Source organism: Giraffa tippelskirchi, chromosome 3 (assembly GCF_054371585.1).
Source record: "Giraffa tippelskirchi isolate mGirTip1 chromosome 3, T2T-mGirTip1v1.2.pri, whole genome shotgun sequence".
In the NCBI taxonomy this organism is placed as follows: Eukaryota; Metazoa; Chordata; class Mammalia; order Artiodactyla; family Giraffidae; genus Giraffa; species Giraffa tippelskirchi.
In genome coordinates, this window is record NC_137277.1 from 162,511,137 (window position 1) to 162,572,084 (window position 60,948).

Sequence of the window (60,948 nt, forward strand, 5' to 3'; positions counted from 1 at the left end):
AAAGAGGAAAAGGATTTGAACAATGAGAACCCATCTAGTCCACAGAAAGGAGAGCTAAAAAGACAAAGGATTGTATGGAGTGGAAAAAAGATGACAGTGATGTTAATTATCTTTCTGTTTATAAAGAGCTTGGAAGAGACATCAACCGAGGAAGAGTCAGGATATGGGTTTAAAAGATCTCCTGGGCCACAGGGAAGAGCCCTGAGCTGAGACGAAAGACACTCAAGGTTCTAGTTTTTATTGTGTCTTCACGGGACTGAATATAATTCACTTGACTATGTGCTTCAGTTTCTCCATCCGTAAATGGCAACCAAAATGCTTACCCTAATTACCTGACATGATTTTCTGAGAAGTCAGATATAACAACATCTTGCACGGTTTGAAAAAATAATACAAGAGTGATTACAACAGAAAATGAACTTAAACTGGAGGTAGAGAAAATTCAGTTAGATAAGAAAGTTAGACAAGAAAAGAAAACTTCCCCCATAGTAGAACAAGGGAAGTTTTGAAGGAGTGTGTAAATAACTTTAAGAAATCAGTGTGAAACAATTTTGTGAGTAGTGGAAAAAACTCAAACTTGGAAGATGTTTCCTGGAGGTTAGGGAGGACATGGGTGTGGATCCTGGTAAGCAAATTGCTGTGTGATCTTGAGTGAGTGAGTTGCTTCCCTTCTCTGGGCCTCCATATTCATCTTGTAAAACAAAGGGACTGGATTATACATTTTGCTAAAGTCTCATTCCCGAATGGCATTCTTTTGACTATGTTCAGTCTTGTCGAAGTGTGGGGATTTGAGGGGTTTTACGTACCTTTGCTGATGACCACAGTGCGGACAGTTGGGCTCCAAACACACCAAAGTTCCAGGTGAGCCCTTCAACTTGGGAGTCCAATAAACACCTTGAACCTCTCACACCATTGTCAAAGCATAATGGTATCTTCTTTCCCCAAACCTTTCCTCTTGCAGCCTTCCACATCTCAGGAAGAAGGCCACTGTTCTGAGGGTCTCCCTTCATCAACCTCACTTCCAGGCGTAGCCTGCAGCCCACTGATGAGAAAGCCCAGTTGCTCTACCATCACAATACACCCCAAATCTCACCCTCTCCCTGCCAACCTCTTGGCTCAAGCTACCATCACTTCTCTGGATGTGCCAACTGTTCTCCCAGATCCCACTCTTGCCCTCTTATCATCTGATTTTCACATAGCAGTTAGGTTTGAGCTCTTTATCCTTTCCACCTTTAAAAATCGTCCAATGACTTCTTGGAATAAAACCCCTTGCCTTGGCCTGGGGGGATTTCTGACTCACCTCTAACCTGCTCCTGCCCTCCTGTCCTCTTCCCAACTCGGCTGTAGCCATTCTGGCTGCTCTCATGCACACTGGGCTCATTTCTGTTGTAGCACCGTGGTGCTCTCCAGCCCTTCTGCTTCGGGTACTCTCTTTCCACATCTTCTCTGCTCCGTCCCTTGCTCCACTCAGATCTTGGCTCAAATGTCTCTTCTTTGAGGGGCAGAGTACCCACCTTCATTCTTTTCTAGCTTCTAATTCTTTGATCTCTCAGCCTTCTAGTTTTCCCCTAAAGCACTTTACACTCCCTGGAATTATTTTCTTACTTGGTTACTTGTGTGCTTTCTGTCTCTCTCCACTAGAATGTTAACTCCATAAGTGCAGGGACATTTTTTGTTTTTTATGTAACTGTGTTTCCCATAGCATGTATAGTAAGTATTCAATGAATGTTGAATGTAATTAATAAATTACTGGAGAGAAACTGACCATAGGATCCCTGCAGAGATTGCAGCTGCCAGTGGCCAACATGCTTCAACAAACGGAAGAGAGCTGGGGACTTGAGTTTGATGGTCAGGGGTGAACCTGGCCAACCTCCCCCAGCCCAGGGTGGTGGCACCTGAACAGGCTGTGAGCCTCTGACCCTGGCGGCCAGGTGTCTTTGCCTTGTGACCCTGATCAGATCCTGGTGCTCAGAGTTCTGTACTGCTCCTCGTTTCTCTTTTTAGGAGGCACTTGGCAGGCCTCTCAGTGGGTATATTTGGCTTCTTTTTCAAGCTACTTGCTGTTGCTGTTGAGAAATGACTAAGCAGATTCTCAATCTCCCAGTGGCCAACTGCCAGCCTGCAAGAGTTGACACTATCAGCCCAGACAGGTTTGGGAGGACAAGTCCTCCTTCCAAAAGAGCCCTCTTCCTTTGTTCTGTATTCAGAAAAAGCACACATCAGACGCCCTCACCGCTGCCTTCTTTGAAATGGGCTTACTCACCTCTTGATGGGGCTCTAGGCTGATCCCCATGGAAGAGGGGAAGGCAGAGATGACTCTGATGTCTATTCTCAGGGCTCAATGTTTGAGTCATACTGGACACTGCAAAATGATGGATAGAGGATATTTGAATGGTGGGATAACGAAAATGACATCAGCCGATCCCCTCTCCAATTCTCTGCTTACTGGGCGCTTACTCTGTATTAGGCATAATGCTAACCTCTTCAAGTACATTAGCTCATTTGATTCTCACAGTGATCTTTGGAGGTAAGTAAAGTGTTAGTCGCTCAGTTGTGTCCGACTCTTTTCGACTCCATGGACTCTAGCCCACTAGGCTCCTCTGTCCATGAAATTCTCTAGGCAAGAATACTGCTGTGGGTTGCTGAGGTGAGTGCTGCAAATTTACAGATCCGGAGCTGCAGGTAAAGAAAGGTGAAGGGACTTGCCCATGGCTGCATGATTTATAGTGGAGGGACTGCATTTAAGCACAGGTCTCTCTGTTTCCAAGAAGGTGTGCTTACTCCTCTGGCTGCGCTCTGTCCACCACTGCACAGATTGTTCCTCAGCTGAATGCAGTGGAAACACAAGGCAAAATCCAAGTAATTTTTTCCAAACTTCTCACCACCCTCTCTCTGCTTACTTCACACCAGAAAGACCCCTGCCAAGTTCAGTGAGAGGTTAATAGGTTTAATGTGGAAAATTGGTTGAGAAGTGAATTAAGTTTGGGAACTACTGGCTGAAAGTAAACTTAGAACTTTGAAGAATTGCTAATGTGTTGAAATTGATTGCAAATCTTCAAGAGAGACATGTATCATGTTGCCATTCCTAAAGTTAATTGACCAGGGAGTACTTTTTTCTCCCTGGAGCATCTTAGGGTTCTAGGGTTCCAGGAATACTCTGGAAATTGCTGAGCTCTACTAATACACTCATTGACCTATAAAGGTCCTTGGGCATTCTTCTTTCCATTGCCACTTTTCTCATCTGAAATCCATCCATTTATTCATAGAACACCTACCATGTTCCAGGCACCATACAAGGTGTTTTCTCCTACATCATCATATCCAATCTCACCACAACTCCATTTTACAGAGAAAGAAGCAGAGAATCTGCAGGATCACAGAGGCAGACAGTGAGAGAGCAGACATTAAAACCCAAAGTTCCCTACTCAGACTTACTAACTGTCTATCTACACTCCTGGGTTTCTTCCTTCCGTTGCTTATTAAAATTCTGGGCATTGGTTAAAATCCCAACTCAAGCTCAAAAGAAGGTCATATGTCCCTTCCTCCTTATCTGTCCTTTGAGTAGTGAGCTCTCCCTTTCCTAAACTCTCTTCAAACTCACCATCTCTACCTGAATCTGGCACCCCCTTCATCAGATTGATGGTTTAGGGGTGAGAAAGTGTGTGTGTGTGTGCCTAGGACCTCAAATGGAATTTAAGTCAAGCACTTGGCATATATAGTTTCCTTACATTGGCACATAAACCTTATGAAGGAAATACTGTTAGACTCATTTTATAGATGAGAAGATGGATGTGCAGTGGTTCACTCACTTGCTCAAAGTCACAAAACAAGTTAGTGATGAAGCCTGGTCACAGGACTCACTCCTTCCACCATTCCACGCTGCCTTTACCTAGTTCAACTCCTTGTTTCATAGCTAGGGAAACTGAGACCCAGAGAGGGAAAGTGACCAAATCACATAGCTTGTGAGCAGCAATGTCAGGACCACCTGTAAAGCCTCAGTGCCAGGAATTCTTTCTCCCCAGAATGCTGTCTCCCCAGGTTTAATTCTGATCCCAGCCATTGCTGACTGTCAGCTCCTATTACCTCCACCCGTGGAAATTGTACCTTGTAGCTGCAGAGACAGCAGGAGACTGGTAGCCTGCTCCCTGGGGAATAGCCAGGGGAGGTCAGCCTACTAGCCTGCAGACCCAACACCTAAAATAAACCAGGCAGCAAGCTCAAAAGAAACCACACAGCCTTCCAACAGCCCGGGGCCAGATGCAGCGTCAAATTCCCAGGTTTTTTGGGCATAGCTCCGAGCACAGCACTTAGTGGCTGCGGCTTCCTCCTTTTATTTTAAAGAAAATGAGCTCCTGTCATTTGTGATTTAGAATTTGAGGCTGGCAGGAACTTAGGGAACTAAGATCCAGGAGACCCTGGAACATGATGATGGGGAGAAGGAAAGGAATATTCTTCACATGGCTGGTTTCCAAATTTGAATGCTTATCAGAATCACTGAGAGAGCTTCCAAAAAATGACCCAAGTTTCATCCCAGATCTACAGAAATCAGACTCTCTGGGGACAGGGCATGGGACTCTGTATTTGAACATGTTTTCCCAGGTGAGTGGTCCAGGTTTGTGAACCACCATTCCAAATACGGGCTTCCCTGGTGGCTCAGATGGTAAAGCGTCTACCTGCAATGCAGGAGACCTGGCTTCGATCCCTGAATCAGGAAGATCCCCTGGAGAAGGCAAGGTATTTCAGTATTCTTGCCTGGGAAATTCCACGGACAGAGGAGCCTGGCAGGCTACAGTCCACGGGGTTGCAAAGAGTTGGACATGACTGAGCAACTAACACTTTCCAAATATGCTCTTTCCATTTGCTGGTCCACTTGATTTGCATCTCTCATTCTCAACTCTCAACTGAGGCATGATTTTTTTCACAATAGAATTTAAATTCTAAATCGTCCATGTCTATACCATGGCAGGTCAGTAAGACAACACTTTGTAGGGTTTCTGTCCTTTTTGTAGGTAGAGATTTCAAGTTTTCCCTTTCAACTGATGTTTAGGAAGCTTCTGTTCTCCAAGAGGTTTAGGTCACTGGAGGAATCAGTTCTGGGGAGTTTGGTTGCCTAAGATGTCTGCCACCAATTCCCTTGGTATCCCAGGCAATCTATAAAAGTTATAGGTTGCTAAGGTAGCTGTAGATGCCAGAACACATGCCATTGTATTCAAATTTTCTGAAACACCCTTGTTAGCAGCTGGAAATACCTATTGAAAGAGGTGAGTGTCTTTTCTTTTTTAAGAAGAGACTGGAAAGTTACTTTCCTTTGGCTTGGAAAGAATCCGGAGTTTAAGTTTAGAGATGACTTGGGTTTAGAGATGACTGTTGCTTCCTTCTCCTGCCCAATGTGAAGAAAGAGGGCTCAGATGGAATGGAGGACCTTCCTAGCTCATCAGAAGATTAGAGGGGAAACACAGACTATGGCTTCTCCTTCTACAAGCCAAAGAATGAGCAGCCCTATCTAGGAGAAAAAAAACACATCAGCCACGGCAGGACCTTGGGTGGGTGTTGGCATCAAGCTGAGCTGAACTCCTGGGCTGAACTTCTAGATGCATGTTCTCACCTGTGGAGGACTTGCCCCTTACAGGGATCCTGGAGAAGTAATTATTAGCGCCTTAGTGCAAAGTGACTTGGCTTTCATTCTGCACCTGCTCCTGCAGGATAGGATGACAGAAGGAAAGGGGGAGGGGATTCGTATCAGCTGAACACCTACTGCAGTGTCAGAGAGGGAAATAAAAATTGTAAGACAGGGCTTATACATGCAAGCAGTTGGTTGTCTAGAGGAAGCAGGTAGCCAGAAATGGCAAGGGATTATGCTTTTGTTCGCTGATGAGATTGTTGTGATAGTGTCGGCCATGGGTGTGTGTTTGGGGGAGGGGCAGGAAAGGACGGATGCCAACCCCTGGATCTAGGTAAGCCATACCTCTATCTCTGCCACTCAGGGGAGCTATGTGTGCATGGCGGCTGGCTCAGGGAAGACCTCCGAAGACAGCGTATCTGTGCTGCTCCAAGATGGATGAGGCATCCAGGGAGGCGAGGTGGGGAGAGCAAGTCCAGGCAGAGGGCATGAGTGTTTCAGGGTAAGGCAATGGGCCCTCACGTGAGCTCAAAGGTTTCCTTTTTTGTATTTTTCATCAGAGTGCTGGTGACAGTGCTCAGCCTTAGCAATACAGAAAGTGGACTGAATTTTTCTTGGGGTCCCCTGTTTTGAACCCTTTAGCCCCTTTAGAAATTCATTCCATAAGACCCCCTGTCTTTGAACAGGGATAAAAACTATACCGAGAGAGAGAAAGAAAGAGAAACCAGAGAGTGAGCAACCGTTAATCCAAAACAATGAATGCTGGTGGATTTAGACAACATGTGCCTAACTGGGAAGATTCTTTAGGTCAGGGATTGGCAAACTTTTTCTATAAAAGGCTACACAGTAAATATTTTCAGCTTTGTGGGGCAGGCAGTCTCTGTTGCAACTTTGTAGCAAATTTGCTGTTTTGCAAAAACAGCCACAGATAATACCAGTAAGTGCGTGGGAGTGACTGTGCTCCAATAAAACTTTATTGCTGGATGCTGACATTTGAATTTTATGAAAGTTTTATGAGTAAAGAAGCACAGTGCATTCTTCAGCAATGCAGGAGTTAGGGGCGATGAACCTCAGCACTGTTGAAGATCTGTGTAAAACTTACAGTCAGCTCTCTGTATCCCTGTTTCCTCCATGTTCACGGCTCCTTTGTATATGGATTTCTCTGTATCCATGGTTTCACATCCGCAGATTCAACTGACCACAGATTGCATAGTATTATAGTGTTTACTACTGAAAAAAATCTGCATAAATTGACCTGTATAGCTCAAACCCATATTGTTTGAGTCAACTGTATGATTTTTCTTTGCTTTTTTTTTTTTTTTTACACTAAAAACTGTAATGAACATGCTCAGCTCATGGGCTGTACAAACAGAATTTGGCTCATGGGTGGTGGTCAGCTAATTCATCACTTCTATCACAATCTAAGATGAAATGTGCTGTGTCTGGGTGAGGTCACTCTGCTTGGAGAATCTCTTTGTATAGCCTGGCAATTCATCCATTTATTCCAGCAAATGCTTACTGAGGACCAAGTGTGAGTCAGGGGCTCTTCTGGGTATCAGGGTCTCAGAAGTAGACAAAGTGCTTGCCCTTAGGTAGTTTACATTCCCTGATCAGAGCAGGAAGATTTTGAGCCTGGAGTCAAGGATTTGGGCCTCAGTCCCAGTCCTTGCTTCCTTGGCCATGGATCTCTTTCAGTGATAGTCTTCAGGGTGCCTAGCATTTGCAGTGCTGGGCTGAGAAGCCCAAGCCCCAATCCTCTAGTGATCAGCCGCAGGGGAGCCTCGTGGCATGTTTGGAGCGAATGGCCTGGGATAGCTTTAGTGTTCTGCATTTCCAACTGAAAAGTCCAGCCAAAAAATAAAAATGGATAAAATAGCATAAAACCCAAGACCTTTCGGGCTCAGCGTACTCTGGCAAAGCATTTCAGTGGGATTCTGGGATGGTTTTCAAGAGCCGTGGCTTCTCTTGGACTTTCCCATGGCCTATTCCAAGACAACCACTGGTCTGCAGATGTTCCCCCAGGGCCGGGTCACGGCGAAGGCCTGTAGCAACAGCAGCCACCACTGTTGCCAGGGCTGAGAGGTCGGTGCTCATGGAGGCTCTGGCAATGGCTCACGTCCTCCAGCACCCACCCATTCCTTGGCAGGTGATTGGGAAATTCTGTGAATTCCTCCTCTGAGACCAGGAAGTCCCCTCCATGAAGTGGGAGAAGTGATACAGCTGCATTAGGACGAGAGAGGGACTTACAGTGAGTAGGACATTGCTCCCAGCCCTTGGGCCACACAATTTATAGCACATCTCCTCCACATCCAGCCACTTGCTGCATCCTGTGGTCTGGGAGCAGGAAACTGAGATGTAAGAGAAGATAAGGGATGTGGTATGGTCCCTACTTCCAAGGTCTGTATAATCTGGATAGGTGGGAACTTACATGAAACAGGGAAATCAAAGCAGCAGTGCTTTATTTTTCTCCTATTTTTATTGAAAAGAAATTTTTTTAAATTGGAGGATAATTTTGTTACAATGTTGTGTTAGTTTCTGGGGTACAACAATGTGAATCAGCTGTATGTATACATATATCCTCTTCCCCTTGAGCATGCCTCCCATGCCCCCATCCCCATCCCAACCCTCTAGGTCATCGCAGTGCACCAAGCTGAGCTCCCTGTGCTATATAACAGCTTCCCACTAGCTATCTATTTTATACCTGGTAATGTATATATGTCAATACTACTCTCTCAATTTGTCCCACTCTCTCCTTACCCCACTGGGCCCACAAGTTTGTTATCTATGTCCGTGTCTCTATTCCTGTCTTGAAAATAGTTCATCTGCACCATTTTTCTAGATTCCACATATATGCATTAATACATGATATTTGTTTCCCTCCTTCTGAATGGGAAAGGCTGGAGATCTCTTCAAGAAAATTAGAGACACCAAGGGAAACTTTCATGCAAAGATGGGCACAATAAAGGACAGAAACAGTATGGACATAACCGAAACAGAAGATATTAAGAAGAGGTGGCAAGAATACACAGAAGAACTATACAAAAAAGATCTTCACAACCCAGATAATCATGGTGGTGTGATCACTCGCCTACAGCCAGACATCCTGGAGTGTGAAGTCAAATGGGCCTTTGGAAGCATCACTATGAATAAAGCTAGTGGAGGTGATGGAATTCCAGCTGAACTATTTCAAATCCTGAAAGATAATGCTGTGAAAGTGCTGCACTCAATACGCCAACAAATTTGGAAAACTCAGCAGTGGCCACAGGACTGGAAAAAGTTAAGTTTTCATTCCAATCCCAAAGAAGGGCAACGCCAAAGAATGTTCAACTACTGCACAATTACACTCATTTCACATGCTAGCAAGGTCACACTCGAATCCTCTAAGTTAGGCTTCAATAGTACGTGAACCAAGAGCTTCTAGATGTACAAGCTGGATTTAGAAAAGGCAGAGGAACCAGAGATCAAATTGCCAACATTCTTTGGAGCATAGGAAAAACAAGAGAATTCCAGAAAAACATCTACTTCTGTTTCATTGACTATACTAAAGCCTTTGACTGTGTGCATCACAGCAAACTGCAGAAAGTTCTGAAAGAGATGGAAATACCAGATTACCTTATCTGCCTCCTGAGAAGCCTATACACAGTTCAAGAAGCAACAGTTAGAAACGAACATGGAACAACAGACTGGTTCAAAATTGGGAAAGGAGTTTGTCAAGGCTGTATATTGCCACCCTGTTTATTTAACTTATATGCAGAGTACATCATGCGAAGTGCCAGGCTGGATGAAGCACAAGCTGAAATCAAGATTTCCGGGAGAAATATCAATAATCTCATGTATGCAGATGACACCACCCTTATGGCAGAAAGTGAAGAGGAACTGAAGAACCTCCTTGATAAAAGTGAAAGAGGACAGTGAAAAAGCTGGCTTGAAACTCAACATTCAAAAAACTAAGATCATGGCATCTGGGCCCATCATTTCAAGGCAAATAGATAGCGAAACAATGGAAATAGTTTCAGACATTATATTCTTGGGCTCCAAAATCACTGCAGATGGTGACTGCAGCCATGAAATTAAAAGAGGGTTGCTCCTTGGAAGAAAAGCTATGACCAACCTAGACAACATATTAAAAAGCAGAGACATTACTTTGCTGACAAAGATCCATCTAGTCAAAGCTATGGTTTTTCCAGTAGTCATGTATGGATATAAGAGTTGGATCATAAAGCAGGCTGAGCGCCGAAGAACTGATGATTTTGAATTGTGTTGTTGGAGAGGACTCTTGAGAGTGCTTTGGACTGCAAGGAGATCAAACTAGTCAATCCTAAAGGAAAGCTAAAGGAAATATTCCCTGGAATATTCAGGATTACCTGATGCTGAAGTTGAAGCTCCAATATTTTGACCACCTGATGTGAAGCGCTGACTCATTGGAAAAGACCCTGATGCTGGGAGAGATTGAAGGCAGGAGATAAAGGGGACGACAGAGGACAAGATGGTTGGATGGCATCACTGACTCGATGGACATGAGTTTGAGCAAGCTCTGGGAGATGGTGAAGGACAGGAAAGCCTGACTTGCTGCAATTCCATGACTGAATCGACTTAGCAGCATGCATGCACACATAAGTCCCTTGGATCAAGGCTAATATCAAGACTATATATAATTATTCACTTATTTTCCTGGCAGACTACTGGGGCTCTGGAAATTCATTCCCACCCATCATAATCCTGTCAAGGGCTCTGCTGTGTAGAGAGATCATGACTTTTCTATTTGACAATTATTTGTTGGACATATTCAGTTCAGTTCAGTTCAGTCGCTCAGTCGTGTCCGACTCTCTGCGACCCCATGAATTGCAGCACGCCAGGCCTCTCTGTCCATCACCAACTCCCGGAGTCTACCCAAACCCATGTTCATCGAGTTGGTGATGCCATCCAACCATCTCATCCTCTGTCGTCCCCTTCTCTTCCTGCCCCCAATCCTACCCAGCATTAGGGTCTTTTCCAATGAGTCAACCCTTTGCATGAGGTGGCCAAAGTATTGGAGCTTCAGCTTCAACATCAGACCTTCCAATGAACACCCAGGATTGATCTCTTTTAGGATGGATTTATTGGATCTCCTTGCAGTCCAAGGGACTCTCAAGAGTCTTCTCCAACACCACAGTTCAAAAGCATCAATTCTGTGGCGCTCAGCTTTCTTCACCGTCCAACTCTCACATCCATACATGACCACTGGAAAAACCATAGCCTTGACTAGATGGACTTTTGTTGGCAAAGTAATGTCTCTACTTTTAGACATGCTATCTAGGTTGGCCATAACCTTCCTTCCAAGGAGTAAGCGTCTTTTAATTTCATGGCTACAGTCACCATCTGCAGTGATTCTGGAGCCCAAAAAAGTAAAGTCTGACACTGTTTCCACTGTTTCCCCATCTATTTCCCATGGAGTGATGGGACCAGATGCCATGATCTTAGTTTTCTGAACGTTGAGCTTTAAGCCAACTTTTTCACTCTCCTCCTTCACCTTCATCAAGAGGCTCTTTAGTTCCTCTTCGCTTTCTGCCATAAGCGTGGTGTCGTCTACACATCTGAGGTTATTGATATTTCTCCCGGCAATTTTGATTCCAGCTTGTGTTTCTTCCAGCCCAGCGTTTCTCATGAGGTACTCTGCATATAAGTTAAATAAGCAGGGTGACAATATACAGCCTTGACGTACTCCTTTTCCTATTTGGAACCAGTCTGTTGTTCCATGTCCAGTTCTAACTGTTGCTTCCTGACCTGCATACAGGTTTCTCAAGAGACAGGTCAGATGGTCTGGTATTCCCATCTCTTTCAGGATTTTCCACAGTTTATTGTGATCCACACAGTCAAAGGCTTTGGCATAGTCAATAAAGCAGAAATAGATGTTTTTCTGGAACTCTCTTGCTTTTTCGATGATCCAGCGGATATTGACAATTTGATCTCTGGTTCCTCTGCCTTTTCTAAAACCAGCTTGAACATCTGAAAGTTCACGGTTCACGTATTGCTGAAGCCTGGCTTGGAGAATTTTGAGCATTACTTTACTAGCATGTGAGATGAGTGCAACTGTGCGGTAGTTTGAGCATTCTTTGGCATTGCCTTTCTTTGGGATTGGAACGAAAACTGACCTTTTCCAGTCCTGTGGCCACTGCTGAGTTTTCCAAATTTGCTGGACATATGTTGGGCATATACTATATGTTGGACATATACTATATGCTAAATATTAAGATGAGGAAGAGGTCAAAGTAATCATGGTCTCTGACTTCAGAGAGTCCATGTTTAGTGAAAGGAGGGAAGAAATACCTAAGAACAGAATAACTCAATTATGAGAAATGCTGGGAAGGGAGCAGAAGATGTGAGATAAGTAATAATGTTCAGGGTGGGGTGGAATCCAAGATATTTAGTTACAGCGGGAAAGGAAGACCTTCCCATGGACTGGGGCCTGAAGTTTGATAGTGATCAACCAGGAGGGACATGAGGGTAGGTGAACATGGAGGAGAAAAAAGAGGGCCAGAGAAAGATGATAAGTGCTTCAGTTATCTATTGCCACATAACAAACTACCCCCAAACCTAATGGTTTAAAACAAAAATGGATTGTCATCTTCTTGAGCTCTGTGGATTGATCGAGCTTTGCTAGGTTTAGGTTCTCACTGGGGGTCTCTCTTGAAGTGTAGTCAGGTAGCAGCTGGGACTAGAGTCATCTGAAGTCTTGACTGGGCTGGATATTCAAAATGGTTTCTTCACTTATATGTCTGGTGTGTGGGCTGGGTTGTCTGGAATAGCTGGAGGTTGACTATCAGTGATGTCTCTTCATATGTCTTCTCTGTATGGCTAGCTTGGGCTTCCTGATAGCATGGAGGGCTCCAGATGGTTGGACTTCTTACATGGAGGCTGGCTTTCTCCAGAGTGAGCAGGAAGGAGGAAACTCTTCAATTTGTTAAAGACTAGATAGACCTGGATCTGGTCTAATGTTACCTCTGCAGCATCCTGTTGATTAAAGCAGTCAGGGGCCAGCCTGCATTCTAAGATGTGGAGGATTAGAAACCACCACTCAAAAGGAGAATGGCTGGTGCATTCAAGAGGGAAGGGATTGATGGTGGCCTTCTTGGAGATAAGCTAAGGCTCAGAGATATGAAAAGCTTGGGGTGTTAGTGGACCAGGAAGACACCAGTATTGCTAGAGTGTCGTGAGAGGGACACAATATGAGGCAGGAGTGATGAGCCCAGCAGGGTCCTTGTAGCTAAGCTGTGGGAGGAAATTTAGATTTCTTCCAAAGTGTCACAAAACCCTTAGATGTTCTGCTTTCCAAGGGCTGAAAATCATAGGAATCTCCTTTTCCTCCCTCAAATCCATCCTCACTTTCTGCTGGTAGGTTATCCCAAGCCCCAGTACTGGTCACAAGCTCCCTGTAGAAAACTTTCAGGGAGTCCTCATCACCTCCTAAACTAAGCATCAAGTTTCCAACCTAGCTTTCTGGGTCCTCTGCCAAGTCATGCACTTACACACTCTTCTCACATTTTTGCCCAACCTTTCCTATTGGATCTCTTGTCTCCCTGCCTTCCTGTCTTGTCACACCTGTCCTTGAAATGGGCTGGGGCCTGAAGTTTGATAGTGATCAACCAGATGGGACATGATGGTAGGTAAACCTGGAAGAGAAAGAAGAGGGCCAGAGAAAGATGATAAGTCCTTCAGTTATCTATTGCCACCTAACAAACTACCCCCAAACCTAATGATTTAAAACAAGAATGGATTGTCATCTTCTTGAGCTCTGTGGATTGACTGGGCTTTGCTAGGTGTTTGCTCCTAATGCCTTTCTATGATCCCATCTGCCAAAATCCTATCATTCTTTTAAAATGACCCTTCAACACTGCTTCTTCAAACTGAGTGTGGCTCCTTACTTCTGGAAACCACCTAGTTCTTGCTAACTGAAAGGTGCAGCTGCACCTCTATTTGTCTAACCTGGCTTCCCTTGTGGCTCAGTGGTAAAAAGTCTGGCTGCAATGCAGGAGCAGCAGGAGACTAAGATTCCATCCCTGGGTTGGGAAGATCCCCTGGAAGAGGGCATGGCAACCCACTCCAGTGTTCTTGCCTGGAGAATCCCAGTGAAGAGAGGAGCCTGGTGGGCTACAGTCCATGGGTTGTGAGAGTCACACATGACTGAAGCAACTTAGCACACACACACATCCTCTCAGGCCCACTTCCATTGACTCTAGGTCTTCAAGGACAGAAACATGATTCTCTTGCTTCTTCTGCCCTACAACCCCATGCGTGGGGCACAACGATTATTCAGTTGATGCCTGTTGAACTAAACAGTGCTTTCTCTGGGACCCCAGCCTCCAATTCTCTTCCCTTCCCATGGCAGATTCAGCTTTCTGCTCCCAGAAATCCTAGGTCCATAGCCTCAAGCTTCCTGGCAGGCCTTTCCTGCAGGACCATGGGGCTGCTGTTCCCAGTCGTCCAGGCTTGCACAGCCCAGAGCCAGCTCCCGAGGAGATGGTGAGCTTCTGATTCTGCAGGGCCCCTGGCTCCTCTCTTCCAGCTGCCTTGCACTTGTTTTCCTTGGCAGAAGGACTCCCTCAGTCACCACTTCATCTTCCATTTATAGGCATATATGCATCTTTGTTATTCTTTTCACAAAATGACAGTGTTCTCAGTTTAGAAAAGGAGAGGAAGAGTTGAAGCCCGTGCAAAGCGAAGAGAGGCATTTGAGATAAAGCCTCCAGGGCTTCCTGCAGTATTTCTGTTCATTTTGGAGAAAGGAAAACCCTCTTCCTGCTTCTCCTGCTCTCTCATCTCCATCTCAACCTGCACCATTAGCTCCTCAAGCTTCATTGATGGGTAAAAGGAAGGCCAAGGCACAAAGAGTAAATGGGGCAAAGACTCTTATTTACTAAACAAGAAAGTGGGCATCACTCCCTGGCTTGAGTCCATGCTTACAGAGTCTCTGAGTTCTTCTCACACCAAAGTATTCTGTGGTCAGGAGTCAAGCTCTGTGGGTTTTGGGTTTGCCCATTAGTCAAGCTACACTTGTATGCAAAAAGGAATAACAACAATGGCAAACATTTACGTAGTGCTTTTTCTAGGCCAGCTACTATAATATTTTAAGCAGTTTTTTGAATAGGAACTCCCATAAACCTCTCTATCACCCTGTGAAGTAATACCACTTTACAGATGCAGGAACAGAGGTTAAGTCATTTAACCTAAGATTATACACCAGTGGTCCATAACACAGAAGATCTGAGTCCAAGAAGGCTGGATCCAGACCATATCTTTATTCACTCACTGTACTGCTTTAATTGCTCATCAAATTAAGATGTTTAAATTACCTAACAGGATCACTTAGCCCTTTTTACGTACCCAAGTACACTGGAAACAACAGTGTGTCTGAGGGTTGTGGGTAGGAGCCTAGACAGGTATGAACCTGTTCCCAGCACAGGTAATTCAATTTGGATGAAATTCTGACTTTCCCACAGATTTATGATTCTCAGTCTAGTGTTTTGTGCCTTTTTGGATGGGTAGATTAGCAAACGTAATTTTCTAATGTATCCAAGAGCAACCTACTTTTCTTGACTGAAACTCCTGGCCTGGGAGCTCACTAATAACCAATTAACTCATTTCTTCTTCCCTTCATTTATTCATCAGACTTTGGTCCCATGTCTTGTGTGTGTAAGACATCATATGAGCTCGAGAAGGATGAGTGGGAAAAAAGGAAATCTAAATGAAATGGACTTAGTCTCTGCCTTCTAGCTGTGAGTTTGTGGGCACATGTATACACCTACAAGTAAACTTGGGAACTCAACTGTATCTGTCTACACACTCTTTTGGGTCATTGAGTACTCTGTTGTTGTTCAGTTGCTAAGTCATATCCAACTCTTTGTGACCCCACAGACGCAGTGCACCAGACTTCCCTGTCCTTCACCATCTCCTGGAGTTTTCTCAAACTCATGTCCATTGAGTAGATGATATGTTGATGATGAGTTGATGATGTCCATCCAACCATCTCATCCTCTATCGCCCCCTTCTCCTGCTGCCTTCAGTCTTTCCCAGCATCAGGGTCTTTTACAATGAGTTGGCTCTTCGCATCAGGTGGCCAAGGTATTGGAGCTTCAACTTCAGCATCAGTCCTTCCAATGAATATTCAGGGTTGATCTCTTTTAGAACTGATAAGTCTGAATAAAGACTCTATGAGGGATAAAATGTGGTTTATCTTACTGATTTCTTGGTAAAATTCTTTGATAAACATGTTTTTATAAGGAAGCCCACTGGGGCATAGATGCTTATAGGCCAATGGATCTGCAAGTAATCCAAGCTGGATAGCAGAGTGATGGTAGATTCCTGGCCAGGCTGTACATGATACTATGCAGTTGAGTTAGAATGCAGACTATATCAGTTCCCTAGGAATGCCATACAAATTACCAAAAACTGGATGGTTGAAGACAACAGAAATTTATTCTACAGTTCTGGAGGTCAGTAGTCTGAAATCAAGATGTCAGCAGTACTATCTCCTCTGTAGGCTCTGAAGGAGAATCTGTTCTATGACTTTCTCCTAGCTGCTAGTGGCTGCCAGTAACCCTTGGTATTTATTGGCTTGTAGATGCCTCAATCCAATCTCTGCTTTTTTCATCTTCACATGACCTTCTTCTTTCTGTGCTCAATCATAAGTACATCATCAATGGATTTAGAGTGTACAATAAATCTAAGATGACTTCATTCTGAGAACCTTAATTATATCTACAAAGACCCTATCTGGTCAAACCCAACTAGAGCCAGTTAACAAGGGTGCCTGTGCATAGAGTTCTAGGGATGGGGTGAGAGGTTTGGGGGGAGTTTTAAGAGGGAGGGAACAAACATATTCCTACGGCTGATTCATGTTGATGTATGGGAGAAAATACCACAATATTGTAAACCTCTTGTCTTCCAATTAAAATAAAAAAACTTCCTGGGCCAAGAAGAGCAGAGATGAGTTTGCAGTAAAGACTGATCAGCACAAATCTTTATGTGGATTAAGACGCCCAATTAGTGCATCTGTTATACATGGAGTCATGGAATCTTGGAAGTGCACTAGGACTTAGAGATGATTTATTCTAACTTTTTGTTTTACAGATGAGGAGTTGGGTTTCAAACAGGTTAGGACCAAAGACTTTAACAAATACCCTATCAAAGAAGATATGCAGCCAGCAAATCAACATATAAAAAGATTCTCCAAATTACATGTTATCAGGGAAATGCCAATCAGAACAACTGGTGAGATGAAACCCCATACCTATTACCACAGAATACCCCAAATCTAAAACATAGACAATACCAAACACTGGTGAGGGAAGAGGGCAACAGGAACTCTCATTCCTTGCTGGTAGGAATGAAAAATGATACAGCCACTTTTGAAGACCGTTGGGCAGTTTCTTACAAAACTAAATCTACTCTTACCATATGATTCAGCAATTGTGCTCTTAGGTATGGTATTTACCCTAAAAAATGGAAAGCTTATATCCATACAAAATGTGGAAATTTATAGCAGCTTTATTCAAGTGCAAAACTTGAAAGTAACCAAGATGTCCTTCAGTAGGTGAGTAGATAAATAAACTGTGGTACATTCAGACAGTGGAATACTATTCAGTGCTAAAAAGAAATGAGTTATCAAGCCATGACAAGGCTAGAAGAATCTTAACTGCATATCACTAAATGAAAGAAGTCAATCTGAAAAGGCTACACACTTGACTCCAATTATATGATATTCTGGAAAAAACAAAATTATGGAGACAGTAAGAAGATTAGAGGTTGCCAGAGGCTGAGAGAGAAATGGATGAATAGATTGAACACAGAGAACTTTACGGGCAGTAAAAATACTCTGTATGATGTTATAATGATGGATACATGTTATTACATACTTGTCCAAACTCACAGAATGTACAAGACCAAGAGTGAACCATAATGTAAACTGTGGACTTTGGGTGATTATCAGGTGCTAATGAAAGTTCATCAATCATAACAAGTGTACTGGCAGGGAATGTTGATAATGAAGATGCTTGTGGGAGCAGAGATTACATAGGAAATCTCTGTACCATATTCTTAATTTTTTGGTAAACCTGAAACTGCTATAAAAGCAAGGCCTTAAAAACAATGAAAGAAACCAACCAACCAACCCTAGGGCTCCTAACCTGAAGAACCACTTAGTATCTACAGCAGATATGAACTTCTTGTCCTCCTGGCTTCCGTTTCTCCTTTTCCCCAAAGGCCTCCAATTTTATTTGAAAATTCAAGTGATTCAGGGGAAGCTGCCTTTGCTGTTGGTTCAGTGGGAGCTTAGTCAAATATGGTATCCCATCCCCTGCCAATAATGATCTCTTGTAGAGTGGCAAGTGGCTTAAGTTCATCAAGTCTGAGTGAATAGCAAGACTTCTGTTGTGAATACTGGGACATAGAGCGCCTGCACTCCTTGTAGATGCCAAGGACAAGGCTCATGGTTTTGGAGGCTGTTGGAAGCCATTTTAATAGGAGGGGAACCAGTGTTAGGGTGAAATTAAGTTAGGACAGAGAGATAGAAAGAGAACAGGTTCTAAGTGAAGCTAGTGTACTTTCATCTTTTTAATTAAATGAGCCAGTAAGTTCCTTTTAAGAGTCAAGCTATTTGAGTCAGATTTTTTTTTTTTTTTATACACAGTCAAAAGAGACAGCAGATAGGTACATTGCCTCCTCTGGCATGTACTCTTCTGAACATGAATGAATCACTTAACCTCCTTGATTACTTTAATGGATGCAGGTGGGGTAAAAAAGAAGTAAAATACATTTGAAAAAAGTGAATTCTTTTCTGTATTTCATTTTCCTCTTCTAGGCAACACAAATGTCACCACCATATTTGCCAGGGCCTGTTGGTTATTATGTTGGATTGTGTGGGCAAGTGTTGCCAAAGACCAGAGCAAGAGGCAGCAGAGGAAGAGATTCTGCTGGTGTACAGAACCAGCAGCTCTTCTTTTCATGCTTACTGACTTTAAGGAAGCAACTCTCAGTCCCTCATGCTTTCTCTTGGAGATGCAGAGCCCTCTAGGTTCTAGGGGGAGGTTCAAAGAAGAGCATGTGAGGAGACGGCTGTAGGGTGTGGGTAGGAGGAAGGACTTTAGTACCAGAGACATGTTAGGAGAGATAGAAATCTCTCAGAGACTTCTCCCTATTTGGGGGGAAGATAAACTTAGGCTTAGAGGCAGATTCTGTTCTGTATCGCCCAGACAACCCAGCAGCATTACCAAGACTTGAGCTCCAGAGTCTGAGCTCCCCAACCAGGCTTCTCCCCCTAGATGATCGCTTTGCCTCCTCCCAAGTCCTGAGAATTGCTTTCCCTGGAATCAAATCGGATGTTCTGGAGAAAGCACCATGTCCCCATTCTAGGCAGATGGGCTGGGTCCTCTGAGATGCTATTTGCTGCATGCACTATGCCAGACTGATTCGGAGCCCAGGTGTTCTCCAAAGTCTGGTGACAGGTTTCTAGGGTCTCCTGGAGCGCCTTTCAGGAAGCATGGAAGCATATGTGATGGGCGGCTCATAAGAGTTGAAGAGGGGCCTGAAGGCTGAGGTATGGCTGTCAGCCTCAGTCTGTTAAGGGTCTAAAAAAATGATAGCCATCGATGGTGTGTAGTGGCATTTTCCCCTCTTGCCTTCAGCTCTTGGAACTCCAGGAAGGGTCTTGGATAGCTACAGCGACTGGACCTCTTTGCTCCAGTAATATCTTTTCTCTTTCACTGTAGGATTGAAAAAGAGCAGGGAGAGCAGAGCCCTAAGGAAGAGCTGGGGACCTGGAAAAAGATAGGGCATGAGAGGGTGTAGAGTGATGGAGGTGGGGCATCGGGAAAGGTTTGGGACATTGCACCAGGAATAGTCATAGCCTCATAAGGTTGGAGAGGTGGAGGGGATTTACAGAGATCTTCTTTCCCACACGCCTCATTTCATGGGTGAGGAGCTGATTGTTTCTCAGAGAGGATAGAGTATTTGCCTGTGGTTTCACTGTGCATGTGTGCTGAGTCATGCAGTCCTGTCTGACTCTTTGTGACCCTTTGGACTGTAGCCCACCAGGTTCCTCTGTCCATGGGATTTTTCAGGCAAGAATACTGGAGTTTACTGTAAGCTATTGGTAGAGCTGAGACTAGGACCCAGGCCTATTTATTTCCAGACTGAATGTATTAGTTATCTATTGTTGTATAAGCGATTACCCCAAAACTTACTGGCTTAGAGTGATTAATAAATATTATTTCATAGTTTCTATGGGTCAGGAAAATGAATGTCTTAACTGAGTCCTCTAGTTCAGAGTCTCTCATGATGCTTCAATCAAGGTATTAGTTAGGGTTGCATTCTCATCTCAGGTCTCGGTTGGGAGGATCTGCTTCCAAACTCACTGAACAAGTTCACTTGTTAGGAGGCTGTTTTTCATAAGCTGTTGGACTAAGAACTTCAGTTCTCCATTAACTATTGGCCAGAGGCCTCCCTAAATTCCTTGTCATATATCATTTTCCATACAGCAGCTCACAGCAAAACTGCTGTATTCTTTCATCAGTGTCAAGAAGTAAGAGAGCAAGAGAAGGTGAGCAACACCCTGGCCAAAGTCCTTTCCTAATCTAATCTTGGAGATGTCAGATCATCATTTGTGCTGCACCCAGTCACTGAAGTGAGTTACTGTGTACGGCCCACACTCCTGAATATCAAGGGGCAGAAATCCTTAAGGCACATCTTAGAAGCTATCTATATCATACTGAATACTTTTCACTATTATTTACTGTTTCCTTCAGCAATCTGGCAGAAATCTCTGGGAAGGGAGAAACTTAGGAGATGTGGGTTCTGTTCCATAGCTATTCTACTCTGCTTTTGAGTTGGATAAAATACCTCTACCCTCTAGGAAGGGGGAAGAGCTGGAGACAGCAAAAGGGACACTTTAAACACCGGAAAGAAGGTATCATGGTAATAACTACTAAATTCTTACTTATTTATTCCTAATACAAGATTTTCTTTCTTCAATTGTTTGGTGGATATAATATGATAGAAAAAACAAGAGATTTAATTTAAATCTGAAAACCTGAGACTGATTATGACTTATAACCCTAGACAAGTCACATTCTCTCATAGATCTTCAATCTACTCACCTAATCAGCAGGATAACAGTACCAGCTTTATAGGATTAATGAATATAAACGTAATACCCTTCAAAGTCAACAAGATGCTTTTTTATAGAATGACTTAACAATTAAAAAAAATGGGCTTATTAGAAAGTAGGGAAGGTTTGCAAGGGAAAGTGGGAAAAGTTTGTGGATCTCTTCTCTTGGTGTAACCTAAAATATGAAAGAATGTGTATAGATAGCCAATGTGATAAGGCCAGAAACAGAAGTAAGTGTAGATCTACGAGGGGCAGCGGGGAAGAGCAACCAATGAGGGTGTTTTAGCTTGCTACGCCTGACATAACACAATGCCACAGACTGTGTAGCTTGAACAATAAAAATTTATTTTCTCATAGTTCTAGAGGCTAGAAGTCCAAAATTAAGGTGTCAACCAGTTTGGTTTCTTTTGAGGCATCTCTGGTTTGCAGATGGCTATCCTCTTACTGGCACTTCACATGCTTGTCCTGTGCGTTCACATCTTATGTGATCAAATTTCCTCTTCTCATAAGGATACTAGTCAAACTGGATTGAGGCCCACCCTAAAGGCCTCATTTTAACTTAATTATGTCTTTAGAGACCTCATCTCCAAATACAGTCACATCCTAAAATACTGGGGGTTAGTGCTTCAACACATGAATTTGGGGTAGGGCCACAATTCAACCCATAATAGATGGAATGCCTAAAAATATTGAGACAATGAATTTATGAGAACTAGGAAGAGATCAGCAGGGTAGCCAGATACAAAATAAATATATGAAAATCTAGAGCTTTATTAAATATCAATAATGGCCTGTTGAAAAAATACAGTGGAAAAAGACACCACTCAAAATAGTTATTTATCTTAAGTCCAAGAGTGCTTTTGTGCAAGGCAGAAAGGAAGGGTATCTCATGACCCAGGGCTTCATTTGGTCACCTGGGCATGGAAAGAGCACAGCTTGCAGCCAGAGTCTCATGAAAGATCTTATGAAAATATTCCAAGCCTCTTGTCTTGAGACTTCCAACCAAAGGAGCTCAACCCCAGAGCATACTGCTGCTGGGTGAGAAATAAAAGCTGTTCCTCTGGTCCTCATTCCTTTGTCAACTAAGCCACATGTTCTCAAAAATCTCCTAGTCCAATCATCTCTGCTCCAACCCAGGGATATATTAACACAGGAAATATTACCCACCTCCTGCAAAAAAAAACCTCTTTTTCTCCTGGCAACCACATCTTGAGTTCAGAAGCCAGTCCTAACTTTCCATTTATATCATTAAAATCCTTATTCAGGTGATTTCCTTGGAACAAAGAAGCTCTCTATACTAAAGGACTGTTGATGTTTCCATTTCGTGCCAGATAGAAATTGCTTGCAGCTTGAAGGAATTTTTTTAAAAGAAAGTTAATTACAGAAGTAATATGTAATAAAATTCAAACAATATAGATAAATCAAGAGTCTTCTTTGTTCACCAATTAACTTCATTCTTCTTCCCAGGGATGATCACTGTCAATGGGTTGCTGCAAATATTTTAAAAACATACAAAACTGTGTGTGAATGTGTGTGTACACATATGTATTTGTATACACACATATATATGTGTTCACATACATACAGCCCTTAATTTTTACACAGAAAAATTTCTACCCTTTTACATTTAAAAGGCATCTTACTATATGCATTCTCTTGCTACTTGCTTTTTTCTTCACCTAATAAAATGTCTAGAAGATCGCTCCATATCAGTATATATATGTATGTGTAGATTTATACGCATATACTTAAGTATCTACTTTTTAATTGCTATAGAATATATCATGGTACAGACATGATTAACTTTATTTGGCTAGTCCCCTAGGGTGTGATATAAGACGAGAGACTCATATTAGACTTTACAGCAAGCCCATTTTTATGAGTTAACTCACTGTATGTGAGCCTTGTTAATTTTAAATGCTGCTGTGACTGTTATGGAAATACTCTTGTGTAGAAATGTAAAGATTTCTCTAGAATAGATGCCTAACATTAAAATTTCTGGGTCCAAGAATCTGTCCATTTGCATTTTTAATAAATCAGCTTTTAAAGTTTTTGTTTGTTTCCGTTTCTACACTCTGGGGTTCAAAAATCTTCAGGCCTGAATTTCTGCATGGGCAGTTCAGACATAGCCCCTTATTTCCTCCCACAGTGTATGGGTGTCTACACGAATTCTAGATTGCATTGGTAATTTTTTTTTTAACTTTTAATTTTGTATTGGAGTATAGCTGATTAACAACACTGTGATAATAAAGGAACTCAGCTATACATATACATGTTTCCATTCTTCCCCAAACTCCCCTCTCACCCAGACTGCCATATAACATTGAGCAGAGTTCCTTGTGCTATACAGTAGTTCCTTGTTGGCTATTCATTTTAAATATAGTAGTGTGTAGATGTCAATTTTGAACTCCTTAGGTTGCACCATTTAGTTTGTCACAATTTTCTTCTTCAGACTAGACCTTAGAACCAAGACCTGGGTGCTCCCTCATACTCTCAGTCTAAAGTTTTCCTTAGAGATGCACTGGCCTCATGATACTGCCCTCTGTTTTCTGATTAGAGCTCAAAGTTCAGTTCAGTTGCTCAGTTGTGTCCAATTCTTTGTGACCCTATGGACTACAGCACACCAGGCCTCCCTGTCCATCACCAATTCCCAGAGTTTACCCAAACTCATGTTCTTTGAGTCAGTGACGCCATCCAACCATCTCATCCTCTGTCGTCCCCTTCTCCTCCCACCTTCAATCTTTCCCAGCATCAAGGTCTGTTCAAATGAGTCAGTTCTTCACATCAGGTGGCCAAAGTATTGGAGTTTCAGCTTCAGCATCAGTCCTTCCAATGAATGTTCAGGATTGATTTCCTTTAGGATAGACAGGTTGAATCTCCTTGCTGTCCAAGGGACTCTCAAGAGTCTTCTCCAACACCACAGTTCAAAAGCATCAGTTCTTCAGTGCTCAGCTTTCTTTATAGTCCAACTCTCACTTCCACACATGACTACTGGAAAAACCATAGCCTTGACTAGATGAACCTTTGTTGGCAAAGTAATGTCTCTGCTTTTTAATATGTTATCTAGGTTGGTCATAACTTTTCTTCCAAGGAGCAAGCGTCTTTAATTTCATGGGTGCAGTCACCATCTGCAGTGATTTTGGAGCCCCCCAAAATAAAGTCTGACACTGTTTACCCATCTATTTGCCATGAAGTGATGGGATTGGATGCCATGATCTTAGTTTTCTGAATGTTGAGCTTTAAGCCAACTTTTTCACTCTCCTCTTTCACTTTCATCAAGAGGCTCTTTAGTTTTTCTTCGCTTTATGCCTTAAGGGTGGTGTCATTTGCATATCTGAGATTATTGATATTTCTCCCAGCAATCTTGATTCCAGCTTGTGCTTCATCCAGCCCAGTGTTTCTCATGACGTACTATGCATATAAGTTAAATAACCAGGGTGACAATATACAGCCTCAACGTACTCCTTTCCTGATTTAGAACCAGTCTGTTGTTCCATGTCCAGTTCTAACTGTTGCTTCCTGACCTGCATACAAATTTCTCAAGAGGCAGGTCAGGTGGTCTGGTATTCCCATCTCTTTCAAAATTTTCCAGTTTGTTGTCAAAGGCTTTGGCATAGTCAATAATGCGGATATAGATATTTTCCTGGAACCCTCTTGCTCTTTCGATGATCCAATGGAAATTGGCAATTTGATCTCTAGTTCCTCTGCCTTTTCTAAATCCAGCTTTAACATCTGGAAGTTCACAGTTCATGTACTATTGAAGCCTGACTTGGAGAATTTTGAGCATTACTTTACTAGCGTGTGAGATGAGTACATTTCTGTGGTAGTTTGAGCATTCTTTGGCATTGCCTTTCTTTGGGATTGGAGTGAAAAATGACCTTTTCCAGTCTTGTGGCCACTGCTGAGTTTCCCGTTTGCTGGCATATTGAGTGCAGCACTTTCACAGCATCATCTTTTAGGATTTGAAATAGCTCAACTGGAATTCCATAACCTCCAGTACCTTTGTTCATAGTGATGCTTCCTAAGGTCCACTTGACTTCACATTACAGGATGTCTGGCTCGAGGTGAGTGATCATTCTATCATGATTATCTGGGTCATGAAGATCTTTTTTGTATAGTTCTTCTGTGTATTCTTGCCACCTCTTCTTAATATCTTCTGCTTCTGTTAGTTCCATACCATTTCTGTCCTTTATTGAGCCCATCTTTGCACGAAATATTCCCTTGGTATCTCTAATTTTCTTGAAGAGTTCTCTAGTCTTACCCATTCTATTGTTTTCCTCTATTTCTTTGCACTGATCACCGAGGAAGGTTTTCTTATCTCTTCTTGCTATTCTTTGGAACTCTGCATTCAAATGAGTATATCTTTCCTTTTCTCCTTTGCTTTTCACTTCTCTTCTTTCCATAGCTATTTGTAAGGCCTCCTCAGACAGCCATTTTGCTTTTTTGCATTTCTTTTTCTTGGGGATGGTCTTGCTCCCTGTCTCCTGTACAATGTCATGAAACTCCGTCCATAGTTCATCAGGCACTCTGAGATCTAACCCCAAGTCTAAGCAGACTTGGGTATGGCATAAGCTCTCTTTGAGGAGGCTGCCATTAACCCCACCACTGAGCTGCCAGAACTTACACAGAACAGGGGAATAGACTCTTGGAGGGCACAAACAGAACCTTGTGCACCAGGACCCAGAAGAAAGGAGCAGTGACTCCACAAGAGACTGACCCAGACTTGCCTGGGAGTGTCCAGGAGTCTCCCGTGGAGGCGTGGATTGGTGGTGGCCTGCTGCAGGATTGGGGGCACTGAGTGTAGCAGTACATGCATGGGATCTTTTGAAGGAGGTCACCATTATCTTCATTACCTCCACCATAGTTTGGCCCCAGGTAAATAGCAGGGAGGGAACACAGCTCCAACCATCAACAGAAAATTGGATTAAAGATTTACTGAGCACGGCCACAACCCATCAGAACAAGACCCACTTTTCCCCTCAATCAGTTTCTCCCATCAGGAAGAGATCTGCCATCATGGTGGAGAGTTCTGACAAAACATGGTCCACTGGAGAAGGGAATGGCAAACCACTTCAGTATTCCTGAGAACCCTCAAGAAGGTCCTCAAGGAGAACCTTCAGTAGCCTTGAGAGAGACTAAACCCTAATGAGAACTCTCAGTAGCCTTGAGAACCCCATGAATAATATGAAAAGGCAAAGAGATAGGACACTGAAAGATGAACTCCCCAGATAGGTAGGTGCCCAATATGCTACTGGAGATCAGTGGAGAACTAACTCCAGAAAGAATGAAAAGATGGAGCCAAAGCAAAAACAATACCCATTTTTGGATGTGACTGGTAATAGGAGCAAAATCTGATGCTGCAAAGAGCAATATTTCATAGGAACCTGGAATGTTAGATCCATGAATCAAAGCATATTGGAAGTGGTCAAACAGGAGATGGCAAGAGTGAATGTTGACAGTCTAGGAATCAGAGAACTAAAACGGACTGGAATGGGTGAATTTAACTCAGATGACCATTTTATCTACTACTGTGGGCATGAATCCCTTAGAAGAAATGGAGTAGCCATCATAGTCAACAAAAGAGTCCAAAATGCAGTACTTGGATGCAATCTCAAAAATGACAAAATGATCTCTGTTTGTTTTCAAGGCAAGCCATTCAATATCATGGTAATTCAAGTCTATGCCCCAATCAGTAATGCTGAAAAAAACTGAAGTTGAATAGTTCTATGAAGACCTACGAGACCTTCTAGAACTAACACCCCCAAAAGACTTCCTTTTCATTATAGGTGACTGAAATGCAAAAGTAGGAAGTCAAGAAACACCTGGAGTAACAGGCAAATTTGGCCTTGGAGTACAGATTGAATTAGGGCAAAGGCTAATAGAATTTTGTGAAGAGAACGTACTGGTCATAGCAAACACCCTCTTCCAATAACACAAGAGAAAACTCTACACATGGACATCAGCAGATGGTCAATACCAAAATCAGATTGATTGTATTCTTTGCAGCCAAAGATGGAGAAGCTCTATACAGTCAGCAAAAACAAGACCGGGAGCTGACTGTGGCTCAGATCATGAACTCCTTATTGCCAAATTCAGACTTAAATTGAAGAAAGTAGGGAAAACCACTAGACCATTCAGGTATGACCTAAATAAAAGTTCAGTACACTGTCTATATTTTGAAGTTGATTTATAAGCACATAGCTTGGTACAACTGAAACAAATCAGAATGAATGTCAGCTTTATATTTCATTTTTAGCTGCCACCTCTGTTAGACCAGAGTCTCAAGGATGCCAAGTTCCTCCCAGTGGTGTTGTAGGTGTGAATCTTCCCCAAAGCAGGTTCAAGCTTTTCTCCTGCCTGCCACTTGGCCACTGAAGGCTGGTAGCTGTAGTTGACTCTCTCAGTTCCACTAGGAAAATCTTCTGCATTTACATCTTCCCAAGACCTATATTCTGGAGCAAGTACCTTAAGTTTGCTTCCTGCTTGGATTAGTGTTATTCCAAGGTTTGAAAGACATTCCTTCCCCAACTCCATCCTTTTCTGAGAATCTCCTTATTTTGCTCTAATAGCATCAGTTCACCAGAAGTAATCCCTCTTCTGGTCTAATCAGCTTTCTCAAATATGAAACAGCAGTTACAAGGAGTCTGCATTTATAATAAGAGCTGTTCTAGCCTCCATGAAAAATTTAGCATATAATTGAGAAAGAATGTATAACTAATAAATGCATGTATTTAATGAACATGAATTTGAGCAAACTCTGGGAGATAGCAAAGGTCAGGGAAGCCTGGTGTGCTGTGGTCCATGAGGTCACAAGGAGCAGAATGCAACTTAGGGAATAAACAACAACAAAAAGCTATTTATTGAAAAGCAGAGATATCACTTTGCTGAAAAAAGGTCCATAGAGTCAAAGCTATGGTTTTTTCAGTAGTCACATACGATTGTGAGAGTTGGACCGTAAAGAAGGCCGCGCACTGAAGAATTGGTTCTTTTGAACTACGGTGCTAGATAAGACTCTTGAGAGTCCCTTGGACTGCAAAGAGGTCAAATCATTCAATCCTAAAGGAGATCAACCCTGAATATTCCTTGGAAGGATTGACTCTGAAGCTGAAGCTCCAATACTTTGGCCACCTGATGTGAAAAACTGACTCATTGGAAAAGACCCTGATGCTGCGAAAGATTGAGGACAAGAGAAAAATGGGGTGACAGTGGATTAGATGATTGGATGGCATCACTGACTCAATAGACATGAGTTTGAGCAAACTCAGGGATTAGTGAAAGACAGGGAAGCCCAATGTGCTGCAGTTCACGGGGTCACAAAGAATCAGACATGACTTAGTGATTGAACAGTAAAATTTACCAAATATTTATTATGTAATTCAGATAGATGTTGAGGATACTATGGTTGATGAGAAAGAAATAAGCAAAGCAAAACCATGATCTCCAACCTTGTGAAGCTTGCAATCAGAGAATCATGCAAGAATTGAATCACAGGGGAATTCCCTGGTAGTCCAGTAGTTAGGACTCTGCACTTCCACTGCTTTTATTGCACTTCCATTGGGTTCAATCCCTGGTTGGGGAACTAAGATCCTATAAGCTGCATAGTGTAGCCAAAAAAAATAGAATCACAAATTTGAACAGTGATGTTAAAGAGCACACATGTGTGTTGAGAGCATGAAAGTGGCTCTGACCAATCCAGTGGTGGGAAAGTAGTGGTAAGGCCTGCTGCACTAACAGCGTCCCTTCCTCACAGTTCTTTTTCCGAGTTTCGTTGGAACCAGGGAGTCATTTCCACTCGACCATGTGAACTTGACCCTTATTCTCTTATCTAAATGTAAGAGGCTGGTCTAGAAGAACTCTGAAGTTCCCTCTAACTGCCATGTCCTTAATGGTCCTCTTTCTTATGGAGACATATGTGGTTACTTGCCAGCAGCATTACCTCCATCCAACTCCATCCATTCAATACAGACTTGTTGAGCAACTTGTTGAGCAACGATTATGTGCCAGGCACTGTACCAGGGCTGGAAACATAGCGGAGTACAAACGTTATACTGTCTGCCCTTGTGGGAGTGGCCAGACCTGGAGTACCAGTTTGGGTTAATATAGTCCTCCTCTTGTTTCTTTGGCCAAACTGATACATTTAGAATTTATATATTGTGAACTAAACAAAATTGGGAGCTCCTGATGTTTCCTGAAGGGCTCAAGGCACCAGTTTACATTTTCCCAATATGTACCATGCCCTTGCTGATTCCTTCTCTCTTTGGTGTTGATGCCATGTGTACTTAAAGGCTTGTAAGCTGAAGGGCACAAGTGGTACTAGGACCAGTCATTCAATAAAAGGATGTCCATAGCACAATGGCCTTGTACTCCCAAGACATTTGTAGAACTTTGGTTGCTGTGCTGGATGGATGTGGGACATCATACAGTTTTGGGTACAGAGTAGACATTCAATAACCTCCCATTGATTTAGTGTGAAGAATATTGTACCAATCTGAGAGATCCCGTAGTGAGCATCATGGTGAGACAGAGCTGATGATGGGTCTGTCTCTGGGGAAATTGCATTCCATTAGGGCCATGAGGCTATATCCCAGTAATTATAATATTATTGTATTCAGGGAGGACTTCTTTTTCTTAAAATTAAATTTATTTATTTTTAATTGAGGATAATTGCTTCACAATACTGTGTTTTTTTCTGCCAAACATTAACATGAATCAGCCCTAGGTATACCTATTCCCTTCCCCCTTAAACCTCCCTCCCACCTCCCTCCCCATTCCACCCTTCTGTGTTTTTACAGAGCTCCTGTTTGAGTTTCCTGAGTCATACAGCAAATTCCCATTGGCTATCTATTTTGCTTATGGTAATGTAAATATTTCCATGGTACTCTCTCCATACATCCCACTCTCTCCTTCCTTTCTCACTCTGTGTCCTTAAGTCTGTCCTCTATGCCTGTGTCTCCATTGCTGCCCTGTAAATAGGTTCATCAGTACTGTCTTTCTAGATTCCATATATGTGTGTTAATATATGATATTTGTTTTTCTCTTTCTGACTTACTTCACTCTGTATAATAGGTTCTAGGCTCAACCACTTCATTAGAACTAACTGAAATGTGTTCCTTTATATGGCTGAGTAATATTCCATTGTATATATGTACCACAGCTTCTTTATCCATTCATCTGTCAATGGCCAGAGAGATTGCATCCATAGATTGCTTCCAATCTAGATAGATTGCTTCCATGTCCCAGCTATTATAAACAGTGCTGCAAAGAACACTGGCATACATATGTCTTTTTTAATTTTGGTTTCCTCAGGTTATATGCCTAATAGTGGGATTGCTGGCTCATATGATGTTTGGGAGGACTTATTGATGGGCAAATACACTGAGCTGGAAACTCAGAGATGATATAGCCCATTCATTTCTGGCTGGATGATTAGGAAAAGATTCTTGGGACCATGTGTTAAAATATAGAAGGAATATTAGAAAATATTATAGAAACAAAAGAGGTCTCTTTCCAGAGGGGAGTTTCCTCCAGGTCTCTGACCTCATTATCTTGCAGTTGAAACCACGAAAGGTCAAGTTAACTCAGAAGGAGGAGGAGCTCCATCATCTATGGGAGTCTTGGCGTCTCTCTCACTTGTTTTCTATCTGTTCTGTAGGGATGAGGGCAGTCTGTGCCATGGGCAGCAAAATGAAGAAGATGGGCCGGGGGGTTGGGGGGGTTGGTCCTGTGAGGGTCCTTTGACATTTTGAGAGTCTTTTAGTTGGAGAAACTGAGGCATGGAAGATGGGACTTCATTAAGCCCAAATAGCTTTAAAAATGAATTTTTACTTAAATGTTAAGCTAACAGAAATAAGAAAGAGACATCTTTCCTTTTTCAAGTCTCCACTCTTTGTCCACACCTGTCCCCCCTCCCAGGGTGCCTCCACCAGCCCTTGCAACACACCAGGCTGGGCATCAGGCCAGTCTTTCTTAGATGAAATCCAGGCTGCCAGGTCACCCCGCCCACCACTGTCCCCCCAGCTGGAGGCCCCACCCTGCCCTCTCCTGGGAGAGACAAAGGGCTTCTGTGACTCAGGCTGGAGTTCACAATCCTCCTCTTTCTTTCTAACAACGCAGACTGAGGTCGTGGGGCGCATCTCGTGGTGGTAACCCTGCCTCGCTCACTCTGTCACGAACAGCACGGAGCTTTTCACTCCTCGGTCCCTGGGGCCACCCCTCTAGATCTCCGTACTTATTCACTCCTGTACAGACATTTTTGCAGGAATTTCAGGGATCCCTGTTTGTTTCCAGCTGAAGATGAGGGAAGCGGGGCCAGGGCTGGTTTGGAGGGGGACTGCTTATGAAACACCTGTGCCGGGCATGGTGTGAGCTGTTTTGCATTTGGATCTCACATAGATCCTCACGGAGGTCTTTGAAGGAGGTGTTCTTAATCTAGTTTTATACGAGTGACAGAGGCTCAGAGAAGTCAGGAAACTTTTCCAGAATCATGCTATGGTTTAGTAGTTGTTTCAAGATTTGAGTCTAAAACTGGCTGATGCCAAAAGTCTTTGGTTTTTCTGTTATAATTCTTTGCTTAGGGTTTGAATTAACTGGCCCTGCTTTTACTGGTCAAAAGAGTTGAGAAATGTCACCTCCTGCTCTTTCCTGTCTCCCATCGCCAAGCATCCTAGTGTGCGCATATCAAAATCCCCTTCACTTTAGACACTGGTGTGGTCTGGTTTTGGAGACAATTGGGCATTTTCGGGGCATCAGAGGACAGAGTTCTAGTCCAGCTTCTGTCACCAGCTAGGCCACTTTTTCCAGTCTCTAGACCTTAATTCCTCCACCTATAAAAGGCCACAGCTTAGTGGTTAAGCACACAGACACTGAACAGATGTCTGGTTTGAATTTCAGCTCTGCTGCTCATCAGCCACGTGACTTTGAACAAATAGCTTGATTTTTCTGTGTCTCACTTTCTCACACCTGAAACAAAGGTCATAATAGTATCTATTGTATGGGATTGGGCTGAGGGTGAAAGAAACTCTTAGCAGAGTATCCAGCATAAGCATTTTACAAGTACTGCTATGACTATTATTGTTCTTAGATGTATAAATTTCCAAAACAACACAGAATTTAAAGCTGAGTGCCACCACCTTGAATTTTTCTTCTCTCCTTTTTGACGTGTGTGTGTGTGTGTGTGTGTGTGTGTGTGGTTAGAGAACTGGAAAAGCTGAAGATAGATGGTGGGCTTTATTCGTCTCTCTGCAGTGCTGGCTTAGCACAGGGCCTGACTTAGTAGGTACGGCTCTAAAGGAACAGAGCAGGAAGTATAGGGAATGACGAGTTCCTGAGCTGTGAAAATCCAGTGGAGCCTTGGGCAGCTCTGTCCAATAGAAATATAATGCGAGTCACATTTGTGGTTTTCAATTTTCCAGTAACCACACTTAAGCAAACAAGAAAATTGCAGAATCAATTTTAGCTGTTTTTTAAAATCCAATATGTCTAAGGTACTATTTCAACAACCAGTGTGAAAAAATATTAGTGAGGTATCTTAAATTTTTTTTATTTTTTAAAATAATTTTATTTATTTATTTTTGGCTGTGCTGAGTCTTCACTGGTGCTCTGGCTTTTCTCTAGTTGCAGCAAGCAGGTGCTAGTTTTGGTGCGCAGGCTTCTCATTGCGGTGGCTTCTCTTGTTGTGGAGCACAGGCTCTAGGGCATTCAGGCTTCAGTAGTTGGGGCATGTGGACTCATTATTTATGGTTCCCGGGCCCTAGAGCACAGGCTCAGTAGTTGAGGCACATGAGCTTAGTTGTTGTGCGGCATGTGGGATCTTCCTGGATCAGGGATTGAACCCGTGTCTCTTGCACTGGCAGGTGGATTCTTTACCACTGAGCCACCAGGGAAGCCCCTTACATTCTTCTTTTGTTCATACTAAGTCTTTGAATCCAAATATGTATGTTACAGTGAGAACACATCTCAATTCAAATTAGCTGTATCTCGAGTGCTCCATAGCTTCATGTGGCCAGTAGCTCCTATAGTGAACAGCCTAGACCCAAACCCTGGGGATCTTCTCTCTGCTAAACCAGCCAGAACATATTTTGCTTCCTGGATGTCTAGAGTGGAAGGAGGGTAAGAGGGAAGTCATTCTTCCTAGGCGCCAGGCAGGGGTCGAGAGTCCTCCTGAGGCCAGGGCCTCCTCCTTGCATCCAAAATTGGCATCATTGTACTCTTTCATGGAGATCACAGTCTTCCTCTGGACCTTTCCCTAGAATCTACGACTCCCAGGCATGTTTATTTCTCCTGAGCCATGAGTATAAAATGTGCACACAAGAGAATGGGCCTGGCCATCCCTCTGCGGCAGCCCTGCATATGGCTCTGTGACTCTGTCCTTGCCCTCCCTTTCACTGTTACTTCTTTCAATGTGATGAAAATATTCTATGTGGGGAAAAAACGGGGTGGAAAATGATGCCAATTTATGGTTCTGGCAGTGAAAGTAAAATGTATGTGATGGCTTCAAAGCAAATTCTTCGTACTAAGAAGGCAGTTTTACAGGAAAAACTGCTTCACATAAGGGTGTTCACACTTTTAAAGATTCAAGAGAGTGGCTGTTGTGTGTGCAGGATGCTGAGCTTTTACCCCGTGAGTGAGTTTCCTGGAACTGCCAGCATCACAGGGAAGTTGTTTCTTGCCTTCTGTAGTGGACACTGCTGCGTCTGGCCGCTTGGCATACCTGTTTCTTTCTTTGGTAACACTCCCTCAATTTTCCTTCTGGGATCAACCCTGCCCCACTGTAACACAAGCTTGACCATCATTTTCTTCTCCTCGCATGCTGACTTTTTAGGGCAGTGATGGATGTAAGACTGGAAAACAATTGGAGCCATTTCAATGCAAAACAGGTGACTTTGAGTTGTGCCTCCTTCCAGCATGGCTCTCATCTTGGGGTCTACTTGTCCAGTTTTTCCTTTTATTCTCCGAGCAATTTCACAGCCTTCCAATAGATTCCATTTCTCGCTCTTTTAAGTTGGCTGTTATCTGTTTCTGTTGTTGGTTGCCAAATGTACATCTTGAGCCACAGGTGGGCTGTGATCTGGCCCAGGATCTGCAGCCAAGGGGAGCAGACAGAAAAGGAAAAGGGGAGAGGAGAGATTGAGTGGTTCCGTTTCTAGCTTCCAGGGGTGGTGGTGGTGGGATCACTGCTCACAGAGCATTTTCTCACCTCTTACTTCTTTCTTTTCATATCCTCGGCGAGTACAATCCCCATGTTCTAAAGTGGTGCAGACTAGCCGTGGTTCAGAGGGGCAGAGAAAGCCCTCTATCCACATTCTATGGTGCTGCTGCCTTCTGTCCCTAAAAGACAAGTCAGAGAGATGGGCACTGTTGTGCTACATTTCTTTAATCTAGTCCTTTAGAATCTGAGGACTTTTTCTTTTCTCTTTTTTTAAAAGATTGTAAGGCATCTTCAAACAACGCAATCAAAAAGTGGGCAGAAGACCTAAGCAAACATATCTCAAAGGAGACATAAGATGGCTCATAAACTCATGAAAAGGTGCTCAACATTGCTCATTAATAGAGAAATGCAAATTGAAACTACAATGAGATCACCTCACACCAGTCAGAATGGGCGTCATCAAAAAAATCTACAAACAATAAATGCTGGAGATGGTGTGGAGAAAAGGGAACCCTCTAGCATTGTTGGTAGGAATGTAAACTGATACAGCCACTATGGAAGGCAATACTGGAGATTCCTTTAAAATGTAGGAATAAAACTACCATATGACCCAACAATTCCACTATTGGGCATATACCCTGAGAAAAATATAATTGAAAGAGACACGTGTACCCCAATGTTCACTTCAGCACTATTTACAATAGGTAGGACATGGAAGCAACCTAGATGTCCACTGACAGATAAATAGATAAAGAAGTTGTGGTGCATATATACAAAGGACTATTACTCAGTCATAAAAAGGAACATATCTAAGTCAGTTCTAATGAGTTGGATGAACCTAGAGCTTATTATACAGAGAAAAACAAATATTGTGTATTAATGCATGTATATGGAATCTAGAAAGATGGCACTGATGAACCTATTTGCAGGGCAGAAACGGAGACACAGACAGAGAACAGACTTATGGACATGGATGGGTGCGGGGAGGAAGGAGAGGGTGAGACTAATGAAGAGAATAGCATGGAAGCATACATTACCATATGTAAAATAGATAGCCAGTAGGAATTTGCTATATGACTCAGGTAGCTTGGTGCTCCATGACAACCTAGAGGGGTGGGAAGGGGTGGGAGGTGGGAGAGAGGTTCAAGAAGGAGGGGACATATGTATACCTATGGCTGATTCATGTTGATGTATGACAGAAACCAACAAATATTGTAAAGTAATTATCCTTCAATTAAAAATAAGGAATTAAAAAAAAAAAAAAAAAGAATTGCAAGACATCTTAGAACTCCAGAGAGGGACAATGAATTACTGTGGAAGCTTGGGCATAGCTGACCTGGATCTGTTCTCTGCTATTTAATGGAAGGTTCTAGATCTCTTCATTACTCTCAGTGTGGTCCCTGGACCATCAGTGTCAGAGCCACCTCTGAGCGTCTTAGAAATGCAGAATTTCAGGCCCACCCTGGACCTACTGAACTGGAATCTGCATTTCATCAGATTGATTCCAGGTGTTTCTGTGCATGTGAAAGTTTCAGAAGCATTTCATATCCCTCATGTGATATTGTTCTTCCATGTTCCTGAAGGAAACAGGAAGTTGATAAATCAAGGTTCAGTTTCTAGTCCTGCTGAGATGCTCTCCCTCCTTCAGAGCTCCTATGGTTTCCCTTGTGGCTCAGCTGGTAAAGAATCCACGTGCAAGGCAGGAGACCCTAGTTTGATTCCTGGGTTGGGAAGATCTGCTGGAGAAGGGATAGGCTACCCACTCCAGTATTCTTGGGTTTCCCTTGTATCTCAGCTGGTAGAGAATTTGCCTGCAATATGGGAGACCTGGATTCGATCCCTGGGTTGGGAAGATCCCCTGGAGAAGGGAAAGGCTACCCACTCCAGTATTCTGGCCTGGAGAATTCCATGGACTGTATAGTCCATGGAGTCACAAAGAGTCAGACACAACTGAGTCACTTTCACTTTTGGGAACTGTCCCTGCAAATTGTGAAATTCAAGTTCTTTATATGTCTTTTCAATAAAAACCACCTGCATGTTAGACATAAGACTGTATAACTGGTTAATTACAGAGATTCTTGCTTGCTGCTAATGGAAAAAATAAACATGATCCTTATCAGTGAGTTTATTAATCCATCCTCAGTCCCTTTCATTGACATCCATGCTCAGATTTTACTTCTCACAACATATTGTATTAGAAGTTGGATTCATTGATTTGTTTCCCAGGAAACAAGGGCTGGTGTATCCTGATAGGATCCTTCTGCCCCTTACTTGGGGATGACTTGGCTCCTGCTCCCAGGAGTTCACAGTCTCATTGGAGAGACAAGATCATCCTCAATGCCTTTATTTTATGGGAGAGCAAAATAAGTCACAGGGAGATGTGCACTTCTTGATCTCAAGGCCTGACCTGTGCAAAAGGATGGTAGAGATTGGAGGCTCTAGGTCACGACGGGAACCCAGAACTCTCTGGAGAGTGAGAGGTACCTGGGAATCCACAGGTGTGCTATCCTGAGACTAAGGCAGGAAATAGGGTCATGAGTTGGGCCAGATGACACAACGATGTTTAAAAGGCCACTTGAAAGGGAGAGAGGTGAGGGTAGCCAACTCAACTCAAGGTCTATAGCTTACAGTATTTTATATTCTGACAAGCCCCCTGAATGGTTAATATTATGCCTGATATGAACAAAGCTAGGGGAGGTGATAGAATTCCAGTTGAGCTATTTCAAATCCTAAAAGATGATGCTGTGAAAGTGCTGCACTCGATATGCCAGCAAATTTGGAAAACTCAGCAGTGGCCACAGGACGGGAAAAGGTCAGTTTTCATTCCAATCCCAAAGAAAGGCAATGCCAAAGAATGCTCAAACTACCGCACAATTGCACTCATCTCACATGCTAGTAAAGTAATGCTCAAAATTCTCCAAGCTTCAGCAATACGTGAACCGTGAACTTCCAGATGTTCAAGTTGGTTTTAGATAAGGCAGAGGAACCAGAGATCAAATTTCCAATATCCACTGGATCATCAAAAAAGCAAGAGAGTTCCAGAAAAACATCTATTTCTGCTCTATTGACCATGCTAAAGCCTTTGACTGTGTGGATCACAATAAACTGTGGAAAATTCTGAAAGAGATGGGAATACCAGACCATCTGACCTGTCTCTTGAGAAACCTGTATGCAAGTCAGGAAGCAACAATTACAACTGGACATGGAACAACAGACTGGTTCCAAATAGGAAAAGGAGTATGTCAAGGCTGTATATTGTCACCCTGCTTATTTAACTTATATGCAGAGTACATCATGAGAAACGCTGGGCTGGAAGAAACACAAGCTGGAATCAAGATTGCCAGAAGAAATATCAATAACCTCAGATATGCAGATGACACCACCCTTATGGCAGAAAGTGAAGAAGAACTGAAGAGCCTCTTGATGAAGGTGAAAGAGGAGAGTGAAAAAGTTGGCTTAAAGCTCAACATTCAGAAAACTAAGATCATGGCATCTGGTCCCATCACTTCATGGGAAATAGATGGGGAAACAGTGGAAACAATGTCAGACTTTATTTTTGGGGGCTCCAGAATCACTGCTGATGGTGATTGCAGCCATGAAATTAAAAGACGCTTACTCCTTGGAAGGAAAATTATGGCCAACCTAGATAGCATATTTAAAAGCAGAGACATTACTTTGCCAACAAAAGTCTGTCTAGTCAAGGCTATGGTTTTTCCAGTGGTCATGTATGGATGTGAGAGCTGGACGGTGAAGAAAGCTGAGCGCCGAAGAATTGATGCTTTTGAACTGTGGTGTTGGAGAAGACTCTTGAGAGTCCCTTGGACTGCAAGGAGATCCAATCAATCCATCTTAAAAGAGATCAATCCTGGGTGTTCATTGGAAGGTCTGATGTTGAAGCTGAAACTCCAATACTTTGGGCACCTCATGCGAAGGGTTGACTCATTGGAAAAGACCCTAATGCTGGGTAGGATTGGGGGCAGGAGGAGAAGGGGATGACAGAGGATGAGACGGTTGGATGGCATCACCAACTCGATGGACATGGGTTTGGGTAGACTCCGGGAGTTGGTGATGGACAGAAAGGCCTGGCGTGCGGCAGTTCATGGGGTCGCAAAGAGTCGGACACGACTGAGCGACTGAACTGAACTGAACTGACGTTTTATAAATGAGGAAGATGGAAAATCTATCTAACATCACCTGGCTGGTAGAATTATTGCCCATCTGCTTTAGCCTACCTGCTAGCTGCCCAGAGAGGCCTGGGCAGATTTGGTCCCTGAGGTCAGGCTTGGTTCCAGCAATGGTAAAGCTGGGCCTGAGTTAGAGAAGAGATGACCCCAGAAACAGGAGCAGAAGGGTGCAAAGGCTTGAAATAAGGCAGGATTGAGAGATTGATCAAGATCACAATGTGGGAGGAGTTAGTGCTGACGGAACCCAGACTGTCGAGGTTTGGTCCTGAACCTTCCCTGGGGGCTGTGCTTCATGGAGAGAATTGTCACTTGACCACTTCTGGGACCCTGAGCTGAGGGTGGGCATGGCTGATGGGCTCAAGTCAGGAAGAAGCCTCATGCTGGGACGGATGGATGGCTGGAGAGGGAGGGCAGCTTGGGGGCCCAGAAGTGAAGAGAGGTTCTCTTAAAGCTCAACAGCCTGCTTCCTCACACATCAGCCTGTGAGGTGGACAGGCCTGGTGACCAGGACCTGGTACTCCTAGAGGTTTGGTTCTTTCCCTGGGAGGGCCTGGTGTGTGAAGGCTCAGATTGTAGAGCCAGGCTGTGCCGTCCTCTGGTCTCAAAAGACAGACCTCCGGATGACCCTGACAGCTGAGCCCCAGGCCTTGTTGTCTGACTTGCACCGACTACCCAGGGGCGCACAGAGTCCCCTTCCAGCTGCAGCTGCTGGGCCTTCATTTCCTCACATGGCCCTGAGCAGTTCTCCAGAACTTCCTGTTTGCCTGCGGTGCACAGACCCAGCCGGCCCCAGCCGGGGTAATCTGGCCAGGCCCGCGGTGAGAGGTGGGAGTCAGCCCCGTTTTCTCCTAGCTCCTCTGGGCTCTTTCCACCCACACATACATCCTCAGGGACCACTCCCACAAGACCCCAACACCAGTGGAGCCGAGACCCTGAATCCAAGTTAGCTCCCCAGAAGGTCAAGGTGACCCACAGGGCTTGTGGTCAAAATCTTTAATTTAAAAAAAATTTTTTTTTATTTTTGACTTTCCAAAAAGGCCGAGTTAAGTGATGACCTAAGGACATGGCGTTCCAGAGAAAACTGGAGAGAGGAACAAATTCCCGTCCGTGAGGGAGATGGAGAAATAGCACACAGAGGGTGAGGTCTTGGAGTGTCACAAGCCCCCTTGCCCGTCCCCTCTGGGCGCCCGCCTAGTGGGGGCTGGACCGGCAGGGGCTGGGCCGGCAGGAGCTGTCAACAGGGAGCCAGAATGAACGTTCCTGGAGGGCAGCGACTAAGTCAACACCAGAGCTGGAAAATGTCCAGCCTGTGGGCCTGGAAAATGTTCTTACTGCAAAACAGAGTTTTCCGGGTGACTGCCAATCCTTCCACACCTGTCTAAGAGGGCAAAGAGAAGTCACCAGGCAAGGGTCTGGCCGCCCTGACCAGCCTCGAGCTGTTCGAGTTCTGCCTGCCTGTCCTAATCACCAGTTAACATTGTCTTAGAACGTTTTGTGTGGGAATAATACTGTCCTGCCAGTGACGTGAGCACATGCTTTTTTTTTTTTTTTAATTGTTTAAAAATCTATTTTTTTGCTAGGCTGGTCTTCATTGTTGCTTGCAGGCTTTCTCTAGTTGTGGCAAGTGGGGACTACTCTCTACTTGTGGGGCATGGGCTTTGCGCTGTGGTGGCTTCTCTTGTTGTGAAGCATGGACTCTAGAGCACTCGAGCTTCAGGCTTCAGTAGTTGCGGCTCATGGGCTTAGTAGTTGAGGTGCGTGGGTCTTGTTGCTCTGCGGCATGTGGAATCTTCCCAGACCAGGGGTCGAACCTGTGTCCCCTGCATTGGCAGGCGGATTCTTAACCACTGAACCACCAGGGAAGTCCTGAACACATGCTTTTGAGTCGAGGGTGCAGGACACCTGAGCGACTTGGTTTGAGGTTCTGGTCACTTCTGAAGGGCCTTTGTGACAAGTAATGAGAGAAGACAGATGGGATATTAAGGTGACAGGCTATTAGAAGTCTAATGAAGAGATTTTGCATCCCAGGCTGTGCCAGCTATCACCGTTGGTTTTTCAGAGCTGTTCTTCATCATCCTCTGCCCTTTGATGGCCTGCATCACATGCGGTCCTTAACCTGCTGCCTTTTGGTTGAGAAAGAGAAACATTAGGGTACTACTGATGAGCAGTGGCTGTGCCCCGCCCCAGTGCTGTCTTTACCCAGAGGTCCATCTGCCACCCCCTTGACCAAACACACAGCTTTGAATCTCACAGGGCTCCTGCAACACTGTTTCATCCCTTTGCCTCTGCAGAGCCATCATTGCCAGGCTCTAGAGATCTTGTCTCTGTGAATCCTCTTCGTTTGAGTGAAGTCTCTTCATTTGAGTTCCTTCCAGGATCTGCTTTCCTGAAGGGATCCTGATGGACCTGGGAATAATATTTCCATGGTTAACATGTGAAATAATATTCCTGTATAAGAAATAATAAGTTTCTTGAGGGAGGCACATTTCACGCTGTTTTGCTGTTCTATTGACTCTTCCCTAGGTTGTTTTTGTGCATCTTGGCGATCGGAAAGATGGCAGAGAAAAGGCAAAGCAGGGAGCACGGAGCGAGGGCTGAGCTGTGCGTGAAAGCATTTAAAGGCTCCCGGGACACAGTCTGAGCAGGGAGTGGCAGGGGCAAAAGGTGAGGGGAAGGAGGTGGGAAGGCATGCAGGTTATCAGAAAGCCAGCGGAAGAGACAAAGACGTGTGGTCCAAACCGTGTTGCATGAGGTCCCACAAACAGCCTCCTGACTTCAGGGTCTGCCTCGGCACAGAGGAATGCCTGGCCTGAGGTCACCCTTTCCTGAGCAGCCTGCTGGGCAGGCGGGGATATAAAGGCCTCGCTATTTCGGCCCCATGTGGGAATTCTAACTGGCTGCACTCCCTGATGGCTGATGAATGAGAAGAATTTATTGCCAGAGCAGCAAAAGCTTGACATTAAAATAACTGGATTTTGTGTGTTTGCAAGGAGCTTTTGGCTTTCTTTACATGGAGGCAGAGAAGCTCCCAAAGGACCCAAGAGAATGTGAGAACTGCTCGTTTCTGATTAGGGATTTCAGTTGAGCTTTGTGGGGTCACGCTGTGGACAAACATCTATTTGGGAATCATCTGAGTCTGAGTCTGGTTCGAAAAAGAGGGACAAAGGAATATTTAAAAGGTAAAACTGTACAAGAGGAGGGTTGTGAAGGGAGTATTTTTTCTATTGCCTCTTTATAAAAATGGAAACTGAAAACATTCGGAGGGAAGCACAAGTTTGATGAGTTTTGAAGAGTCTGGGTGCCTGATGCTGACTTAGCTCAGGAGCAGTGTGAGCATTCTCTAGGGCTAGGAGGAAAGGCAGGGCAACCTGGACCATCTTTACTCTCGTCCTGACCTGAGCTTTTCTCATCCTTTCCTGCTGCACCGCTAGAATCTGACCCACAGGTGCAGCATTTATTCCCATCCCCACATCCCAGTACCTACACCTCCTTGTGGCTCTAAGTCAATGGTCTCATTGAAAATGTGCGGAGCTCTGCAGAGAAAGAGGCTCCCTTTTCTCGCCTTTGTCCCCTGGCCTGGTCCTTCATCTCACAGCACACCCCCCTCCCTCGCCCCGATCCACGTAGGAAACTTCATGAATGACTTCATGCTCCTCTCATCCCTTCCAGCTTATATCCTCTTCCAGTTGCTTCCCCAGAATCCAAGTGGGTGGCTTGGTTCTGTGGGTGGCTTGGTTTAATGAGTCTCAGTTCCTCTCTGTGCTGCCCTGGTACTGCCTCTGAGGCAACAGGAAGCACTCATTAAAAAAAATATTGCCCCCTCCTGAGTGGTGGATGCTGAGAGGAGGTGTCAGATCCCTGGCTGGAGACAACATAATCGTATAAGAACCCAAAATCAAGGTAAAGTGAGGGTGACAGCGAAGGACAGTTCTTCCTTGTGAGTAAGGTCCACCCAGACTGAGTTTCACTTATGACATCAGAGTCACACCATCTGGCTTGAATTTATAATCTTCCAGGCAGTATCCCTGCCATACTGCCTCCAATCTTGTCCATTTGAAACCCAGCCTAGCTCCATCTCAGACCCATGTTGTCCTCTGCCTAGAACGTGTCCCCATCTTTAAACACCTGCTGATCATGCCTACACAATCAGATTAGAAACACTGAGGGAGAAAGTTTATACCATGGTTTGAGTTTAGGAGATCATGGTTTTAAGCCTCTTGACAAAACCAGCTTGCCACCTTTGGCTCATAACTGGCACTCTGATAGGGAGGAAGACAGTACATTGAAACCACTAAGACCTATATATGGTGATGGTGTATGGTCAGAGTGTGCACAGATGAGAGAGTAGTTAAATACAAATTACACAGATATCATCCAAATCGCATTTAATGGTTTATTTAATAGTTTCATAAGGTTTCATACCTGCTAATTCTTCCCCCTAAGCCTGCCCAGCTCAGGAACCCATTTTCCAACCAAAAGATCAAACGACACTGAAATTCAGCTTTCAAAATTTTTATTGAGATGTTGGGGAGAAACAGCCAACATATACATTCGTCATTTTGTCATGATTGGCGTTTTATCCACATGATAAGTTCTTCTCTGGCTTTGGTCTAATTTCAGGTCTTCTTGGCAGTCCCCCTTCTGTTCTGTTGCTGCCTGGTGTCGTTTAAAGTCCACCAGGGCAGAGCCCACTGGTGGAGTCACAAGTGGGAGCGGAAATTGCGATTGGCTGTAGGGAGAGGACAAGTATGCGACAGGAACACCAGTTAGAACATTCACTGAAGATTCATGAACCCCATTCATCCTCTTCCTGCCCAAACGGGAACCTAGTTGAGAATGAAATTCTCAGGCTTGAGGTTTCAGGGTCCTATGAGAGCTAACTCCAAGAAGAAAGTCCCTCAGGACAACAAGGTCCCCCCTGTTAGACTGCTCTCCCACTCACCCCTCACTCACCATCATCACACCGTTTTCTACTCTTCAGGCTGCTCTTCCGGTATTTTCTTTTGCTGCCACCTCTCTTGACTCCTTTGTGAGGAGTTCTGTTCTTGCCCCTCCTCATGCCATGACTCTTTAATTTGCGGCTGGTCGACATTGTACTTTCTGCCAAGATGAGGGGCTTTGCAGGACTGGGGGGCCAGAGTCTGGGTATTTAAGGCCTTAGCCATTATGACTGAAGAGGGCGGGGCTTAGCAGATGGGCAGGGCTCCATTGTGATGTCACTAGGCTTTGTTACACTTGGGTAATATAAGTGAAGTTAGGTGATCCCTCTAATGCAGCTCAAGGCTGCCCTCAATGTTGTAGTCTTTTTTTTTTTTTTTTAATGATAAATGTGCTTTTCCAGATAGGTGTTATTGAGTACCTAGATTCCAGCCCTGTGTTGGGCACCTGGAGAGTACAAGAGGCATTAAAAAGAGCTATCTCCTGCCTGTAGGAAATTTAATAGTTGGTGTGTATTTGCATCATATTTAAGTCTCTCTGATGGCATTGGGAAATGACAAATGTTTGTCTATAAGGACTTGACTCTAGGAAATCCAATTCAGTATGACTAAAACATAAATATTCTTTCTCTTTCATCTAAATCAAATTTTCTCAACCTGAGCACTGCTGACACTGTGGGCTAAGTATGTGGGACTATCATTGTTAAAAAACAAAATTTCACTGAGTAAACTTGAAGATCTAATTAGCTTTATTAAATGATTCATGAATCAGGCAGCATCTCACCTGGTGGACAGAGAGATACTCCCAGGGGTACACCACATGGAAGGCTTTTATAGTGGGGAGAGCTGGACAAGGAAAGGAAGTCATCAGTAAGGAAATAATGAGGGTTCGTTGGAAGAAAGTAAAACTTCAGGTGATGAAGTCTTCTCATTGGCTAAGCTGAGGCCCTTTTCATTGGCTGGGCTTGTTGCTGGGCGATGGAAGTCTTCCATCCTCTTGCTGGGGTAGCAGAGTAGTTGCACTTCCTGTTGGGGGTTAGTACCTGATGTCTTCCTGTTGGGGTCAGTAACTAATATCTTCCTTTTGGGGGTATTTGACCATAAGTGATAGGGTGTGAGAGCTCCCTCTATGGGTCCTTTCAACTCCAATCTTAGTTGAGGTTTTCTTTTACTAATTTTCACATTGTCTTGTGCGCTGTATGACCTTTGGCAGCATTCCCAGCCTGTACCAATTAGATGCCAGTAGAAACCCTATAGCTGTGACAACCAAAAATGTTTCCAAACATTCCCTGGGGGAGAGGGCCAAAAATCACTGCTGATTGAGAACCATTGACTCAACCATTAAACAAAATTCAATGCCCAAATATGTGCATGGGTAGCAGTGGAGAAACAGACATAGAGAATACATTTATGGACATGGAGAGAGGGGAGGAGAGGGTGAGATGTATGGAAAGAGTAACATGGAAACTTACATTACCATATGTAAAATAGATAGCCAATGGGAATTTGCTGTATGGCTCAGGAAACTCAAACAGGGGCTCTGTATCAACCTAGGGGGGTGGGATGGGGAGGGAGATGGGAGGGAGGTTCAAAAGGGAGGGGATATGTGTATACCTATGGCTGATTCACGTTGAGATTTAACAAAAAACAACAAAATTCTGTAAAGCAATTATCCTTCAATTAAAAAAAATAGTTAAAAAAAGAAAAAACATTCAACGCACAAATATTTATTGACCATATTGTATGTGCCATGCGCTTAGGTGCTGTGAAAATAGTAGTGGGTAAGAACAGACCTAGACTCTGTGTTCACAGAACTTTCAGCCTAGTGGGAGAGAAAGCTATTCATCAGACATCTACACTAATCAGTGAATAATTGCTTCTCAGTATGGTGTGAACTGAGATTGGAGAGAGGGGCAGATACCAGACAAGCTCAACTACTTTGGGAAGCCACAGAAAAATGTTTAAGAGGATGATGTGATAAGATTAGATTGGGGGATGGATTGATAGGGAAGTGAATAAAAGGAAGGGCTATTACCAACAGTGGGAGTTCAGGACAGAAATATTTGAGAATGAAAAGCTATTTTAAGCCTGGCCCAGTGGGTGTTGATTAGGATGTAATGTAGATAGGAGACAAAGACTTGGTGATGGATTGGATTTGGTTGGTGAGAGCAAAGGGTGTCAAAGGTGTGGATTTTTTTTCTTCTGTGTGATGCAGCTATCTAGATGTTAGAGTTACACACTAGGATAAAGGCCAAGTAAGAGGGCAGTGATGATCATGATTTTGGTCTAAGACATTTGGGTTTGAGGTGCTTTTGAGAGTTCCAGATAGAGATACTGAATGATTGCTGTGTATATGGGTCTTGAGCTCAGAGTAAAAGTCTGAGCAGCAGATATCCACTATCTCCAAATTCCCTAATAATGGACTCATCATTCAACCTTTTCTTTTTTCTCCTTTATACCTTATATTGAGTCCTTTTGAAAAAACTCTCAATAGAGCTTGATAACTATACATTCTGTCCCTCCTTCTCTCTCCCCTGCTATCAGCTTCATTTAAGAACCAAGCACTTTGCACGTGGGAGATTTTTAGCAAACACTGATTGAATGGAAGATAAAATAAAGTTTAAGGCCCACTCTCTGTATTTCTAATGTCTGTAGATAAGGTGGCAAATTATGTTGTAAAACACAGCTTCCTTGAACAGCCATTATAAGTGACACCTTCCACTTTTGCTGTTTCTAGACAGTTCTCTCTGGAGACCTTCTGTTGGACACTTTTATTCACTCAGAGGAGTGAATAGAGCTCTATGAAACAGGCTGCTACCTTGCCTCCTTGTATCTTGGGAACCTTTCTGTCTACTCTGGCTTAGCTGATCTTCTTACAAACAAGCTCCATGAAAGCAGGAATCTGAAAATTATGTTCACTGCTGTATATTTCCAGAGCATTGAACAGTCCAGTCACAGGGTAGGAGCCCAATAAGGATTTGTGGAATCTTGGCTGAATCAAAAAGTCTTATTTTCCTGACCGTCTGATTCCCATCCTCCCCTCCCCATTTTGTCCCATGTTCTCCAAGGAAGACTTCCCTGACTCCAAATTTTCGTTGTCTTTTGAAATTTGTTCATAGTCTATGGTCCTATAATGTCCTCAGTCTAGAAAAATAACTCTAATTGTTTGAAACCTTGTTGTGTGCCCACACTGTTGTGTCATGTATGTGAGTGTGGCCTGAACAGAAGCTAATGTGTCTTGTATATAGCCTGGATTGTGCCACAAACATCATTTCTCTGGACTTCAGCTCTCGTATTTTATAAATAAGCTGGTTGGATTAAATGATCTCTGAGCTGAGCTGATTTTTGTGGTAGGCTCGTAGTAGTTTGTTATTGTTGTTCAGTCGCTAAGTCATGTCTGACTCTGCGACCCAATGGACTGCAGCACACCAGTCTCCTCAGTTCTCCACTATCTCCCAGAGTTTGCTCACATTCATATCCATTGGGTCAGTGATGTCGTCTAAACATCTCATCCTCTGCTGCCCCCTTCTCCTTTTGCCTTCCATCTTTCCCAGTATCATGGTCTTTTCCAATGAGCTGGCTCTTCAAATCAGGTGCCCAAAATATTGGAGCTTCAGCTTCAGCATCAGTCCTTCCAATGAATAGTCAGGATTGACTTCCTTTGGCATTGACTGGTTTGATCTCCTTGTAGTCCAAAGGACTCCCCAGAGTCTTCTCCAGCACCACAGGTAGTTAGGGACTATATTTTTTATTCGACTGCATTTCCCACAGGGACTGACACGGTCCATAGTACGTAATCATAAACACTTGTTCATTCCAGCAACTTTTGTGTTATGAGCATGGACAGTACAACATTAAGTGACTTTGTATACTAAATGGAAACATTTCTAGAGAAGGAAGGGAAAAAGGACACTGTCCCAATAACAGGCATTCAGATGCTCTGTGCTGGCCTCTCAGGCCCTGGCCCTGCTGGTGAACATGTTTGCAGAGGAACCTAGCCTCTTTACTTTAGGAAGCAGTTTCTTGATGGTCCTGGAGACTGGATAATATTTCTCTCATCCAATCTTTCCCATCTCCTAAAGACCCAGTCTGCCAAGGAGAAGCTGAGATCACGAGAAGAAAGCAGCCAGACCTAAGAATGGATGTAAAAACAGAGAAGTCCCCTTTGCATAAGGCTAAGGAAACATTTTGGTTTCAGACACCCATGCTGAGAAACTCCAGCAGCAGAAAGTCCAGTATCAGGGGAGGCAATTCACAAGCCAGAGAGTGGTGTGGCTTTGGGGGTGTTTGGGTTGGCCTCTGTGTCAGATCTCCAAGCTGGGGTGAGCACTGGGTCCTGCTATCTATCTCTGCTTTCTCTTTCTCTTTCTCCCCCAGTGTTGTTTGGGCCAATGGCAATTGAGGTAGAGCACAGTGAATTTGCCCCTGACTCGTAGTGGACCTGGGGATGGACTTTACTGAGAGCCATTCATTAATCCAGTCTGCTGTCTCCTCATCGTCTGCTCTCTCCCTTTCATTTTTCCTTTTGTATGAAGAAACTGAGGCACTGACTGGCTACATGTTGTTGTGTGCTTAGTCGCTCAGTTGTGTCTGACTCTTTGTGACCCCATGGACTGCAGCACGCCAGGCCTCCCTCTCCCTCACCATCTCTTGGAGTTCTCCCAAGTTCATGCTCTTTGCATCGGTGATGCCATCCAGTCATCTCATCCTCTGATGCCCTTTTTCCCTTCTGCCCTCAATCTTTCCCAGCATCAAGGACTTTTCCAATGAGTCGCCTGTGCACATCAGATGACCAAAATACTACATGAGCTACTTCAAATAACCTAGCACAGGAGCAGCAGAGATACCCTCAATAAACCTATTTCCTCCATATCTCAGTTTTCTACTGGGTCTTGGTTTTGTTTCTCTTTAAGGAAACAGATGTTTCCTAATAGCTATAGGAACATGGAGAGGGAGCTAAATTCCTGGCCTTTTTAGAGGAGCTATCAGTTCCTCCTATTTTGGAGCTGAGTGTTATCTTGCCCAGAACAGGTGGATGGGCAAAATGGTGTCTTTATCTCCTAGAACGTAGAACAGGGAAGCCTGGCATGCTGCAGTCCACTGGGTCACAAAGAGTTGGACATGACTGAGCAACTGAACTGACTGATCTCCTAGAAAGATGGCAAATTGGCACTGCAGGGAAGGTCTTAGAGGCTGGCACTCCTGCTGGCCCCCTTCTTAGGTTAGGAAGGGGCAGACTTTGGTTATCACTGTTTTGGAAATCAGACTTCTAGTTGGGTCCCATCTCACCTCTTCAATTCAAACTCATGCCATTATTTTTCCTGGAAGTTCAATGGATGCCTTCCTAGGGCTGGAACTTCCCAGCAGCCCAGAAATTGGGGCTCATTAAAGGGAACATGAAAAAGTTATGACAGTCCTTACACATGTTGGTGACTCAGTCTGAACCCCTGTCTGAAACTTAATCTCTGCAGATGTTGACCTCAGCTGGGAAGTAGGGACCTTCCACTCTGTTCGCATGTACTCCCTGTCTTCTCTGTTTTTGCTGCTGTTGCTACTGCTGTTCAAGCAGGCAAAGGGGGCTCATGGTGGGCTGAAGAGGGGGAAAGATGCTGAGAGAGGGGTCTTACCAAGGGGCCGAGCTCTCTGAGCCCAGAACTCGTATCTCCACTAGGAAATGCAGAGAAACCAGAGCTCAAGGCCAAGGGGTGATTTTCAGGGAAAAAGGAAGGAGGGACCTCAATTCCATTTACCTCTTCCCATCCAGTATGGGAAACAAGGGGGTGTTTTGGCTCTGAGGATGGTATGCATTCTGTGTGAAGATTTGTCAGAATTTTTTCCCCCATATTTTCTTCAGGCTCCTCTCTCATCTTTTCTGACTGCATCCCCAAACTCTTTTCCCATAAGAAATTTCTGTTTTCAGGAATAGAGAAATCAGGCAGCTAAAAGATGGGAAGCATATTAGAAGAGAAATGATTCTGGGGGTTCAACTGGAGCCACCTTCCCTCTTTGGGAAGCAAAGAAGCTTGTTTAAGGGCAGAACCTGGGCAATTAAAGAGCCATGGCTAGACTCAGATTGCTGATTTTCAAGCCAATGACTACCCACTGCTCCATACTGCCTTCTCTACTTGCCTTAGAAATAGATTTGATCTTGCCTCTCTGCTCCCTTGGCCTTTTCCCTCCCACCTGTGCTGCTATAATAGAATCAGAATGAAGGAATCTAATTATGAAGATAGGAGGAGAACTGGGGAAAAGTAGTGAACTCTTCTTAAGAGGCAAGGTGTGAATTTGGAATTCCTCTGGACAAATTAAAAATTCTTGTTTGGAGAGAACATCATTAGTTTTTGTTGTTGTTATTTTTGGACTTATGAAAAATTATTTGAGAATTTCTTTTGCCACCACCAACCCTACGGTCACATGGTTCAGTACTATACAAAGAAAATCCAAACTTTATGCTTCAGAAGGCTCCAAATAATGTTTTTACATTAATTACTTCCTTACCCACACTGACTTTAATCCCTGGCTATAAAAGAGTGAAGAAGTTGCCCCTTCCCAAAAGATACTGAGAATAGAGTGCCCTGCACCCATAAGACAAAAATAAAGCTGCACCCTAGGGTTTAGAAAGGGTGTGATATGGTGTGAAAATGTCATGCATGTTAAATCTTTTGGCCTCATATGGTCCTTAGGAGCGAATGAATTTTAATCCACTTAACAACTGGAGTAAGGAATTTTGAGTTGCAAGGGTTTCTAGAGAACAATTGCATAATAAATAGGTCTGGGGATGAAGGGTAGTTTGGCCAAAGTTACAAATTATAGGCAAAGTTGGATCTCAAGCCCAGATCTCCTAATCCCCAGTCCAGGCTTCTTGCCACTGTTCCGTGAGACACACTGTAGAGAGATTTCAGGCCTCTTTTTTCCTGTACTTTTTCTCTATTTGAATTCTCCCTTCATATTCTGGGAGCCATGTGCCAGAGACTCTTGCTCTCTTGCAATCATTCTACCTGCCAAAGGCCATCCTGTCATTGAGTTTGAGGACATTTGGCCCTGTGAAAGGGGGGAAGAGCTGTCGCCAAAAGGGGACCAGAAAGACAGGCTCAAGTTGCCACACTGAGGGTCAATGCCTTCATAATTGATGACTTCAAAGCATTATGACCAACATGCTGCTGAAGGGTACACTGACCAGAGGAGGCACTCAATATTGATGGATTATTTTTGAACACAAATGACTATTATAACTCTACTGATCAAGGTTGGACCAAGAGAGACCCTCACCATCCAGTCGTATCTCTTAGACTTGATTTGCTAAAACTCTACTTCCTATTCTCAGAAGTGATCAATTGAGGGTGAAGAAGATGAGATAGGTTGGAAGCCTAAGTTCATTTTGCCTCTTTAGGCTCTTAAAAAATGGAACTGACAAAGAAGTGTTGCTTGGCAGTATTATTGCCTATTTGCTTTCCTCACTGTTATTTTGGGCAGAATTCTCGTATTTGGAGAGCTAGCTTTATGTTTATACCAGAGAAAAGGAAAAAAGTAGCTCCCTTGCTATTCCCTAGAATACTAGAATTCTTAGGTCCAAAGCACAAAGTCTCAGCAACACTTTGCCCTCCACACACCCTATACTAGCAGGGAAAACCTGCCTAGTGAAATCTTTAAAACGAAGTCTTCTTTTTTCAGTAAGGACCAAAGAAAGAGCCAGATTTGTCAAATGTTGCAGTGATCATATTTTATTGGTCAGTAAATTCCAAATGCTGGACATCCTTATTGCTGTTCTGGGAGGAAATGTGGAAGGCTATACTGCTGAGATGCCCTAGAGTTCTGCTGAGGACAGTGTCTCCATGCAGAAGTGTTTGTTTCCTCAGCAGACCACTGCTCTCCAGTAGTGATGATGGTACTTTCTTCATGCTGCAAGGAAGCAGAGACAAAACTAAAGTTGTAAAGGTCCCTGGTTAGGGTATGAGAGTCTCAGAATTTCCTCAGGTGGGCATACAAGGCCAATTTTCCATGTTTTCCTTTATGATTTTGTAACCCCTTTAGCTACGGTTTGGCCTGGCTTACTTTTGTGTCAGTCAAGTCTCCCCAGAACCAGCTATATATGGGGCCCAGTGTAAGATGAATATGTTGAGCTTTTGTTAAAAAAATAACTTCAAGGTGGTGACAGCAGCGCATAAACCAAGCCTGAGGCCCCCTGGGGAAAAGATTGTTTGTGACTGCACAGGTCCTGTTCTCTTGAAGCCCCCCTTGTCCCTCCTGATTTAAGGCACTTCTTATGGTAAAATTCCAGGTAACACATTGAACTATCCCTATCTCATTTATCTTTATAGTCCAGGAGAGCTGGTCAAATGTTTTATTAATAATAGGGGCTTGATGAATACTTATAAACGGCCTGCTTCTCACTGAGGCCATGACAGGTGCCCCAGAATGAACGGAGTCTCTTTGGTAATGTCTCCATCATCACCTCCTGAGTTTATTTATGCAAACTATTACCCTCAAGCAAGGGTACCTAAACTATTTAGTCTTTCTAAAGCAAGGCTCATCATGTCATTCTTCTGTTCAGAATGTATGCGGAACTTCTTCCTGTCTACAAGGTCTGGTTCCTTTTTAAGTTTTCATATCAGCCCTCCCAATCCCAACTTCACTTTTTAACTTGTCTTTTATTCTTTCCTTCTGCTTGTTCTGGTCAAATTGGGTTATTTAAAAAGTATAAAAAGTATAGATGTTTGTGGGAAATTCAATGTCTTACTTGCACTGTTATTTTTTTCTAGCATTTCAATCTATTAAATTCCTAGGGAACTTTAAAAACTTAAAATAAAGCTCCTCCAATTATATGATTGTTTCTTCAGTAAACTCCCATTATTCATCTTTTGAATACATTCTGTATCATTTACCAGATTCTGTCCAGGATTTTTTACTTCTATGCATTTCTTCTCAGACATTGAATTTCTTGAGGTTGGAGTTGTATCTCTGTGAATTTCTGGGGGATGGGGCAGGGATAGTAGATGAAAAAGATGAGTTGGACCAAGGCCTTGAATTCCACATTGTTGGGAATTTGAATGGGGGCCAGGAAAGGGCTGGAGGGAGAGATTACATAGGTGCGAAGAGAAGCTTTTGTGAGTGTAGGATATGCTCACTATTTTGATTTGTGGTGATATGTTAAAACTTACCAAATTGAACACTTGAAATATGTACAGCTTTGTTGTACATCAATTATAATTTAATAGATTCATTACAAATTCCATATCATTGAGGTCTTCACTTAAGAGCTGTTTCTAGAAATGAGGAGATGGAACTAAGAATGCATATCTAAATGTGCCAGCAAATGGAGGCTTTGATGATGCTAGACTTGTGTCTACGAGGCAGGGAGAATTTTAGTTGGTTTGTATCTTTCAGGGTGGTTCCTATGGGCTATACTGATGTGCAACCAGCTGATTCTAGCAGTCCTAATAGGTACTTTCTTGATTTTATCCAAATGTCTCAGTATTCCCCCAAATCCAACCAAGCTCTCATGTTAAGTCTCAGCCATTGTGACAATCATCAATCACAGGTCCTTTTACCAAGAGGGCCCATGTCATGGCTACATGTCTCTATATATAAAAGGGAGCGATGAGTGGGCTGCTTTGGACAAATAGACATGGGGTGGGGGAGGGGGAGCTGACTGAGGCTGCTGTTTCAACAAGAAACCCACTGCTGGCCAGAGTTGAGAAATGTAAGAGGATGGTGAAATCTCATAGATTTAAGGGTTCAGGATGCCATCGGAAGGACTTACCACAGAGACAGAAAGCAAAGAAGTTATGTCATGAAAAAATCAAGAAGCCAAGGTACTGATGACATTTTCTGAGAAAGGAAGGGGACTCTCAGATAATGAGAATTATCATCCTAGCTTGACAGGTGTTCCAAAATGTCAAGTCCTTATCAAAGCGGAGCTCTCCATTCATCTCCGCCAAATTCTTCAACTCTTCCCTAGCATTCTTCTCTCCTCCACTCAACACACACTCCTCCCCCTGTCTCCCTCCAACCTCGATTCCTCAACAGTCCTGCAAAGAACCAGACTTTATGTGCTCATTGCTCTTCCTTTTTATGCTGTAGAGCCTCCTCCTAATCTTGCCCATTACCTCCAGGCCTACTGTTGAAGGTAGGCTTCTCCAACTGTTAAGAACCTTATGTCTGATGGAATCTCTGGCAATCTGACTGGGGAGGTCCTTATATGAAAAACGAATGGTGTAACTGAGTATACATGAGTACAATTCTTAAATTTTCTCATTCTTGTCTCTTAGTCAACTACATATGCTATTGCTCTGGTTGAAGAAGATGATTGAACCTGTGTCTTTCGATGTCATGATTTCTTTCAAGGCTGGCAAGAAGAAAAACCTCTTTCATTTCAAGCCCAAGACCACCATCATCATCATTGACTCCTCCTCTCTGCCCCAGGGTCTCTAAATAAACTTTCTCTCCTTTCACTGGCAAATGGTGTTTTATTTAGCTGGAGAGTACCTGTGGCAATCTGGAAAACTGCCTCCCCCCCCCTTTTTTTAATGTTATAGAGCAAGTGGAATGTGATGAATAGAGGCATAACCAAGTGAGTCAGGAGGAAAGATGTAGTTTTCCCCTTTGTTCCTGTTTAAGAGATTTGCTAATGAAATGTGTGTTTGGGCTGTGGTTTAGGATAGGTTGTGATGGTTTCTGCTATGAAAAGAGCCTACTCTTTGTTTGACGGATCTTCTAACCTGGCTGGGCTGGAGGGTACAACAACCAGAAAGCTTGTAACCAGATCAGCATCAGCTCATACTTCTAGTTTCACTTGGTAATTAGTTATGAAGATGCCCATTTTTCTAGAAACAGACCCATATCATGTAAACATGAAACAAATTGTAAACACAGGGAAGGGCAAAAACATAACACGGTCTTAGAATGGGATATGTGTATTTGGAACTTTTTAAAAGTATACTTATTTTTTATTTTTATGTGTGTGATTTCTTCACAATGTTGTGCTAGTTTCTGCTGTACAATGAAGTGAATCAGCTATATGTATACAAACCTCTCCCCCTCCCCACCCCTCCCCTCTGGATCATCCCAGAGTACCAAGCTGAGCTCCCTGTGCTATACAGCAGCTTCCCACTAGCTATCTGTTTTACACATGGTAATGTATATATGGGCTTCCCAGGTGGCACTAGTGGTAAAGAACCTGCCTGCCAATGCAGGAGATGCAACAGATGCATGTTTGATCCCTTGGTCAGGAAGATCCCCTGGAGGAGGGCATGGCAACCCACTCCAGTATTCTTGTGTGTTGAATCCTGTGGACAGAGGAGCCTGCTCGGCTAGGGTCCATAGGGTTTCAAAGAGTCGGACACAACTGAAGTGACTTGGCATGCACTCAGTGTATATATGTCAATCCTAATCTCCCAATTCGTCTCACCCTCCCCTTCCCCACTGTGTCCACACATCTGTTCTCTATGTCTGTGTCTCTATTCCTGCCTTGCAAGCTACCTCATCTATACCATCTTTCTAGATTCTTTACATTTGCATTAGTATATAACATATGTTTTTCTCTTTCTGACTTACTTTACTCTGGAACTTTTTAATGGATAGCTTTCTCAAGCTTCTTGCAATAGTGTACTTTAGATGCCATGTAGTTTTGGGGCTCTTTGGAATCAAATAATTCTGATAGCTGGGTAGAATCCCTTGTGTAAATGAGCCTGAACCTTGTGTACTAGGTCATCTCCTTCCTCCTTACTCATTACTATTAACCTGCACAAATTCTGGGAAGCACACCTTGCCTCCCCCCAAGGATCATAAATGCAATCTTAAAAAATCACAGACCAGAAAGGCTTTAGTTAATCTATAAGGTTGAGACCTCAAAACTTAATTCTTCTAACTCTGGAACGTGAAAGATGCAGAAACTGGGAAAGGAGACAGGAACTGCTGACTTAGGCCCCAGGGTTTTGTCCTATTTCCTAAATGTGAATGAGTTTCTTGTTCCCAATGAAACAAGGGTTCCTTTGATGTCTGATTTTCCTCTGAGGTGATCACATTTGGTCCTAGTGTGCTGTGGGAAGAGATGGTGATTGAAGATGTTATGGTTGGTGTCCTTAGGTCCCATGGCATCTTCCAATAATATGTTATGGTTACGCCATTAGACACAAATATATCTTGCAGTGCTATGCTATAGCAATATTTTGTAGTTTTTGTCACTTGATGTAAATGTATCTTGTGATAGTAAGTTGTAGGAATATGCTGGAGTATCTCTTGTGGTAGTATGTTGTAGTAAAATGCTATACCTAGTGATAGTATGTTGTAGTAATATGGTTTGTATACACTGGTGTTGCCTGGAGGAAAAGGCAAAAGCCAAGGAGGTCAGTAGCCTTCTCTGCTTCATTCGGGTATCAGTTGGTTGCATTTGTTCTTCAGTCACTAAGTTGTGTCTGACTCGTTGCGATCCCATGGACTGCAGCACGCCAGGCTTTCCTGATCTTCACCATCCCCCAGAGTTTGTTCAAATTCATGTCCTTTGAGTCAGTGATGCACTACACTCACCATTTTGGCCAGATTTACACAGAACTGACCCTGTTCACATGTACTCATCCTCCAAGAACTTACAGTCTAGAATCAGAGTAACAGTGCAGGGAGACCTACCTACCTGGTACCCAGAGCTTGACAGTCAGCGTGTTCAGTGTCTAAGACATCTGATAGTTCTTGATTAAAATTCTGCACGAAGCAAAAAATAGTGACAATTGACACCTCACAACAGCTTTTGTGAGTCATGTCTGGTGATAGGGCTACCAGTGAGGGGCCACTTGTAGGGCCATCTAGGATGTATTTTAATCTTTGCGGGTGAAAGGAGCCTTTACTAGTGAATGGCCAGGGCCACATTCTAATGGGACTTTATACAAATGTTTAGAGCTTGTGCCAGCCTTGATTTTGCTGATCTCAATTGTACTATTGAAGTAACCACTGCCTTAATTTTACAATTGAAACAGTCTGAATCATCAACTTGAAAAAAAAATCACAGAGAGACAGAGGTAATAGAGTGTGTTTCACTCCATTAGGTATCATCACAGGGGAGATTTTCTGGCTCTTCCAGGACCTTACTTCTTTGGGTCTTAAGCGTCAACCACATTCTTTCTTTTCTGAAGCAGTTCACCAGCTCTCCTGGTACCTGGTTCCTTATGTTCATGGGCCTGTGCCTCTTTTTGGATATCTTTATGCACAGGGCCATCTTTCTACTTGTCTTGGTGGTAGTCTTAGCGTTCTTGTGAAGGGTCATTTTGGGAGAGGTAAGAATAGGGAAGAGGGCACAGAACCAACCAGTCCTGAACTAGATGTTAAGTTAGTGAAAAGAGGAAGGAAGCTAAGTGTCTCTTCATAGGGTCAGGGCCTTGTGTAACACAAAGTGGTCATAATAAGTCCAGCATTATCCCTTATGTCATACTGGCAGATGTGAAATTGGTCCCAAATTCAAGTTCATGGGCTTGAGAATTTGAGTGCAGACATATTTGTCCTTTTACAACTCATTCTCTAAGAGTCTTCCTCCATTCTTCCTGTGTATTATGTCTTGGGGGTGACTTAATTTTATTTATTTATATTTGTTTATTTTCAAAGTTAGTTTTATTGGAGTATAGTTGCTTCCCTGGCAGCTCAGATGGTAAAGAATCTGCCTGCATTGCAGGAGACCCAGGTTTGATCCCTGGGTAAGAAAGATCCCTTGGAGAAGAGAATGGCAACTCACTCCAGTATTCTTGTCTGGGAAACCCCTGGACAGAGGAGCCTGTTGAGCTGCAGTTCACGGGGTTGTAAAGAGTTGGACACACTGAGCGATTAACACTTTCACTTTCATAGTTACTTAACAATGTTGTGTTAGTTTTTGCTGTATAGCAAAGCCAATCAGTTATACATATACCTATATCCTCTCTGTTTTAGATTCCCTTCCCATTTAAGTCAGGGGGTAACTTGATTTTACTCACCCACTGATAGAGCTGGAGTTAGAGACCTGAGTGCAGGTTTTATTCTGGGAAACAGATCTGAGTAAACAGGAGGGAGAAGATAGAGTGTATGGGACAGAGGAGGAAGAGAGTAAAGAGTGAGCTGCTGTTCCTTTAATTAACTGTCAAGTGGTTTTACATTTTTGTTTATTTAGAGCTTTGCAACCAATTAGATTATCAGTCAATTCAGTCACTCAGTTGTGTCCGACTCCTTGCAACCCCATGAATTGCAGCATGCCAGGCCTCCCTGTCCATCACCAACTCCCGGAGTTTACCCAAACTCATGACCATCGAGTCGGTGATGCCATCCAGCCATCTCATCTTCTGTCGTCCCCTTCCCCTCCTGCCCCCAATCCTTCCCAGCATCAGGGTCTTTCCCAATGAGTCAACTCTTCGCATGAGGTGGCCAAAGTATTGGAGTTTCAGCTTCAACATCTGTCCTTCCAATGAACACCCAGGACTAATCTCCTTTAGTATGGACTGGTTGGATCTTCTTGCAGTCCAAGGGACTCTCAAGAGTCTTCTCCAACACGACAGTTCAAAAGCATCAATTCTGCGGCGCTCAGCTTTCTTCACAGTCCAACTCTCACATCCATACTTGGCTACTGGAAAAACCATAGCCTTGACTAGATGGACCTTTGTTGGCAAAGTAATGTCTCTGCTTTTTAATATGCTATCTAGGTTGGTCATAACTTTCCTTCCAAGGAGCAAGAGTCTTTTAATTTCATGGTGCAATCACCATCTGTAGTGATTTTGGAGACCCCCAAAATAAAGCCTGACACTGTTTCCACTGTTTCCCCATCTATTTGCCATGAAGTGATGGGACCAGATGCCATGATCTTAGTTTTCTGAACGTTGAGCTTTAAGCCAACTTTTTTCACTCTCCTTTCTCACTTTCATCAAGAGGCTTTTTAGTTCCTCTTCACTTTCTGCCGTAAGAGTGGTGTCATCTGCATATCTGAAGTTATTGATATTTCTCCTGGCAATCTTGATTCCAGCTTGTGCTTCTTCCAGCCCAGCGTTTCTCATGATGTACTCTTCATAGAAGTTAAATAAGCAGGGTGACAATATCCAGCCTTGACACACTCCTTTTCCTATTTGGAACCAGTCTGTTGTTCCATGTCCAGTTCTAACTGTTGCTTCCTGACCTGCATACAGGTTTCTCAAGAGACCGGTCAGATGGTCTGGTATTCCCATCTCTTTCAGAATTTTCCACAGTTTATTGTGATCCACATAGTCAAAGGCTTTGGCATAGTCAATAAAGCAGAAAAAGATGTTTTCCTGGAACTCTCCTGCTTTTTCAATGATCCAGCGGATGTTGCCAATTTGATCTCTGGTTCCTCTGCCTTTTCTAAAACCAACTTGAACATCTGGAAGTTCATGGTTCATGTATTGCTGAAGCCTGGCTTGGAGAATTTTGAGCATTACTTTCCTAGTGTGTGAGATGAGTGCAATTGTGCAGTAGTTTTGAGCATTCTTTGGCATTGCCTTTCTTTGGGACTGGAATGAAAACTGACCTTTTCCAGTCCTGTCGCCACTGCTGAGTTTTCCAAATTTGCTGGCATATTGAGTGCAGCACTTTCACAGCATCATCTTTTAGGATTTGAAATAGTTCAACTGGAATTCCATCACCTCCACTAGCTTTGTTCGTAGTGATGCTTCCTAAGGCCCACTTGACTTCACATTCCAGGATGTCTGGCTCTAGGTGAGTGATCACACCATCGTGATTATCTGGGTTGGGAATTAGACTATATATGCATTTAATAATGAAAGCTTGAAAACTGTAAAAAAACAGAGTGATCGACTGAGGTGATCTCTGTTTCACAGGCAACAGGAGTTCAATCCTCCTGGAGGCCTTCTGAGGATCCCTCCCCTTCTGAAATGCCCCCAGAATTGTCCCTCCAGGTCCTGTGAGGCTGGGACATTCATCCATTGACTTCCATCCCCTACTAGTTGAAGGTCCTGGGAATGTTAACTGCCCCCTTACCAGGCTGCCTAGCATCTTTGGTTGTGGAAATACTTACTCCCTGTTACTTCATTCTCTGCTTTTGAAGGTCTCAGACAAAAATTAGATAGAAAGTGCTTCATTTTAATGTTTAACCTTTCTGATTGTGTGTATGTACATTTGTGTGTGTGTGTTAGTTGCTCAGTCATGTCCGACTCTTTTTGACCCCATGGACTGGAGCCCACCAGGTTCCTCTGTCCATGGGATTCTCCAGGCTAGAATACTGGAGTAGGTTGCCATGCCTTCCTCCAGGGGATCTTCCTGACCCAGAGATTGAACCCACATCTCCTACATTGCAGGCAGATTCTTTACTCACTGAGCCACCTGGGAAGCCCATGTATATATACATTTGCATTTTGTTGTTGTTCAGTTGCGAAGTCGTGTCCGACTTTTGCAACCCCATGGACTGCAGCCCTCCAGGCTTCCCTGTCCCTCACCATCTCCTACAATTTGCCCAAGTTCGTGTCCACTGAATCAGCGATACTATCTAATCATCTCATCCTCTGTTGCCTCCTTCTCCTATATGTCTGCATAATGTTCCATTATTTGGATTTGCCTAGTCTGTTTTACTAACATTCTATATTTAGTGCATTTATAATTTCATTTTATCTATTAATAAAAATGTATACAAAATCTACTTATTTATCCAATATTTGTTAGTACTTTTTATATTTTCTTAGGATACATCTACAGAAGTGAAATTACAGTATCAAGAAGGATGGCATATTTAAGAATTAATTTTTTCCAAATTGTTTTCTAGAGAGGTTTGATCGACCTATAGTCCCATCAGCAGTGTGAAAGAGCATTTAGCATGAACTTTGGCAATGACCTGGGAGCAGGTGACTAAGAGAGACTGTAAAATCTTATTACTTAGAGAACCTTTAGCATAGTGGAGGCTTCTATTTATTTAGGATAGGTTAAGGGCAATTCTACTTGAATAGAAAAGTGATGGATCACATTAATCCTGGATTCCCTGTCTCCCTTATTCTGAAAATGCTTCTTTACACAGGCACACCTTGGAGATATTGTAGGTTCAGTTCCAGACCACTGCAATAAAGCAAATACCACAATAAAGTGAGTCACATGAATTTTTTGGTTGCCAGTGCATATGAAAGTTATGCTTACACTGTATTGTAGTCTAATAAGTGTGCAATAGCTTTATGTCTAAAAATGTACATGCTTTAATTAAACAAAACTTTATTGCTAAAAAATGTTAACCATCATCTGAGCCTTCAGTGAGTCATAGCAGTAACATAAGAGATTGCTGATCACAGATCACCGTAACAAATGCAATAATAATGAAAAAAGTTTGAAACATTGCTATAATTATTAAAACAGAGACAGGAAGTGAGGAAAGCTATTGGGAAAATGGTTCCAATAGACTTGTTCGATGTAGGGTTGCCACAAACCTTCAATTTCTTTAAAAAAATGTAATCTCTACAGAGCACAATAAAGTGAAATTCAATAAAATGAGGTGTATGACTATAGTTGAAAAAAGCACATGTGTGCACACACAAGACACATGGAACAGATTCTTAGAAAAGCAATATCTGAGTTTTCAAAGGTTCTGAATTTATTGTCATTTGTTTACTCTTATTTTCTGTTTATCTAGGTAGTTAATGAGTTACCAGGTGTCCTGTGTTTGAATTTCTGTGACTATGTGTGAAAGGGTAAACCAGCTAAGTGTTAGGATTCTTGAGATTTCAATTATTACCAAATGCTTTAAAGAAAGTCTGACCAAAAAAAGGCTTGAGTTATGAATCAATAGAATTGGAAAGGACTTAATATTCCTTCATCTTTTCTGTTTCCTAAGAATGAAACTAGTAATCAAAAAAGGGATAAAAAAATGGAGACCAATATAAAGAAGGAAAATTGAAGATAAATTTCATAAAAATTTCAGTTCAGCCACGAGATTAATGAGCACGAATCATATTTTTTTTTAAATT

The 60,948-nt window shown here is 43.3% G+C and overlaps 1 protein-coding gene and 2 long non-coding RNA genes across 3 annotated transcripts; 1 reads left to right on the top strand and 2 right to left on the bottom strand.

Annotated features, from left to right (window-relative positions):
- Positions 1-42,586: 42,586 nt before the first annotated feature.
- Positions 42,587-43,212, bottom strand: TNP1 (transition protein 1). Its single transcript, XM_081578236.1, has 2 exons — positions 43,044-43,212; positions 42,587-42,819 (listed from the first exon to the last, which is right to left on the bottom strand). The coding sequence occupies exons 1-2, from the start codon at positions 43,180-43,182 to the stop codon at positions 42,791-42,793; spliced, it is 168 nt and encodes a 55-aa protein (XP_081434362.1). The 5' UTR covers positions 43,183-43,212; the 3' UTR covers positions 42,587-42,790.
- Positions 43,213-50,732: 7,520 nt separating this feature from the next.
- On the bottom strand, positions 50,733-56,338 carry LOC145541554 (uncharacterized). The gene is made up of 2 exons (XR_014079108.1): positions 55,656-56,338; positions 50,733-50,926 (listed from the first exon to the last, which is right to left on the bottom strand). It is a non-coding gene; the product is annotated as an uncharacterized LOC145541554 (long non-coding RNA).
- Positions 52,641-53,486, top strand: LOC145541553 (uncharacterized). The gene is made up of 2 exons (XR_014079107.1): positions 52,641-52,839; positions 53,296-53,486. It is a non-coding gene; the product is annotated as an uncharacterized LOC145541553 (long non-coding RNA).
- Positions 56,339-60,948: the final 4,610 nt, after the last annotated feature.

What these genes read in the sequence shown, in the direction of transcription:
- TNP1 (XM_081578236.1), bottom strand. Translation starts at nt 43,182, where the DNA reads ATGTCGACCAGCCGCAAATTAAAGAGTCATGGCATGAGGAGGGGCAAG. An exon ending in TAGAAAACGGTGTGATGATG is followed by an intron (nt 42,820 to 43,043) that starts GTGAGTGAGGGG and finishes CTCTCCCTACAG; the next exon opens with CCAATCGCAATTTCCGCTCC.